Raw genomic sequence first — 72089 nt, 5'->3', positions numbered from 1 at the left:
TCAACGGGTTTATAACAATTGAATATCAAATAACAAGAAGTGGGGTAAGGATCCGTACCTTAATAACTCCAAAGTGAAGCTACCTTGTGCTAATATTTTAGATTTATACGGGCAGAGTTTAGACTACTGATTAATCTTTTAACCTAATTTAAATAACATGCACACAAACTAGGTTAGTAACTTAATACAGCATTTACGTCAATTCACGAGATTAAACCCTCACAATGATTAACAAGTGCAATACTTAACAATTCAATCGGATTCACAACGAATAACAGAGCATAGTCCGAATTAACAGCACTCAAATATTCAAGTTGAAATCACGACGAATAATCAAAGTACAAGCTCAATTTGAGCAGCACTCGGACAATCATTGGATAGTTATAATCGATCGGACGTTGAATCGTAATAGCGATCGAGTTATTACCCTGATTGCAGCAGCAATTCGAGATCGGTGTGTGTTGTTGGACTGTTTAGACGATATCTCAGCCTACAGAGAGAGTTTTCTCGTCGTTCAAATGCCAAAATCTAAGTCCCAAGGCCCTCTATTTATAGCTGGAAAATCGTCCCCTTCGCGTGTCGCGACAGGGAAACCTAGTTCTGTCGCGTGGCACGACGGGTTGCTTTTTATCATAGGGTTGCCATGTGTCCCGATAGCCTAGCTGAGTTGACAGCTTCTTAAAATTCTATGTTGACAACGAATAATTAGGATAATCGTCAGGTAGGAAATACCCCTCTGAGTTTTAGGGGCCCTGATCCTAATTCTGATTGTTCTGAAACTTTCAGGGTTTGTGCAGAATCACCTGGGGATCTTAATTTGGGTTTTCTAGTGGTTTATAATTACTATTATTCTTTTTATTTCTAGAATAATGATTTTAAATTTATGGGCATTACAACTATTACCCCCTTAAAAGAAATTTCGTCCTCGAAATTTTTCAAATAAGAATATAACTTATTGCATAAGTAACAGAAACGAAACTTTCATAGCAGAGTTACTAACTTATATAACCAGAATCTCCTAACCACACATGTGTATCTGAAATTCATAACTAAGGTCATGACTATACTTGTCAATTACCTTATATATGTGCCCTAATGGTCCTTTTATAACGTATCTTAATAAAATATCTTACCGTACGAAAAGTTAATAGAAACTTACAGATACTTAGAGTGACTATTAGTACTGATATTTCCTACATAGATATGCTTAGTCATAGCTAAAATATCTTCACGGAAGGTAAAGCATAAATGACCGTAAACAGAAACAAATGAACATATATCAAAGAGCAAGATTTACCGTTACTCGACTAAAATTCTATTGCGAGAATAGATTAGGGTATAGAGAACGAATTGATTCTTCAGATTCCCATGTTGCTTCGTGTTCAGAGTGATTTTTCCAAAGGACTTTAACAAACGGAATTACTTTCCTACGCAAAACCCTTTCTTGTTGATCTAAGATGGCTTCTGGTTCCTCTTCGTAGGACAAATCTTCGTGAATTGTAAGTAACGGATAGCTAATGACATGGAGTGGATGATAATTATATCCTCTTAAAGAGGATACATGAAAAACATTATGAACGTGAGAGAGTTGAGGCGGTAAAGCCAGTCGATATGACACTTCTCCAATTCTTTCAAGGATTTCAAACGGACCGATGAAACGGGGACTAAGTTTCCCTTTAATTCCAAATCTACGAACACCACGCCAAGGTGATACCTTTAAGAATACGTGGTCACCAATTTTAAATTCGAGGGGTCGTCTATCTTGATCTGCATAGCTCTTTTGTCTACTCTGAGCTTCTTTCAGTTTTTCTCGGGCCATAGTGACTTTTTCATTTGTAATCTGAACTAATTATGGCCCTTCAATAATCTTTTCTCCGACTTCATCCCAGCATAATGGTGCGTGACATTTCCGACCGTACAAAAGCTCAAAAGGTGCCATGCCAATACTTGCTTGCCAACTATTGTTGTATGCGAACTCAACAAGACATAAATATTCATCCCAGTTTCCAGACCATTCAAGTGCGCATGCTCGGAGCATGTCTTCCAAGGTCTGAATCGTACGTTCTGACTGCCCATCTGTTTGTGGATGGTAAGCCGTACTAAACTTTAGTCGTGTCCCCCAAGCTGCCTGAAAACCTTTCCAAAATCGTGAGGTGAAACGTGGGTCTCTATCGGAAACAATGGAAGATGGTGTAATTTCTTGAAGAAATATTTCGGATAACTTATTAACCAAAAATCCTTGCTGAATTGGTAGAAAATGTGCTGACTTTGATAATCTATCGACAACAACCCATACAACATCATTTTTCTTGAATGTTTTAGGTAAACCAGTAACAAAATCCATTGTGATCTCATCCCACTTCCATATGGGAATATCCAATGGCTGCAACAGACCGCTTGCTCGTTTGTGTTCAATTTTCACTTGTTGGCAAGTGAGGCATTTACTTACGTATCGAGCAACGTCTTCCTTCATGCCATTCCACCAGAAGTTCTGTCTTAAATCTCTATACATCTTGGTAGATCCTGGGTGAATCGAAAATGGTGAGCTGTGAGCTTCGGCTAACAATGACTCACGAAGGGTGGAGTCATCGGGTACACAAAGTCTTTTGCCGCACCAAATCACCCCCTGATGGTCTATACTAAATTCAGATTGCTTACCCACCTCGAGATTTTGCACAATTGCCCAAAGTTCTCCATCTTGCTTTTGTGCTTCTTTGATCCGGGATATGAGGTTGGGTTCAATCTGCATTCTAGCTAGATATCCATCAGATTTACTAACCTGAAGCCAAATGTCCATCCTTTCGAGATCCCTCCTAATATGAGGTTGAATTTGTAGGCAAGATATAGTCCCGGAGTTCTTTCGGCTTAATGCGTCAGCTACAACATTGGCTTTGCCTGGATGGTATTGAATATTTGCGTCATAATCTTTTAAAAGTTCTAACCACCTTCTTTGCCTCATATTTAGCTCCTTCTGCGTAAATATATACTTGAGGCTCTTGTGGTCGGAAAAGATGTCACAACTTTCACCATACAGATAATGTCGCCAAATCTTAAGTGCAAAGACGACTGCGGCTAGTTCTAAATCATGTGTAGGATAGTTAACTTCATAAGGCTTCAACTGACGGGAGGCGTAAGCGATAACCTTCCCATGTTGCATTAGCACACAACCTAATCCTTTCTTTGAGGCATCACTGTAGACTTGGTAACCTCCTGATCCAGAAGGGAGAGCGAGTATCGGAGAGGATACGAGTCGTTTCTTTAATTCTTCAAAGCTTTTCTCTTGTTCCTCATTCCATGAGTACTTCACCCCTTTCCTTAGGAGTTTTGTGAGTGGTAAAGCAATTACCGAGAATCTTTCAACTAATCTTCGGTAATAGCCAGCAAGACCCAAGAAACTTCGTATTTCGGTAACAGAAGTGGGTCTTGGCCATTTTGTAATAGCTTCAACCTTTGTTGGGTCTACCATAATTCCCTCTGCTGATATGACATGACCTAGAAATGATACTTGGCTAAGCCAAAAGTCACATTTGGAAAACTTCGCGTACAACTTCTCATGTCGCAAGGTTCCAAGTACTACATGTAGATGTGCTTCATGCTCTTCGCGACTCTTAGAATATACCAGAATGTCATCGATAAAGACAATAACGAATTTGTCTAGGAATTGATGAAATACGCGATTCATCAAATCCATGAAGACTGCGGGTGCATTAGTTAGCCCAAAGGGCATAACCAAAAATTCGTAATGACCATATCGAGTACGAAAGGCGGTCTTGGTAACATCATCATTCTTGACCTTTAGCTGATGGTACCCAGACCTCAGGTCGATTTTTGAGAAAAACTGAGCCCCCTGAAGTTGATCAAAGAGATCATCAATGCGAGGCAGAGGATACTGATTTCGAATAGTAATCTTGTTCAGCTCTCGGTAGTCAATACATAAACGCATACTACCGTCTTTCTTCTTCACAAATAAGACCGGAGCACCCCAAGGTGAAACACTGGGTCTTATTAATCCTAGATCTAACAATTCTTGCAATTGTTCCTTCAACTCCTTCAGTTCCATCGGGGCCATACGGTATGGAGCTTTAGAAATAGGTTCGGCACCAGGGATCAAGTCGATGGTGAATTCCAACTGACGGTCGGGTGGTAATCCCGGGAGTTCATCCGGAAATACATCAGGATATTCACGAACAACGGAGTGGCTATCGATACTCTTAATACTAGCAGAAGTATCCTTAATTGATGCTAGGAATCCAGCACAGCCGTTTGATATGGATTTTCGAGCCTTGAGCGCAGAGATGATTTTAAGAGATTTATGAGCTTGAGTTCCCTGATATATAATATCAGGATGATGAAGATCACCGAAAATAACACGACGAGAATGACAATCTATAGTTACGTGATGTCGGGATAACCAATCTATTCCTAGAATAACGTCAAAGTCACACATATGTATTGGAAACAGGTCTGCCTTACACACAATAGATTCAAGACAGATCGGACAATCTTTATATACGTAAGTGATTACGGATGAAGTTTCCATGGGAGTGGAAATGGTTAAAGTATGATCTAAGAGAGTTGGTCTTATCGGAAGATACTTAGTAAACGAGTGGGATACTAAAGAATGGGTCGCTCCTGTATCAAATAACACATAGATACTACGTTTACCAATCTGAAGGGTTCCAGATACAGTACCTGGAACATTAGCAGCATCAGTAGCAGAAAGTGCGAAAACTCTTCCTCCAACATTGGGTTGATTATTCTTCTTAGTATCTTTCTTAGGACATTCCTTGATCATGTGTCCAGTTTGGCCACATCTAAATCATGCTCCTGTAATTCGGTGACATACGCCCTGATGTCTCTTACCACAAGTATTACATAGAGGATATGTAATCTGATTCGGGTTTACTTGTTGATTCAGTGGTTGAGCTCTAATAGGTTCTGCATACAACTGAATCTGGTTTTGAGCAGGCTTCGGGTTTTGATGTCTAGGTTGCCATGGACGCGCTTGATTTCCAGAGTTTTGATTTCCTTGCACTTTACGATCTTGATGCTGTGGCGTAGTGGATGATTGGCCGATTTCTTGCTTAAATTGGCCTTCCCTATTTCTCTTCTTATTATCCCCAGTTCGAGATAGGAATTCTTTCCTTTCGAATTCAAAAGTTTTGATTGCATCAGCAACTTCGGTGATATCCTTAAATTTCATGTACATGATCGATTTCCGAATTCGATCATTAACTGCCCACTTGCATTTTTCTGCCTGGACTTCTGCTGATCCTGCAACATCTCCTACAATACTAGCCAACCTTGAAAATCGAGTAATGAACTCAGAGGCTGGTTCATCACTCCCCTGTCGAATTACTGCATACTCCCTGATATAAGCTTCTTTATCAGCGGTCGAAAAATACTTGTCGTAAAAGATATTACGAAAGTCGACCCATGAAAGATTAGCGTCAAAATCATCCCCTCCTTTGACTTGCTTATATCCTTCCCACCAAGTTTGTGCGTCATCTTCCAATTTGTAGGTAGCCAGTCTAACTTTGTATTGCTCCGGAACTCCAAGAACTCCGAAGATCTTTTCAACATGAGCTATCCAGTTTCTTGCTCCGACTGGATTAGTAGCGTGACTAAAGGATTTCGGCTTTTGTTTTTGGAATTTACTAATCCATATGTCTATACTATAAGTAATATTGTTAGTGGTATTCTCACGAGTTTCACCACCAGAGGTTGGATTAGTGTTAGTGCGTTCTGGATGACGAGTTTGTTGAATAACGGCCTCAGCTGTTTGAGCAACAAGGTTTGGAAGCAACCCAGTAACAGCCTGGTTGATAGCATTAATTATGTTTGGATCAACTGGAGTCTCATTCGAAGAAGTGTTGTTACGTTCATGGTTAGTACGAGTATTCCTACGTGGCGGACGACGAGGAGGCATCTATAAGAATAGACATAGGAGTTAAACCAAATAAAAGATCAAGTTGAATCCTATCATAGATATCTACCCATTCCTAACAGGTCTTAATTACTATCTTCAAGTTTTCTACAGGAAAGAGCCTTTGCTCTGATACCATAGCTGTAACACCCCAACCCGGAAGGGCTGACGTGTCACAATAACGGTAACATAACCAAAAGTCATAATTCCATTTATTTATTTGATAAGGATACAACCACATGACCATTAAAATTAAGATTAATATACAAGCGGAGACATTCATCTTAATTAACTAACATCTTCAGATTTATTCCTAGGCTTTATTCTTCTCTCTTTTCCCCTCCCAAAATAACCTGTGGACCTGTATATACAAAAAATTTACGGAATGAGCCGAATGCTCAGTACGGAATTTTAGGCTCAAATAACAAATAACGCTTTATATGAAATCTTATCCGGATGGAGCTTTATGCGAAAATGATACGATGCAAGAACATAATTTCATAATTATATCTTACGGATGTACCCAGGAGCAAACTTAAAACGTGACAATACACAGGTAGCTACTCCTGCATAATTATCACATGAGATGGCGAATTGGCATACCCGTTATCCACCTCCTTATACTTAAATTCTAGGATCGATCCATACGCCTCCTAATAGCCTTATGTACCACACTTGTACTTAAGAGACGCCGTGAACTGATCTCTCCGTCACGGATGGAGCACATGATGTTGATGCCCCAACAACATGCTCGTGGGACACTCCACGAGAAGCGATACTCAGGGTATCAGAGTACAAATGGTCTTATTCACATAACTTATAAAACTTATTTTCATAACAAAATGAGACATATATTGGAACATGCGATAATGAGTACAACTAACATAATACTATCGCATGACATGAAAACTAAATCAAAAGTTATGATTAGAATAGGAATCAAACAGACTGTCAAATGAATCGATAATCAAAGACGTGATGAGGTTGAAAAGATATATGAATTCAACGGGTTTATAACAATTGAATATCAAATAACAAGAAGTGGGGTAAGGATCCGTACCTTAATAACTCCAAAGTGAAGCTACCTTGTGCTAATATTTTAGATTTATACGGGCAGAGTTTAGACTACTGATTAATCTTTTAACCTAATTTAAATAACATGCACACAAACTAGGTTAGTAACTTAATACAGCATTTACGTCAATTCACGAGATTAAACCCTCACAATGATTAACAAGTGCAATACTTAACAATTCAATCGGATTCACAACGAATAACAGAGCATAGTCCAAATTCGAACAGCACTCAAATATTCAAGTTGAAATCACGACGAATAATCAAAGTACAATTTGAGCAGCACTCGGACAATCATTGGATAGTTATAATCGATCGGACGTTGAATCGTAATAGCGATCGAGTTATTACCCTGATTGCGACAGCAATTCGAGATCGGTGTGTGTTGTTGGACTGTTTAGACGATATCTCAGCCTACAGAGAGAGTTTTCTCGTCGTTCAAATGCCAAAATCTAAGTCCCAAAGCCCTCTATTTATAGCTGGAAAATCGTCCCCTTCGCGTGTCGCGACAGGGAAACCTAGTTCTGTCGCGTGGCGCGACGGGTTGCTTTTTATCATAGAGTTGCCATGTGTCCCGGTAGCCTAGCTGAGTTGACAGCTTCTTAAAATTCTATGTTGACAATGAATAATTAGGATAATCGTCAGGTAGGAAATACCCCTCTGAGTTTTAGGGGCCCTGGTCCTAATTCTGATTGTTCTGAAACTTTCAGGGTTTGTGCAGAATCACCTGGGGATCTTAATTGGGTTTTCTAGTGGTTTATAATTACTATTATTCTTTTTATTTCTAGAATAATGATTTTAAATTTATGGGCATTACAAAAACCCTCCTTGGGAAGACCATGGGGCCGGCCATAGGGCCACCCTTTTCACCCAATGAAAAATTTTCCATTTTATTTTTAAGTCTCTTTTATATTTTACAACCTTTATAAAATATAACATTACATATATGTAAGACTTTTATGCAACAAATCATTACTTTTATAATGTTATTTAACCCATTAAATAACAAAATAAAATACTCTCTCATAATAAATTATCCATATAATTTATTAGTTTTCTGAAGTGCAATTATTTAGAAAACCAATTTCTAAATACTATAAGTGTTAATATTTATTTGTTTGATCATATAATAAATAAATATTGTAGGTGTTTGTCTAGCTTGTTATTGGGTATGACCCGACTTGGATCATAACGTACTAGCCACATCAATTTAATATGTGTCTTGGGCATACAGAGTCCAACAATCTCCCACTTGCACAAGATACATAGAAGATTGATGCAAGCAGTAAATGACGCCTAACAACGGTTTACTACCCCTAATACGCATGACGAAGTGCCATTCAATAACATCATCCCCTTCAAGTCCCTTACTTGAAACGATTTAGGTGAATCTATCATTTATCCTTTCGTTACAGATGTCATGTCAAATCCAGAGACACAGTGTGATCATTCTTTGTTGATTTAACTTTAGCAGGCCTTAGACATCTTACTCTCAACGAATAAGAGGAACAAATCCCTTCTTGACTACATACGTCTCTCACAATCACCTCGTACCACACCTGAGCTTAGCCTTATGTACTGTCTTATTACAGACAGCGAAGAACTAAGTCAAGGTATAATATTTAGTGAATATCAAGACCCAATATGTATCTCAGGTCAGAGGATACTATGATATTCGCCTTTGCTCAAATTTACTTATGATCAATCACAGATGATTCCATGCAGTAATATTTGAGAGCGGGTCAGTCCAATATTTGTATCCCACAAATATCTATGAACTTTGGCAGCAACACTTTGCTCTATATTCATACCTAATGAATATCCACCAATCCAAGTTCATAATAGTCTTACATTCATATTTGTTCCCACAAGTATGATCGACTACGGACATTTAGAATAATTAATTTATTCACGGATTTAAACATGCTAAAATGGAACATAACTCAAAATACCATAAAAGAGTTAAAATAACAATTGGAACTTCATAACGTGAGCGTGATCACGATGGTTATAGTCCATGGCGACTATACCTACTGATTACCACGTTATCTAGGCTCAGTGACGAATCGTAGTTTCGGCCAAAATGCGCATTCTTGTGTATTTTGTAACCAAACTACTCGAGAGCATCAAAGACGTTTGTTTTGATGCCAAACCTGTTTTCTAAACTTAGTTAAGCATGTCCTAACATGCTTAGCTCGTCACTTTTAGTATAGTGCTTATATAGGGTCGTAAGGTAAGCGATCTAAACCATCGCTTATACTTTCGAACCCGACCCATTTGGTCGATCATTAGGATCCGACCAAACACATTAGGTGACCATAGCTGTAACCTTCCGAGGTTATACCTTGTGGTCGCGATGTTAGGCGTTCCAAACGCGTTCTACGCGGACGACGCGTTAAGGTAGCATAAGCTACCTAAACAGGTTGTAATGGGTCGCAAGCACTTAGGTTAGGTTTCATTTTAGTATGTAGGCTTTGTTAAACCATATTACACGAGTCTCCATACTCGTTTGGTTTACGAACCTGCATACTATCCGATCCTTCCGATTTTGGTCCGGTATATTAATATAGCTACCTATTAGGTGCCGTTTGATATTCCGTGATCTCTAGCATTGTTTGGTTATTATACAAGAACTTCAAAGCAATCTCAGGTGAGTACATTGAATCCCTCTTTTACTGTTTTCCAAACTGTTTTGGGGTGAAACGCATGTGCCTACTTGTTACTTTCATGCTTTCCGGTTTTCACATCATATACCTGCTATGTTCGTTAGTACATTATAGTACATGATTTCATTTCATTTCCATGCTATGTACGCCCATTGTGTGCGTACTTAGTACATTGTTCCACATTACATTTCATGCTATTTATGCCCATTGTGTGCGTACTTAGTACATTGTTCCACATTACCTTTCTTGCTATTTATGCCCATTGTGTGCGTACTTAGTACATTGTTCCACATTACGTTTCATGCTATTTATGCCCATTGTGTGCGTACTTAGTACATTGTTCCACATTACATTTCATGCTATTTATGCCATTGTGTGTGTACTTAGTACATTGTTCCACATTACATTTCATGCTATCTATGCCCATTGTGTGCATACTTAGTACATCACTTTACAATACATTCCATGCTACGTACGCCCATTGGGTGCATACGTAGTACATTATCCTACATTGCATTTCTGTTGCATATGCTCATCCAGCATATGAACACATTATACTACATTTTGAACCATTGTAACCATTTGACTATGTGAACCGTCTTAACCCTTCGATTATATGAACCGTTTGTAACCATTGAACCATTGAACCGTGTAAACCGACCCATGCACACCCCTAGTGTCCACTTATAGGCGAGCATGTCTTCGCGATACACTATGAGGATCTATTTGCCTTGATTCAGCCTTGGTGTTGTTTGTTTGCTTCGTGGTTCAAACAAATGACCATCAACCATGATTATGGTCGGTAATTGTAACATCCTATTCTTACCCAATGCCATTTCATTTGTTTTCTTTCTTGTTTCTCTTTTAGAATGCCTCCTCGACGCGAAAACCAGATAGCGACTGCCGAACTGGCAGAGATTATTGCGCAGCAAATGGCTGCTCAATTCCCAAACCTCTTTGCTCAATGGAACCAAGACAACAACAACAATAATGCCCCCTGCAACTTCAAGACGTTCAACTCGGATAAGCCATCAAAGTTTTCTGGGTCTCAAGGAGCGACTGCACTTCTGCAATGGTTCGAGAGTTTAGAGAGCACCTTCAGACATGTTCAATGTCCAAACGAGCGAAAGGTAGAATTCGCATCTAGCATCTTTGAGAAGCGATCTTTGACATGGTGGAATGGTGTGATGAGAGATAGGGGTGCCGATGTGGCACTGGCTCAAACATGGCAAGAGCTTCGAGCTCTGATGATGAAGGAATTTTGTCCTCGTCACGAGATCAGGGCCTTGGAAACGGAGTTCGACGATCTTAAGCAAGTTAGCGGCGAGCATCGAGCCTACACGGATCGTTATGAGGAGTTAAGTTTGTTATGCCCGAATATGGTTACACCTTTGGATAAGGCAATCGAAAAGTACATTGATGGCCTCCCTGACTCAATACAAGACATTGTGACTGGTAGCAACCCTACTATAGTTAGACAGGCCATTGAGCTATCTGCAACCTTGACTGAATCAAAGATCAGGAAAGGTAAACTTTTCCGAAAAGGTGACAAGAAACCGGTTGGGGAATCGAACCCAATCGAGGAATCAAAGACCATGGATGAACAGACTGAATCCCCTAAGAAGTCAAAGAAGCGAAAGGCTTCTCAGAACTTCGCCGTGGTCGCTCACAATGGTCAAGCCGTCCCCAACCAACCAGCTCAACCCCCTGCTAGAAAACCATACAATGGAACTGCACCCTTGTGCAACCAATGTAGCCTCCATCATCACGCCAATGTACAGTGCCGCAAATGCCAAACTTGTGGACTTATAGGCCACACAGCAAGAGTCTGCCCAGCTGCAGCTGCGCCAAACCAAGCTGGCAACAATCCTGCTCAAGGTCGTTTTCTACCAGGCTCTTGTTTCAACTGTGGCGAGATGGGTCATTTCCGAAGAAATTGCCCAAAGCTTGCTAATGCAAATCCAGCATAGGGATGAGCATCTGACTGACTAGAAGACAACATCGTTTAGAAATAAGCACGTCTTATGTATTATTTTCTTTTTGTTGTCAAGGTCCAAGAAACAGTTGTTATCGTTGTTTATAAATAAATCTTTTATTTACATTGCAATGTATTTCTGTGGTTGCATGTATAAACGACATATCCCTTACAATACCGACAATCAAGGAACCGTATTCCTTGAAGAACAAATTACCCCCAAAATTCTCCCATTCTATGATCTCTTGCGTCTTCCATGAAATTCCTAAGTACCCGTTTCTTCTAAGAAAAACGAAGTACAAGGCGCAAGTTACAACACGTGACGAATACCCAAAGTACCACTATAAATCCTTAATAGGGTACCTAAGGATTTCCCGTAAGTCCTTAGTTGTTGTATACCTTAATTCGAATATGGTGATTCCTTGTAATCAAAAAATCGAATTTTGGGAGATCTTTTTTTTTGGGTAAAGGGTTACCCCGGTAAAATTTTATATCATCAACCAAATAAAACAAGTGAGGAAAATAAGAATCCCCAATTCTCTAGCATGACATGCCATCCTAGAGTTTACAAGCAACAACGCAAAACATCAAAACAACTAGGTCAAACAAGACACTCGGTCAATCTACATAATTATGAACTATTAGCCACAATCATCTTCTTCAAAAAGTAGCCCTCTCGGCAAGCTCCACTCTTGTAAGATTCGCTCCACTTGACCTGTTCTTTTAAACCGCATAGTGTGAAGTTTCATCCTTACTGTTGCCAAAATAATCTCTACAAGCCGCGAAGCACTCCTCTTCTTTGTTGAAAAGAGACGCATATTCCGTTCTTGCCATACAAAATAAGCTGTTGCTCCCACCACTAGCTTTCCAATAACAATCCTCGCGCTTTTAGAGCTGCCAAAGCGCACCAAATACTCGTATATACTATCCCACTTATTACACACCTCTTCCATACCCGCTAAGACTTTCACTCCATTCCATATTTGCAACCCAAAAGAGCACTCGAAAAAGAGATGCTCATGAGAATCCGGGCCTGATGTGCATAAAGAACAACATAGCAGATTATAGTTAGCATTTCCCGAAGAGTTCCACCTGCTCATAACATCTTGCGTCTTGAGCTTTTTGTTGACAATGAGCCACATTATGAAGGCATGTCTCGGAATAGCTTGAGGAAACCATATTGCATTATTCCATGGAACCAAGTCTTGGCCATTCCGAATATCATCCCAAACCGCTGAAGTGCTGAAATCAACTTGCATTCCCGATCTATTTTTCCATACAAGGTTATCTCTCTTTGTAGCAACTAGCGAAATCTGACTAAGATTAGCCAATACTGGAAATCGGTCAATCCAATCACTCGGCCACCTCCATCCCTCTTGACACCATACATCCGCCACCTTTGTCTTCATATTAAAGCCCGCATTGGCTATGAGTCTTGGCGTAACTATCAAGTGAATAGGGCAAACATCATCCCATTTATCAAACCAAGCCGATGTATCCGCTCCATTTCCCACAACGGTCCAAATGTGATTCCGAATGGTGAGCCGCAGATTGAGCATCTTCCTCCAACTCCATGTCATATTACCACGACTCGGTATTTCCCAAAAAGATCTACCCCGAAGGCGATACGTATGAATCCATTTAACCCATAACGATTCTCTATGAGTCAATACACTCCAAGCGTGAATAGTCATCAAAGCATTATTCATGTCCCCCGCTCTCCGAATACCTAGGCCACCTTCACATTTAGGACGACAAACAGATCTCCATTTAACTTTTGCTTTTCCTTTAATACTGTCTCCATGTGCCCACAAAAAACGCTTCATCTTGTTTTCTAATTCAACTATGAGCCGTTTCGGTAAAATAAAAACCGATGCCCAGTAGATGTGAAGAGATGAAAGAACTGATCGAATCAGCTGGAGTCTTCCTGCAAAAGACAAACATTTGGTTTTCCAATCAGTAATCCTCGTTTCCATTCTTTCCACAAGTTGTTTGCAATCTTTATAGTGCAGCCGAGAAGATATAAGCGGCACACCCAAATATCGAACTGGCAAACTCCCCTCTTCAAACGGCATTATAGCAAGAATACGTTGCTTCACCTCATTCGAAACATTACAAAAGAACACAGTGCTTTTAGCCATACTCGGTACCAGGCCCGACATATTCTTAAACATATTCAACGCTTCCATAATAATTTTTGCTGATCTATTATCTCCTCTAGCAAAAAGAAATAGATCATCCGCAAAACATAGATTTACAATTCGTTGCTTCTCACACTTACTATGGAATCTGAAATCATTAGATATACACACCTGTTTTTGTAAAATCAAAGTGAGAACCTCCATAACCAGCGTAAACAAATACGGTGACATAGGGTCTCCCTGTCTAAGTCCTCGTTTCCCTTTAAAGAATCCATAGAGATTACCGTTAATGGCCAAAGAGAAAGAAGTAGAAGCCACGCAAGCCATCACCCATTTGATCATCTTCTCATGAAACCCGAACCCCATCAAAGCCTTTTGTAAAAAATTCCAATCAACTGTATCATATGCCTTCTGAATGTCCACTTTAAAAGCACATCTAGGCTGACCAACATTCCGATGATAGTTATGCATCAGCTCTTGCGTCAGAAGAATATTATCAGAAATTCTTCTCCCCGGAACAAACGCAGACTGATTAATGCTCACAATATCACATAACCCCTCCTTAATGCGATTAGAAATAATTTTGCTAATACATTTGTATAAAGTATTGCAACACGAGATAGGGCGATAATCCGTTATAGACAGAGGAGTAGTTACTTTCGGAATCAATGAAATAATTGTGTGATTAAGTTGCGTAAGTAATCGACCATTCAAGAAAAAGTCTTTTAGCGCTTTGCAAACATCATTCCCAACAATATCCCATAACTTTTTAAAGAACACCGAAGTGTACCCGTCCGGACCCGGAGCTTTGTTCCCATCAATAGAAAACATAACCCCTTTAATTTCTTCATCCGTAACATCTCGAACCATAGCATCCGCTTTCTGATTAGACAACCTGCTCACGAATAAATCCGGGGCCGGGACTAGATCTAATGTACTCTTGTTTCCAAAGAAATGCGTATAATGATCAACCATAACACTAGGCACCTTGTCTCCCTCAAACAGATTACCATTTACATCCCGAATAGCATAAATTCTGCTTCTATGATTTTTCGCTTTCACCACATTATGAAAAAACTTTGTGTTAGAATCACCAAGCGAGAGCTAATCCACCTTCGATTTCTGTTGCATAAATAAAGCTTCATCCTTAACCGCTTCCATGTACATGCTGACAAACGTAGCGTGTTGATTTTTCAGCTCCAGCCTAGTAGGATCAGCATCTAATGCACGTTGACAATCATCCAGATTTTTCCGGGCAACTTTAACCTTCTCATGTAGATTACCTTGTTGTTTAAAGAGCTTCCTCATCGGCCTTTTAAGAGCTTTAAGTTTCTGAACAACTTGGTACATCATAAACCCTTGAACTTGAGTGTCCGACACACGTTTAACTTCATCCGAAAACCCTTTCTTGTTCACCAGAAGGTTTACAAATTTAAATGGTTTTGGCTTCTCCTTAGTGACATTCGGCAAACCCAGAATACACGGTGAGTGATCCGAGATACGGTACGGATGAAACGAAGCCGCAGCCGTAGGGAAATGGTCAATAAAAGAGTTATTACCAAGTATTCTATCGATCTTCTTGAAGACAGCCCCTTGCTTCTGTTTATTCGTCCACGTATAATGCAGCCCTGAACTATTTATATCGAACACCTCTATCTTGTTAACACACTCCTTAAAATCTCTCATCCCTATACTACTTGAAGATGTACTCGCTAGCGAATCTTCAAGAAATAAGGAAGAGTTAAAGTCGCCCATAACAACCCACGGATTATCCTTCATAAACGAGTGGTGAATGCACAAATTGCTCCATAATAAACGTCTATTCTTGTAATGATTATCAGCAAACACAAAAGAACAAAACAGCGTTTTTTGGTCAAGTTTAAAAACAACCTGGGTATGCATCACTTGATCAGACTGAGATAACATCATAACATCCACTAAGTTAGCATCCCATCCCACCATTATACGCGTTCCCTTAGAGCAACACACCGCGTTAGAGGGCCAACTCCAAGAGTTACACACCTTTCTACACACATCCGACACCTTAGAAGCGTCAACATGAGTCTCCATTATCGCACACACATTAATATTATTGTCCTTCACAATCTGCCGAACCTCTTTTTGCTTTAGGGGTCGGTTCAAACCCCTGATGTTCCAAGAAGCTATACTACCCATTTAAACCAATTATTCCGGGTGTGCTTGCACCCTCAGCCCCAGTTTGTTCCTTCATGGTACCAAAAGACTTCGGAATTTCAGCTAACAACTCATCCACATCCACACCATCATCGATAATTTCTTCACTCCTATCAGATCCACCTTTTTTATATTGTTTCGAATGTTTTCTAGCATCATCAGCATGTTCTCCCTTTTTACTATGCACATCCATTTGCGGCCCTTCCTCGTCTCTAAGAGCATCAAACGGGTTTGACAGTGGTATACTAGATGACGAGGCTTTCTCACCATCAGATTTACTCTTGATAATAGGTTTATAAATAAACTTTTGTTTCTGCTGCTTAACCGGAATCCCCTGCTGCCCTCCTTTTCTACCCTTACCTTTAGCTTCCTGAAAGTTATCATCCTTCTTCTTATCAACCTCAACAGGAACTTGTTTCGGTTTCTTCAGGCAAGCACTATCCTCATGTCTAAAAACACAACATGTGGCACACCGTAATGGCTCCCAGTCATACTCAACCTTAACTTCAACTTTTGAGAACCCATTGCCTTCGAGTGACGGAACTGCAACCATGACTTTTCTTTTTAACTCAGTATCAGCATTCACTTCAATTAGGGCCCTTGCAAAACTACTCCTTCCCCATGATTCAGTACACATAGAAGCAGTGTAAGAATCTAACATCTTTGGGACTCCAACCTTAGACGCCAATAAGCTGAGACCATCCTCTGTAAAAGCTGGTAATGGCACATCGTGCATTTTCACCCACACCGGAATTGCCGTGATATCTTCTTTAACAAGGTTAGCCGAGGAGGACCATTCATTCACAATTATCGGTACGTTCCGAATCATCCATGGGCCGTCTTCTAGTAATTGCTCCATCCCTTTCTTTGTCTTAAACTTGAAGAAAAAGAAGCCTCTTGCATTCATCATTAATTTAGTTAATCCGTATTTTGCCCATTGGTTCTTTGCAAAGTATTCCACGACTGGAAAAGCAAGACGTTTACCTAGAAAGTAGCCATACAGAGTGTTTGCAAACCTCTCATTAACCTGTTTCACCGATGCTACAGGAATCACAACGTCAACCCCCTCCAATTGATCCGCCGTCACCATATGTCTAAAGTTTACTTTTACCGATTCCTTTTGATTCTGAACTACTCTAGCAAACGATTGCGGCTGCACATTGTTTTCATTCCCTGTTAAAAACGGGTCCACACTACTACCAACATGACCGATATTACTATTAGGGTTTGCATGGGCTTGTTTCCCATTCGTCTTTCCATCCCCAGTCTGTCGTCCGGTGTATTCGATATCCACAGGTTTGGATATCTCAGCCAACCCATCAAGAATTGAAACATTATTAGTTTGGAACATACCTCTCCTTGGCATAAAAGGATTCCCTTCAATGTTCGTTACTCTAAGTCCGATTCCTTTTACCGGCGCCGTTCCAGGAGTGGACTCAGTATCCTCATACGAATTGTAATTCCCATCCCCATCAAACACATCAACTCTCTCCATAAACACGTAAGAAATCAGAACATGCACAGCAACCCACGAAAGTCAACACAACACCAACAGAAACTCGCAAACCCTTATCCTTAAACCCTAGGAACAATATTCCACCCTTAACTGATTATAGAAGCGTATCAATCTAGCTAAAGTAACCTCAGTTACCCGCAATCAATAACAACTAAGATAATCAATCAGGGTTTCGTATTGAATCACTAGAGCGGCGATTGAAACAGAAACGAAAAAAAACCCTAACTTCTACTCGGTCACTAATGCTAACTAGTTCGTTATAGAGTTATGATAGATCAAAACCCTAATCACAGACTGTTATACATCAGATTACAAGGAAAAACCTAGGGTTTCAAGAAGAACAAAAATCGCCATAAGGAGAGAGAGAAGGGTTCCGCAATCCGGATTTGTCTCTTTGGGAGATCTTCCTATCTTCTCAGAAAGATCCCAGTGGACATTGAGGCCCGTCGACTAGTTTCCATATCCGTATTTAATCAATAACAAGTTAATAACAAATTATAATCAAGTTAAACAATTATGTGACTTTGTGCTTATGTGTTCCCTTATGTGTTGTTGTGTGATCCAAATTATGTTATCCAAATCCTTATAGAATCTTCCATATCATTCGTATAAAGGATTCATAGTAGGATACCCAAAGGTACTACGTAAAAATCCTTAATGGACTTCTACGTTACAGTTAAGTCCCTTGGATTATAAAGTACTACTTCATAATTAGACCCCTTGAGTGGTCTAGTTAAACAGATTGATCCAAAAATATGGTTAGGGATATCATGTGATGATATAGCTGAAAGGACTCCTTGGTGGCCTAACTAAGAAGATCCCCTGTCGATCTAATTAAAGGGACCCGATGGAAGTCTAGTCACCCTCATCACAAGTTTAATATCCTTCCCCAAAACATTACAAAACAAACTGTGCGGACTGTGCAAGGGATTACGTAATTATGGATGCATACATAATTATGGAATTTAGTGCACAGAAATCACAGCAAGTTCTGTCATGTGTCTAGAGTTAACCCTATTCATTTCCAACTCTGATGAAGCAACCGTCGAAAATGACTCCGTTAGTTCATTTTTGTTTCTGAAGATTTATCGGTTGAGGAAATGAATATCCGTTGTGTAATCCTTCATTTCCAACTCTGATGAAGCAACCGTCGAAAATGACTCCGTTAGTTCATTTTCGTTTCTGAAGATTTATCCGTTGAGGAAATGAATATCCGTTATGTAATCCTTCATTTCCAACTCTGAGGAAGCAACCGTTGAAAATGACTCCGTTAGTTCATTTTCGTTTCTGAAGATTTATCTGTTGAGGAAATGAACATTCGTTTGCTTATTCCGTCATTTCCATTTCTGAAGAATACTCGTTGAGGAAAATGCCTCCGTCTGTTCATTTTCGTTTCTGAAGAATGACCGTTAAGGAAATGACAGGATATTGCATTGCATATCGCTGGTGGTTATTTGGCAAAGTCACAAATAGACTCCTACGAATAAATTTCGGGATAAAATTTCCTAAAGTAGGGGAGACTGTGACACCTGTGTCACCGCGACCATCAAACAAATACCAAGCCGATGAAATATTGTATTTCATACTTGGGGTCTTGTATAAATATGTGTATCTTTTGCACATATCAGTTCTTGTTCAATTTCAAACTTTATATCGCTTTCTGGAGAATTATACGCAAATTGGTGCGTAAACGTACTCAGTTTGAATGCGACAAATACTCCGGAACACCAACATATACTTAACATACCTTAAATAACCTTTACATAACTTAGAAATAAGTTTTGAAGGCTCTGGTATGGCAAAAACAAGTTAATTCGCTTACAGGGACTAAATTTGACAAACTGCGAAAGTATGCCGATTCGTACTAAAACAGACATTTCAGAACATGCCCATAAGTTAAACATACCATAAATATCCTCTCCATAGCTTAGAAATAGGCTTTGAGGTGTTTTGTTTTTTTGGGGTAAAGGGTTACCCCGGTGAATCTATTAAAATGCAACCGCAAATAAGTACAAGTAGTGAGGATGTGTTCCACACTAGTTCATATACAGGACATGCCCCATATATGTAAAACAAACAAAAACCAAATACCTATCACACCCCATAACCTAGTCTACTATACATCATGACAAGACATCTAGTAGACAAAACAATGCAACACACAAAACATAAACCTCAACCACCATCATCAAAGATAAAGTAGCCACAAAATAGCAGCCCCTTCAGACGAAAAGCAGACAGCCTATCCATTAGAGACCTTGGTAGAAGAGGTGCTTGCCCCTGCTTTCGAAGAGAAAGGATGAGTACCCGATGTCATAAATTTACTAGTTTCAGTGTAGACTTCTTCAACCACCTCCTCATCCGATTCCTGCCTGTCACCCGACGGTTTCTTCTCCACTCGACCCACAGTGGTACCTCCCTGATTACCATTATCATCCTTCAGAATATCAAACGGGTTAGATGTTGAAACCTGATTCTGCATCGGACTCTTTGAGGACGATTTAGGTTTAGGGTTGACAACTGGCCTGTAAACTACCTTTGGCTTCTGGTTTTTCATATGAAGCCCTTGATTATTAGGTTTTTTCTTTTTGGCTCCGACGACCTGAAAGTCATCATTTTTCTGCTTCTCTGTATCCCCACCCATGTTTACCTGAGGGTTCTTAGGACACGAATTATCATCATGACCAAAAACACAGCAAGAAGAACACCTTAAACGCTCCCAATCATATTCAATTTTGACTTCCACCTTAGAATAGCCATTACCATCTAAAGATGGAACTGCAACAGTAACACTTCTTTTTAGGTCAGCCCCCGCCTGCACTTCAATTAGAGATCTAGCATAACTACTTCTTCCCCAGGATTCAACACACATCGTGGCAGTATACGAATCCAACATCTTAGGCACCCCTATCTTAGAAACAACCAAACTAAGACCATCCTCAGTATATGCCGCTAACGACACATCATGCATCTTAACCCACACTGGAATAGCTTTAATATCCTCTTTCTCCAGTTTGATAGAGGCCGACCACTCCTTCAAAATAATCGGAACATTCCTAATCAACCATGGCCCATCCTCTAACATCTTGTCCATCCCTTCCTTAGTGTTGAACTTAAAGAAAAAGAATCCATTCGCATTCATCATCAATCTCGCCAGACCATACTTAACCCAGTTGTTCTTAGCAAAATAATCAACCACCGGAAACGCTAACCGTTTACCCAAAAAATACCCATAGAGTGTATTTGCATACCTATCCGTGACTTGTTTAACCGAAGACAATGGAATTACAACATCAGCTCCATCCACAGTCTCGGTAGACTCCATTTCCCTAAAATTCACCTTCACCTTCTCCTGAGTGTTGTTAACTACATTAGCAAATGATACCGGAACCGTTGAGCTTTTTACGTTCCCTTGACCAGCCGATGCAGCAACTGAGCTTGTCACTTCCCTATCAGGAACCCTACTGGTTGGCCGCAAGTTTTCAGCATCGATTGGAATTGAAACCCTTTCCAATTCATCAATTAAGTTAACCTTACAGGGTTCAGATTGAGCCGACTGAAGTATTCCCCGACGGGGTAACCAAGTATTACCGTCTACATCAATAACCCGGCTGGCCAAAGTTTCAAACGAGTATGTGGGTCTGCCGCCATGAACAGGAGGTTTACCACGATCAACCGGAGGAAACAACCCATCCGATTTTAAATGACTCATTCGAAACCCTAATTGAATTCGCACAAGAACAGGACACCAAACCAGTCAATACGAATAACCCTAGCAGCCGCAATCACCAAAATAATCCGACAACAATCAGAAACAATGATTACTCAGCCGCAAAACCGTAATCAGCCAACCCCCGTTTGAAAACCTGATGACTTGTTGCCGACAGAAACCCTAATTCAGATTATCGGCCTTCAAACAGATAACAGATCTGACGAAACCCTAATATGATTTTGATTGATTAGCGCCTGTGAACAAGTAGAAATCTGATTCGTAGACACTAACCGAAGATCAATTGAGACCAGGATTGAAATAATTCTCCTAGGGTTTCTTGGTCGCCGTTTTCGCCCAGAGCCCTATGTGTGGTCTGAACCATTAAGTGTTGAATTAGGCTTTGAGGTGTTCGGTGTGCTAAAATAAACTTTTGGGTCATTCAGGGACTAAAAGTGTCAAAAAGTGCATAAGTTTGCACTTTCGCGCATAACTTACGTTCTGAATACATCCGGACATCCAAAAATTTATGTAAGCACTAAAATATTTTATTTTAGTGTTTGGCATAAGAAAAATCCTTTCGTCTCGCATTTTGGATCGTTTTTCGCGCTTATGCGCATTCCGTCGTAATTAACCGAACATCGCATTCGTACGGCCAAACGAACCAACATCCGACATATTTTTGAGCATGTTTCATGTCCACAATGTTTAGGCATCATTTTAGGGCCTTACAGTTGGCTTTATGGGCCTTAGAAGTGTCGGAAATGGCTTAAACATGCAACAGGGACCAAAACTGCCATTTCTGAAAGTATGTGCAGATCAGGCATGCCCAGGCGGCCCGCCTAAGTTTGTGCATATCCTAATGCGGGCCGCATGGCCCCTTCAGTAACAGAAAAGTTGTTTTCTTGCTAAGATTGGCCTTTCAAACACTCCAAAGGGCAATGCCCTTTCACAATCTCAAGAGCTAAGGGTCAAGATAAGGCACCAAAACTTTGTGACAAGTGTACGGCTTGGATCGTGGCACGATATTCAAGAAACGATCCTAACGGCTTTACTTTTCCTATAAATACACCCCCCCTTTTGGGTAAAACCTCACAAAAACTGATCAAGAGCTCTAAGTTGTTGCTATTGCTTCATACCTGAGCTCCTGGATCAAGTTTAGCTTTCGGGGACCCTTCGTAAGTGTTCTTTTGTTCTTTTATTCGCTTTTCGAGTCCGAAAGTCAACGTTTTGTTGACTTTCTGCGTTGACCAGCCTATGGTCATTGGAACTTCATAACGTGAGCGTGATCACGATGGTTATAGTCCATGGCGACTATACCTACTGATTACCACGTTATCTAGGCTCAGTGACGAGTCGTAGTTTCGGACAAAATGCGCATTCTTGCGTATTTTGTAACCAAACTACTCGTGAGCATCAAAGACGTTTATTTTGATGCTAAACCTGTTTTCTAAACTTAGTTAAGCATGTCCTAACATGCTTAGCTCGTCACTTTTAGTATAGTGCTTATATAGGGTCGTAAGGTAAGCGATCTAAACCATCGCTTATACTTTCGAACCCGACCCATTTGTTCGATCATTAAGATCCGACCAAACACATTAGGTGACCATAGCTGTAACCTTTCGAGGTTATACCTTGTGGTCGCGATGTTAGGCGTTCCAAACGCGTTCTACGCGGATGACGCGTTAAGGTAGCATAAGCTACCTAAACGGGTCGTAATGGGTCGCAAGCACTTAGGTTAGGTTTCATTTTAGTATGTAGGCTTTGTTAAACCATATTACACGAGTCTCCATACTCGTTTGGTTTACGAACCCGCATACTATCCGATCCTTTCGATTTTGGTCCGGTATATTAATATAGCTTACCTATTAGGTGCCGTTTGATATTCCGTGATCTCTAGCATTGTTTGGTTATTATACAAGAACTTCAAAGCAATCTCAGGTGAGTACATTGAACCCCTCTTTTACTGTTTTCCAAACTGTTTTGGGGTGAAACGCATGTGCCTACTTGTTACTTTCATGCTTTCCGGTTTTCACATCATACTGCTATGTTCGTTAGTACATTATAGTACATGATTTCATTTCATTTCCATGCTATGTACGCCCATTGTGTGCGTACTTAGTACATTGTTCCACATTACATTTCATGCTATTTATGCCCATTGTGCGCGTACTTAGTACATTGTTCTACATTACGTTTCATGCTATTTATGCCCATTGTGTGCGTACTTAGTACATTGTTCCACATTACGTTTCATGCTATTTATGCCCATTGTGTGCGTACTTAGTACATTGTTCCACATTACATTTCATGCTATTTATGCCCATTGTGTGTGTACTTAGTACATTGTTCCACATTACATTTCATGCTATCTATGCCCATTGTGTGCATACTTAGTACATCACTTTACAATACATTCCATGCTACGTACGCCCATTGGGTGCATACGTAGTACATTATCCTACATTGCATTTCTGTTGCATATGCTCATCCAGCATATGAACACATTATACTACATTTTGAACCATTGTAACCATTTGACTATGTGAACCGTCTTAACCCTTCGATTATATGAACCGTTTGTAACCATTGAACCGTGTAAACCAGTTGTATCCGTTGACATGATTTACATTTGACAATAGACATTTGACTATACATAAACATTTCCACAATTGTTAAACATTTCATCTTGATGGTTTGGTTTGAGTAAGTGATTAAGTAACGAGGCGTGTGTAATACGATACAAGCATGGTGGATACGCCGCTGGTACTTCCTATATATAAGTGTTTGTATGGTATTACATATCGTAGCGTTATTTGAATCATTTCAATTTGAGACATATGACATTTTATACAAATAACACACTTTTCACGAGATATTGTTTTACAAACGACTTATCTTATACAAACTCATTTTACATGGTTATCCGTTTAACCATACAGTGTTCTCTTATTTATACATATCATTTGATCTTACCGTTTTTCAAATGATTTACAAGACAAAGCAAAATACGAGGTTCATGACTAAACATTTTCTCAAACATAAGTCATGAATTCCGTTTTCACAAAACCAATGTATCTCACAGGCATTTTTATGCTGACGTACCTATTTTCACATGTGTTTTCAGGAGATGATGCATAGGACTTATCAAGACATACTTAGGCGGACCTGTGCCTTAGTGACTTAAAACAAGACAAGAACTAGTTAAATTATGTTATGTACTCTTTGGTTCTTGTTTAAAACAATGTAAACTTTCATGTTTGATTAATAAAACGAAACCTCAATTGCCATGGATTTGAAACAATTGATTCTGTTACAACACTCCCCGACGTTTCCGCCACGTTCTGTATGTTCTACGTGGTCGGGGTGTGACAGAAAAGTTGGTATCAGAGCCAATGGTTATAGGGAATTAGGTTATTAGTAATGCTTTGACCTAGTCTATAACCTTCCTAGGACCCTAACGCGAGTTTACTTGCGTTTAGTCATAAAACAATACCGTCACCTATCCTTAGGCGACGACCACAACAAGAACATAAATTTCAAAACCGCTTTGAAAACTAATCATCTGTTCTAGGATGATTGATTACTAGGTTTTGAACCCTCTGTTATAAGGTTTTGAACCCCTTTGAATTTTCAAAACTCTCGTCAAAGTTTTGGGTCCTAAATAGTGTGAACACGTGCAAACTGGAAGAGTGAATGCCTGTACTCTGAGTTTTCTGTCTAAGGCTAGAGTGTTCGTACAAATCCACATAATCGGACCAGTCACTCTTACCTGGGAACTCTTGGGGTGAGTGTCCACTAGGGGTGTGCAAAAAACCGAATTAACCGAATCATAACCGAATTAACCGACAAAACTGAACCAAAAAAACCGAACCAAATAAAAAACCGGTGGGTCGGTTAATGGTTTTTTTTGAAAACCGAATGTAGCGAGTCGGTTATGGTTATCATTTTTTCTATACCCACCGAACCGACATGTAATAAATCTTTGTAGGATTTAGGACTTTTCACTATATTTTTAATATTTGATGTTTTTTACTGAAAATTTTTAATACTTATTGGTTTTTCATATCATTTGTGGTTTTGACTGAATGTTTATTTTAATTTATGGAATGTATCATATCACTTTATTTGAATATTCGATAATAATTGGTATTAATATTATAGATTATATGTATTTTTTAGTACTATGTAATATACTAATATATACAAATATACAATAACAATTTATTCCATGTTAAAAAAATTAATCTATTTTTAGCTAAGCTAAATACACGGTTAACCACCCATAACCGACCCGCTATAACCATCAAAACCGAATAACCATAACCACCATAACCGATCGGTTATGGTTATGGTTATCCAATAACCGACATCGCGGTGATGGTTATGGTTTTTGGTCAAAACTGACCCATGCACACCCCTAGTGTCCACTTATAGGTGAGCATGTCTTCGCGATACACTATGAGGATCTATTTACCTTGATTCAGCCTTGGTGTTGTTTGTTTGCTTCGTGGTTCAAACAAATGACCATCAACCATGATTATGGCCGGTAATTGTAACATCTTATTCTTACCCAATGCCATTTCATTTGTTTTCTTTCTTGTTTCTCTTTTAGAATGCCTCCTCGACGCAAAAACCAGATAGCGACTGCCGAACTGGCAGAGATTAGTCGCAAACCCTATGCTCTCTCTCCTAAGGCGATTTCTTTGTTCATCATGAATCCTATGTTTTTCTTCGTAATCTTGTGTATAACAGTCTGTGATTAGGGATTTGTTTTCTTGCGAATCTCTATAACGAACTCGTTAGCACTAGGGATCGATTTAGAACTAGGATTTTTTCATTTTTCCTTCTTTAATCGCCGCTCTGGATTTGATTCAAGAACCCTGATTTATTAAACTGGTAGTCGTTGATTGCGGTTAACTGAGATTAATTTAGCTAGATTGATGCTCAGGTTTAATCGATTAAGGGTTCAGGTTTCAATCTAGGGTTTTTAGGATTAGGGTTTTGTTTTTTCTTGGTCTTCGTTGCTGGTTGCGGCTCTAGGGTTTTTCGGTATACGGGTGCATGTGTGTTTTTCTTCTGGTTTCACGAGAGAGTTGTTGCTTTTGTCATGGATGATCGTTCTAAGCCGTTGCAGGAGGGTGTCACTCCGGGGACGGATGAGAAATCACCACCAGTTCGTGGTATTGCGTTGCGAGTGACAAACATTGAGGGTAATAATCGGATTCCGAGGCGGGGTATGTACTCAACTAATAATAGTTCGGTTATTGATGGATTGATCGAAATATCTAAGCCGGTAGAATTGAATGCTGATCCTGCATGTGGAGTAAATTATGTGTCGGCTATGGGGGCGCCCCATGCAAACCCTAATTCGGCTGGTAAAGGGGTGACAATCAATCCGGTTGATTCTAGGGCTGCTCATGTTTTTCAGGGATCTCTTACTGGTCAGAGTAGTAGTTCTACCCCTAAGTCTTATGCGGATTCGGTTGCAGCCAGTAGTGTTCAGAAAGTTAATTTTCATTCGTTGGCTAGTCCGGCTGTGCATGAAGGATGTGACATCGTGCTCCCCAAAGAATCTGTCCGAACTGTGCAGGAGAAGTTGTCTAATACGATTTACGGGTATTTTTTGGGGGACCGGGTTGCTTTCCCGGTTGTTGATTATTTTGTTAAAGTTAATTGGAAGAAATATGGTCTGCAGAAGTCGATGATGAATGCTAATGGTTTTTTCTTCTTTAAGTTTAACGATGAAGGTGGGATGTTGAATGTCCTCAAGGATGGTCCGTGGATTATTAGGTCGCAACCGTTGTTTCTTAACACATGGACCCCCACGACCAAACTAGAAAAGAAAGAAGTTAAGAAGGTGCAGGTTTGGGTTAAAATTCATGAGGTTCCTATTGCGGCATACACGGAAGATGGTCTTAGTCTGATAGCTACAACAATCGGGGAGCCTAAGATGCTGGATTCTTTTACAACTTCTATGTGTACCGATTTGTGGGGTCGTAGCAGTTATGCTAGAGCGTTGGTGGAAATTTCAGCTGATAAGGAATTTCGTGAAGAGATTACTATGGCGATTCCTGAACCGGAAGGGGAGGGTTTTATTAAAGAAACTATGTATGTGGAGTATGAATGGAGTCCGCACCGTTGCCCAACATGTTGTGTTTTTGGTCATACAGCTGATTTGTGTCCAAAAAGACCGGTGAAAATTGTTAGGAATGATGTGCCGAATCGTAATATTCAAAAGAATACGCATATGAAAAAGGTTCCGATTGTTGATCAGGATGGGTATACTGAAGTTCATGGTAAGAAAGTCGCTAGAAAAATGGGTATTCCGGTGAACAAACAGAAAAGCAAATTCGAATATCGGCCGGTGGCTCCAAAACCTCAGCCGAAAGGTAATAATGGGTCTACTTCGTTGCCAATTAAATTGAATAACCCTTTTGATGTGTTAAACCAAGTTGATTCGGGAGAAGGCACAAGCAAGAAATCCTCGGGTTCGGCCCTGGAGGATTCGGATAATGAAGTTGAAGAAGTATATAACGAAATGGATGATTTTATTCTGCAAGGGACGTGTAAAATTCAGAGCAAACAAGGGGCAAGCACTCCTTCTCAGGTAGTTGCTGATGATTAGTCTCGCGGTTTGGAACATAAGGGGGTTGAACCGCCCGCTTAAACAAATGGAGGTTCGGCAGGCTGTAAAAGATTATAAGTTGAGTCTGTGTGCTATTTTAGAATCCCATGTTAATGTTGCTAATTTGGCGAGTGTGTGTAAGTCCGTGTTCCGCTCGTGGGATTGGACTTCGAATGGTGGGTGTTGTGATAAAGGCACTAGAATCATTGTTGGTTGGAATCCGGCCATTTTTGATGTGATGATTTTGGCTCAGTCGGATCAGGTTATGCACCTTCAACTCGTGTTTAAGTTGGATAAAAGGAGGGTCTTCTGTTCTATTGTTTATGCTGCCAATTATTATGTGACCCGTAGGGATTTGTGGCATCAACTTTCGATGCACAAAACTCTTGTTGCGGATAGTCCGTGGTTTATTTTGGGTGATTTTAACTCGGCGCTGAATATAGAGGATAGTTCCATGGGCACGTCTTCTTGTTCTACTGGTATGAGGGAGTTCCAGGCGTGTGTAGATGACATTGAAGTGGTCGATATTAATCGGTCAGGTATTCATTTTACTTGGAACCAAAAGCCAAAGAAAGGGGTTGGGTTACTTAAGAAAATTGATCGGGTGATGGGGAACACCTCTTTTCTAGCTGAATATCCGAACTCGGTGGCTATTTTCAAGCCATATCGTCTGTCGGATCACTGCCCATGTACTTTATCGTTCCCGGAAGCTATGAAAATGAAACCGAGGTCTTTTAAGTTCGCTAACTTTCTGGTTTTCAAACCAGAATTTTTAGAGATTGTCACTAAATGTTGGGATACTCATGTTGATGGTGTGTACCAGTTTCGAGTCGTAAAAAAACTTCGTTTGCTGAAAAACCGGCTAAGGTCGTTGCTTTTTAAACAAGGAAATCTCCATAAGAAAGTCGATAGCCTTAGATTGAAGTTGGATGTGATTCAACAAAACTTGGATCAGAACCCGTCTAATGTTGATATCCGTGATGATGAGGCTTCAACTAGCCGTGAGTTACAGGCGGCTTTATTAGATGAGGAGCGTTTCTGAAACAAAAATCGAAAGTAGATTGGTTAGCTGCTGGCGATATGAACACGGCATTCTTTCATTCTTCTTTGAAAGCCAGAAACCATTTTTCCAGAATAGAAGTTGTTACGGATTCGGGTGGGATTCCTTATGAAGGTGACATGGTTTATAAAGCGTTTGTTCAGCACTATGAAAGGTTCTTCGGATCTCAAGGAGATATTTCACTTGAACCGGCTCCGGATTTATTCCCGAGAACGTTATCTCATGATGTGGCGTCCAATATGGTTCGGCAGGTAACGACGGAGGAGGTCAAAAAGGCAATGTTTTCTATTGGTAATGACAAAGCCCCTGGGCCGGATGGTTATACAGCAGCCTTCTTTAAAAGTGCTTGGTCTTTAGTTGGTAATGATGTTTCTAATGCGATTAAGGATTTCTTTGATACGGGTAACCTGCTACGGGAATTGAATCATACGCTAATTGTTCTCATTCCAAAGGTTTCGACCCCTATGCCTGTTACTGATTTTCGTCCGATTGCTTGCTGTAATGTTTTTTACAAATGTATCAGTAAGATTGTTGCGGACAGAATTAAAGGTGCCCTTAATGATATTGTTAGCATCAACCAATCGGCCTTTGTTCCTGGTCGGAAAATCTCGGATAACATTCTGTTAACCCAAGAGTTAATGCATAATTATCATAGAGATGTGGGTCCCCCTAGGTGTGCTTTTAAAGTCGATATTCAGAAAGCTTACGATACTGTGGATTGGGGGTTTTTGAGAAAAGTGCTGATTGGGTTTGGATTTAACATCAAAATGGTGGAGTGGATTATGGTATGCGTCTCTACTACCTCATTCTCGGTTTGTGTTAATGGCTCAGTGCATGGTTTCTTCAAAGGAAAACGTGGGTTAAGGCAGGGTGATCCAATGTCCCCATATTTATTTACTTTAGTTATGGAGGTCTTAACGAGTATTTTGCAGCATTCGGTTCGAATTGATTCTTCTTTCAGGTTCCATAATAGGTGTGAAAGACAGCGAATTATTAATCTTTGCTTTGCAGATAACTTGTTTTTGTTCGCTAGAGGGGAAGTTAATTCGGCTAATTGCATTATGTCTTCTCTCTCGAGGTTCACTAAGATGTTGGGGTTGGTCCCTAGCAACCAGAAAAGCACAGTCTTCTTTTGCAATGTGAAAAATCATACTAAACAAGCTATTCTGGATATCATGCCTTTTAAGGAAGGAAAGTTGCCTGTCAAGTGCTTGGGGGTCCCTTTGATTTCGGCTAGGCTTGGGTACAATAACTGTCGAGTTCTAGTGGAGAGGTTAGAAAAGCGTATCATGCATTGGAGAAATAAGTTGTTATCGTTCGCGGGAAGACTTCAGCTTATTAATTCTGTTCTATCTTCTATGCATATCTATTGGTCCTCAGTTTTTATTTTGCCGGTTCGGATTATCAAGGATCTTGAAGCTAAAATGAGAAATTTTCTATGGTCTCAAGAGTCTGCTTTCAGTAAAGGTAAATCTAAAGTCTCTTGGAAATTGGTTTGTACGCCTAAATATGAAGGGGGCTTGGGAATTAGACGTGTGGGGGATATGAATAAAGCGTTGATGACGTCTCATATTTGGAGCATTGTTTCTAAACGGGATTCTTTGTGGGTTGATTGGGTGCACTCATATCGTTTAAAGGGTAAGAGTTTTTGGGTATGTAAAACGCCCGCAAATAGCTGTTGGTCGTGGCGAAAGCTTTCTCAGTTAGGGCCGTTGGTTAGAAAACATATTTGGTCGGATGTAGGTAATGGTGCTTCTACTTCAGCTTGGTATGATACATGGACCGATTTGGGGCCTCTGGCCGATTTTCTTTCGTCTAGAGTTATCACCGACGCTGATTTTAGGTTGGAGGATTCGGTGGCCGATGTGTATTCGAATGGTGGTTGGAGATGGCCTATGGCATGGAGGGATTTATTCCCTGTTCTTATTCAGATTGATCAAGTCCTATTGGATCCGTTGAAGAATGATAGGCTTCTATGGAAGGATGGTAATGATCTTAATGGGTTTTCGTCGTCTGGGGTTTGGCACTCGTTGCGTCATAGGGAGCCGGAAGTTGATTGGTGCAATATTGTGTGGTTCGGCCAGTGTATTCCGAGGCACGCTTTCATGATGTGGTTTGTCACACCCCCAAAATCCACCTGCGGAGTATCACCGCTTGGGAGCGTGACTGACCAGGATCAAGCCACCAATCATATCGAACAAGTAATTAATGTCAAGTATAATAAATGTAAACCAATCATTCAATACGATTGATGTTCCAACAAAACATAGTTTAAGTAGCGGAAGCGTAACAATGAGAATCCAATGTATGTAAATACTTCAAGTGTTGTAAGTGTAACATAACATCCACGATCCAAGCTCCACAACGACCTGCTCCTCCCTGTGCAAGCTCCATATGTACCTAATGTCCTGCAAGGCATGCAGCAGAGAGTCAACAACTAGTTGAGCGAGTTCACAGTTAACTGTTCAGTAATAGTATAGTGTGAGTAGTAGTATGTTCGTTCGTTATGTCATGTATCGTATTAGTTTCCATCGCGGCCTCCCAGGCAGGTATGCGAAGATATTAGGGGGATGTTCATCCCGAGTATTCTAGACTAGGTTTATCTGTATCGCGGCCTACCAGGCAGGTGTGCGAAGATTAGCAAATTACAGTTCGCGGCCTTCCAAAGGCAGGTGTGCGAAGTCAGTCATAATATCGCGGCCAACCCTTGGCAGGTGTGCGAAGATCAGTTCAATAAGTGTTACTAGTCTAGTAGTAGTTCTAACAGTGGAGTATGTACCATAGTTCATCAAATCACATCACTACGTTCCAGTATAGACAAGTACCAGTAAATAATCAAATCCCATTCCCACCCTGGGAACCCCATGCCTTGGCTGTGTGAACTCACCTTTGCTTTGCTCGGTAGATAAAGCGTTTGTCCTAAGTTGGTCAACCACACCCTATTATGGTTACCACTTGTTAGGATGGTATACAAGAAATCACGTAATAGCTACACGTATCTAACACGCATTCATCAGGTAGTGTACAAGTATCAACTATTGTAAGGATTGTACGTCTTTAAAAGTGTGCGACGAGAATCAACAACTAGTGCACAGATTATTATCTGTGCTTTTAAATCACACAAACATTTCCTGTTTACTATCTTTCATATTATTCATCCTAAATCACAATCAATCATTATGGCACATATTAAGGCATTTAAAAACTCTATTCTACTTAACATCATCTACTCATTAAATAATCATAAATCATTAAAATACCCACATGCAAGATTAAGCATATAATCATTCGTCCATTTTAAACAAAAAAATCTACCTATCATAATTTCAGGACCATTCCAGTGAGTATCTATTCTTTGTCAAAACTCATACAAGAATCCTTATTTACAAAATCATTTAGCACAATTTACATCAAGGAAGTAACCCGGTTGGCACCCTATTGGGCCGTTAAAATCAGCCAATGGCCCTCATTGGGCCACCCATCCCACCAATCGGAATTTATGGCCGCCCAACTCACATGCCTTCCTGCCACTTACTAACTTTTGTCCTTGAACTCTACACCCCCATGTTGCTAGCCGCCAAGTATGTATATTCATTTATCACATGAAATTCAATCTAACCCCCCCCCCCCACATGGTCGGCCATATAGTAACCAACACTTGTGATTGGACCAACCCCCTAACCAATATAATTATTCCACATACCAAGATAATAAGATAATAGATCTGAATTGAGCATGTCAAAGTATAATCACATGGATGCCAATACACACACATATTACAATCGGTTAGTGGGCTAATCATTTCATTCACTCAATGAACATCATCATCATTAATCTAATCAACAATGGCCGACAAGCGCATAGTGATTTCATGTTGCTATTCGACCAAACCCCAGCCTATTATAATTCTGTTGATCCGAAATAAAAAGACCACAAGCAAATTCAAAGAAAACATGTTGGCTGACATTTCTAAACCACCTCAAAAGTTTATTGGACCAACCTATGGTCATGTAATATATATTTTTTTTTAAACAATTTCGATTATCATCACTGTAAAGTGGCGGCACATGTATAACATCACATATATTCTCATAATCACACTTTTGCATATATCAAGGCAACACAAATAAACGAGAGTACAAATAGTCCACTAACCGGAATAGTGGGTGCTCAATACAAGGGACTACGATGAAGAGAGGGGGAAATGTGCCTGCCGTCGCCAATCGGGGAAGGGGTAGGGTTTGTTATAACATGATTGTGTGCGTTGTAGGGAGGTTACGTACAAGTCACATAACATATAGTGCTAATACCTTAAACAAGTGGGCGGAACCCCAAACATTACCAGCCCATTCCTTGGGTTATCTATAAAAGAAGCTGGGCCAGACTTGTGTTATGAGGGGGCACATTCGGGTTTCAAAGGTATGATCCGGCCCAGTTGTAATTAATGAAGCCCACTTCATAATCTTATTTTACTATGCACATACAAATACATGACCTAAGTAGTCGGGTACATAAGACACATTTGACGGTTTCACGTATAATAACTTACACACATAGCACCTAAGGAAACACACGTGTAACCTACTAAGTCTTGCATGATCGTGAAATAAATAAAAGTAATTAAATATAAGGACACACGTCAAAGGTTGTGGAATTTAAGCAACGCTAACCTTGGGAATACGGGTTGTCACATGGTTGATTATGAAACGTAAGCTCCTTACGCAGGATAAAATTCTACAATGGGATATGTCTCGTAGGAAAAACATGAATATGATGTGTTGCTTAATGTCCTTTGAGAATTTTGATTCCCACCCACACCTGTTCTTTGAATGCAAGTACTCTTCGCAGGTGTGGACGCAAATTTGGGATCGGGGGGGGGGGGGATGAGTTCGGTCAGCCCGAAATGGTCGGAGATTGTTCACTGGCTTAGTGCTCGTGTCCATCATAAGAGGGCTGATACTTATGTTGCTAAGCTTCTCGTTGCGGCTACTGCATATAACATTTGGCAAGAGAGGAATGCTAGGTTGTTTAAAAATCAATTGAGACCTCCTGAGACGGTTAGTGATGTTATTATCAAAACAGTGCGATACAAATTGATGGGAGCAAAGTTGAAGGATACCGTGAGGGTGCGAAGGATTCTTGAAGAATGGGAGATCCATGCGGATGACAAAGGCGACGATGGGGGCTGATTAGTTGTGTTTGGTTGGTCTTTTTCTAGATTTTAGTCTAGTTGTCGTTTCCTTTTTTTGGTTGTTGTGTTTTGGTTTGGTTTTTGGTTTCACTTTCATGAGGTGTGTCTCATGATTGAACTAGTGTAGACTCTCTACACTACTTGAGTTTTTTGGTTGTGAATATATAGAATCACCGGGGTAACCCTTTACCCAAAAAAAAACTGGCAGAGATTATTGCGCAGCAAATGGCTGCTCAATTCCCAAACCTCTTTGCTCAATGGAACCAAGCCAACAACAATAATAATGCCCCCTACAACTTCAAGACGTTCAACTCGGATAAGCCATCAAAGTTTTTTGGGTCTCAAGGAGCGACTGCACTTCTGCAATGGTTCGAGAGTTTAGAGAGCACCTTCAGACATGTTCAATGTCCAAACGAGCGAAAGGTAGAATTCGCATCTAGCATCTTTGAGAAGCGAGCTTTGACATGGTGGAATGGTGTGATGAGAGATAGGGGTGCCGATGTGGCACTGGCTCAAACATGGCAAGAGCTTCGAGCTCTGATGATGAAGGAATTTTGTCCTTGTCACGAGATCAGGGCCTTGGAAACGGAGTTCGACGATCTTAAGCAAGTTAGCGGTGAGCATCGAGCCTACACGGATCGTTATGAGGAGTTAAGTTTGTTATGCCCGAATATGGTTACACCTTTGGATAAGGCAATCGAAAAGTACATTGATGGCCTCCCTGATTCAATACAAGACATTGTGACTGGTAGCAACCCTACTATAGTTAGACAGGCCATTGAGCTATCTGCAACCTTGACTGAATCAAAGATCAGGAAAGGTAAACTTTTCCGAAAAGGTGACAAGAAACCGGTTGGGGAATCGAACCCAATCGAGGAATCAAAGACCATGGATGAACAGACTGAATCCCCTAAGAAGTCAAAGAAGCGAAAGGCTTCTCAGAACTTCGCCGTGGTCGCTCACAATGGTCAAGCCGTCCCCAACCAACCAGCTCAACCCCCTGCTAGAAAACCATACAATGGAACTGCACCCTTGTGCAGCCAATGTAGCCTCCATCATCACGCCAATGTACAGTGCCGCAAATGCCAAACTTGTGGACTTATAGGCCACACAGCAAGAGTCTGCCCAGCTGCAGCTGCGCCAAACCAAGCTGGCAACAATCCTGCTCAAGGTTGTTTTCTACCAGGCTCTTGTTTCAACTGTGGCGAGATGGGTCATTTCCGAAGAAATTGCCCAAAGCTTGCTAATGCAAATCCAGCACAGGGATGAGCATCTGACTGACTAGAAGACAACATCGTTTAGAAATAATCACGTCTTATGTATTATTTTCTTTTTGTTGTCAAGGTCCAAGAAACAGTTGTTATCGTTGTTTATAAATAAATCTTTTATTTACATTGCAATATATTTCTGTGGTTGCATGTATAAACAACATATCCCTTACAATACCTATCGTATTGAATGATTGGTTTGCACTTATTATTACTTCTTATTATTTAAATGTTCGATATGATTGGTGGCTTGATCCTGGTCATGTCACGCCTCCAAGCGGTGGTACTCCGCGTGTGGATTTTGGGGGTGTGACATTTATAACTTCGGGGGTGAAATACATGTTACAAATATTTCAATGTTTACAAAATGGTATGATGTGTACAAAAACAAGAAGCAATCTTGGTGAAAACTAGTACCAAGAAATGATGCGAGAAATGATACATGATACGAGAAATCGTGTCACGAATAGGGTACCATAAGCACCATTAATCAACAATATACCTAGACCGCATAACAAAAGGTTAGATCTAACGGGTGTCGGGCAGCCTCACTCTTGGTGAGAACGAGTACCAAGCAGTGCTTTTGTGTCTTAGAATATGCCAACTAGAAAATGCCTAAGGTTTGGTTGCTTCCTATGTCGTGTCACATGTTAATGGCCTTGCAACCCATTTTTTGGGTAAAGGGTTACCCCGGTGAATCTATTAAAATGCAACCGCAAATAAGTACAAGTAGTGAAGATGTGTTCCACACTAGTTCATATACAGGACATGCCCCATATATGTAAAACAAACAAAAACCAAATACCTATCACACCCCATAACCTAGTCTACTATACATCATGACATCTAGTAGACAAAACAATGCAACACACAAAACATAAACCTCAACCACCATCATCAAAGATAAAGTAGCCACAAAATAGCAGCCCCTTCAGACGAAAAGCAGACAGCCTATCCATTAGAGACCTTGGTAGAAGAGGTGCTTGCCCCTGCTTTCGAAGAGAAAGGATGAGTACCCGATGTCATAAATTTACTAGTTTCAGTGTAGACTTCTTCAACCACCTCCTCATCCGATTCCTGCCTGTCACCCGACGGTTTCTTCTCCACTCGACCCACAGTGGTACCTCCCTGATTACCATTATCATCCTTCAGAATATCAAACGGGTTAGATGTTGAAACCTGATTCTGCATCGGACTCTTTGAGGACGATTTAGGTTTAGGGTTGACAACTGGCCTGTAAACTACCTTTGGCTTCTGGTTTTTCATATGAAGCCCTTGATTATTAGGTTTTTTCTTTTTGGCTCCTACGACCTGAAAGTCATCATTTTTCTGCTTCTCAGTATCCCCACCCATGTTTACCTGAGGGTTCTTAGGACACGAATTATCATCATGACCAAAAACACAGCAAGAAGAACACCTTAAAGGCTCCCATTCATATTCAATTTTGACTTCCACCTTAGAATAGCCATTACCATCTAAAGATGGAACTGCAACAGTAACACTTCTTTTTAGGTCAGCCCCCGCCTGCACTTCAATTAGAGCTCTAGCATAACTACTTCTTCCCCAGGATTCAGCACACATCGTGGCAGTATACGAATCCAACATCTTAGGCACCCCTATCTTAGAAGCAACCAAACTAAGACCATCCTCAGTATATGCCGCTAACGACACATCATGCATCTTAACCCACACTGGAATAGCTTTAATATCCTCTTTCTCCAGTTTGATAGAGGCCGACCACTCCTTCAAAATAATCGGAACATTCCTAATCAACCATGGCCCATCCTCTAACATCTTGTCCATCCCTTCCTTAGTGTTGAACTTAAAGAAAAAGAATCCATTCGCATTCATCATCAATCTCGCCAGACCATACTTAACCCAGTTGTTCTTAGCAAAATAATCAACCACCGGAAACGCTAACCGTTTACCCAAAAAATACCCATAGAGTGTATTTGCATACCTATCCGTGACTTGTTTAACCGAAGACAATGGAATTACAACATCAGCTCCATCCACAGTCTCGGTAGACTCCATCTCCCTAAAATTCACCTTCACCTTCTCCTGAGTGTTGTTAACTACATTAGCAAATGATACCGGAACCGTTGAGCTTTTTACGTTCCCTTGACCAGCCGATGCAGCAACTGAGCTTGTCACTTCCCTATCAGGAACCCTACTGGTTGGCCGCAAGTTTTCAGCATCGATTGGAACTGAAACCCTTTCCAATTCATCAATTAAGTTAACCTTACAGGGTTCAGATTGAGCCGACTGAAGTATTCCCCGACGGGGTAACCAAGTATTACCGTCTACATCAATAACCCGGCTGGCCAAAGTTTCAAACGAGTATGTGGGTCTGCTGCCATGAACAGGAGGTTTACCACGATCAACCGGAGGAAACAACCCATCCGATTTTAAATGACTCATTCGAAATCCTAATTGAATTCGCACAAGAACATGACACCAAACCAGTCAATACGAATAACCATAGCAGCCACAATCACCAAAATAATCCGACAACAATCAGAAACAATGATTACTCAGCCGCAAAACCGTAATCAGCCACCCCCCGTTTGAAAACCTGATGACTTGTTGCCGACAGAAACCCTAATTCAGATTATCGGCCTTCAAACAGATAACAGATCTGACGAAACCCTAATATGATTTTGATTGATTAGCGCCTGTGAACAAGTAGAAATCTGATTCGTAGACACTAACCGAAGATCAATTGAGACCAGGATTGAAATAATTCTCCTAGGGTTTCTTGGTCGCCGTTTTCGCCCAGAGCCCTATGTGTGGTCTAAACCATTAAGTGTTGAATTAGGCTTTGAGGTGTTCGGTGTGCTAAAATAAACTTTTGGGTCATTCATGGACTAAAAGTGTCAAAAAGTGCATAAGTTTGCACTTTCGCACATAACTTACGTTCTGAATACATCCGGACATCCAAAAATTTATGTAAGCACTAAAATATTTTATTTTAGTGTTTGGCATAAGAAAAATCCTTTCGTCGCGCATTTTGGATCGTTTTTTCGCGCTTATGCGCATTCCGTCGTAATTAACCGAACATCGCATTCGTACGGCCAAACGAACCAACATCCGACATATTTTTGAGCATGTTTCATGTCCACAATGTTTAGGCATCATTTTAGGGCCTTAAAGTTGGCTTTATGGGCCTTAGAAGTGTCAGAAATGGCTTAAACATGCAACAGGGACCAAAACTGCCATTTCTGAAAATATGTGCAGATCAGGCATGCCCAGGCGGCCCGCCTGAGTTTGTGCATATCCTGATGCGGGCCGCATGGCCCCTTCAGTAACAGAAAAGTTGTTTTCTTGCTAAGATTGGCCTTTCAAACACTCCAAAGGGCAATGCCCTTTCACAATCTCAGGAGCTAAGGGTCAAGATAAGGCACCAAAACTTTGTGACAAGTGTACGGCTTGGATCGTGGCACGATATTCAAGAAACGATCCTAACGGCTTTACTTTTCTTATAAATACACCCCCCCTTTTGGGTAAAACCTCACAAAAACTGATCAAGAGCTCTAAGTTGTTGCTATTGCTTCATACCTGAGCTCCTGGATCAAGTTTAGCTTTCGGGGACCCTTCGTAAGTGTTCTTTCGTTCTTTTATTCGCTTTTCGAGTCTGAAAGTCAACGTTTTGTTGACTTTCTGCGTTGACCAGCCTATGGTCAACACGAAGTTCATTGGAACTTCATAACGTGAGCGTGATCACGATGGTTATAGTCCATGGCGACTATACCTACTGATTACCACGTTATCTAGGCTCAGTGACGAGTCGTAGTTTCGGCCAAAATGCGCATTCTTGCGTATTTTGTAACCAAACTACTCGTGAGCATCAAAGACGTTTGTTTTGATGCTAAACCTGTTTTCTAAACTTAGTTAAGCATGTCCTAACATGCTTAGATCGTCACTTTTAGTATAGTGCTTATATAGGGTCGTAAGGTAAGCGATCTAAACCATCGCTTATACTTTCGAACCCGACCCATTTGGTCGATCATTAGGATCCGACCAAACACATTAGGTGACCATAGCTGTAACCTTCCAAGGTTATACCTTGTGGTCGCGATGTTAGGCGTTCCAAACGCGTTCTACGCGGACGACGCGTTAAGGTAACATAAGCTACCTAAACGGGTCGTAATGGGTCGCAAGCACTTAGGTTAGGTTTCATTTTAGTATGTAGGCTTTGTTAAACCATATTACACGAGTCTCCATACTCGTTTGGTTTACGAACCCGCATACTATCCGATCCTTCCGATTTTGGTCCGGTATATTAATATAGCTTACCTATTAGGTGCCGTTTGATATTCCGTGATCTCTAGCATTGTTTGGTTATTATACAAGAACTTCAAAGCAACAGGTGAGTACATTGAACCCCTCTTTTACTGTTTTCCAAACTGTTTTGGGTTGAAACGCATGTGCCTACTTGTTACTTTCATGCTTTCCGGTTTTCACATCATATACCTGCTATGTTCGTTAGTACATTATAGTACATGATTTCATTTCATTTCCATGCTATGTACGCCCATTGTGTGCGTACTTAGTACATTGTTCCACATTACATTTCATGCTATTTATGCCCATTGTGTGCGTACTTAGTACATTGTTCCACATTACGTTTCATGCTATTTATCCCCATTGTGTGCGTACTTAGTACATTGTTCCACATTACATTTCATGCTATTTATGCCCATTGTGTGCGTACTTAGTACGTTGTTCCACATTACATTTCATGCTATCTATGCCCATTGTGTGCATACTTAGTACATCACTTTACAATACATTCCATGCTACGTACACCCATTGGGTGCATACGTAGTACATTATCCTACATTGCATTTCTGTTGCATATGCTCATCCAGCATATGAACACATTATACTACATTTTGAACCATTGTAACCATTTGACTATGTGAACCGTCTTAACCCTTCGATTATATGAACCGTTTGTAACCATTGAACCGTGTAAACCAGTTGTATCCGTTGACATGATTTACATTTGACAATAGACATTTGACTATACATAAACATTTCCACAATTGTTAAACATTTCATCTTGATGGTTTGGTTTGAGTAAGTGATTAAGTAACGAGGCGTGTGTAATACGATACAAGCATGGTGGATACGCCGCTGGTACTTCCTATATATAAGTGTTTGTATGGTATTACATATCATAGCGTTATTTGAATCATTTCAATTTGAGACATATGACATTTTTACAAATAACACACTTTTCACGAGACATTGTTTTACAAACGACTTATCTTATACAAACTCATTTTACATGGTTATCCGTTTAACCATACAGTGTTCTCTTATTTATACATATCATTTGATCTTACCATTTTTCAAATGATTTACAAGACAAAGCAAAATACGAGGTTCATGACTAAACATTTTCTCAAACATAAGTCATGAATTCCGTTTTCACAAAACCAATGTATCTCACAGGCATTTTTATGCTGACGTACCTATTTTCACATGTGTTTTCAGGAGATGATGCATAGGACTTATGAAGACATACTTAGGCGGACCTGTGCCTTAGTGACTTAAAACAAGACAAGAACTAGTTAAATTATGTTATGTACTCTTTGGTTCTTGTTTAAAACAATGTAAACTTTCATGTTTGATTAATAAAACGAAACCTCAATTGCCATGGATTTGAAACAATTGATTCTGCTACAACACTCCCCGACGTTTCCGCCACGTTCTGTTTGTTCTACGTGGTCGGGGTGTGACAGAAAAGTTGGTATCAGAGCCAATGGTTATAGGGAATTAGGTTATTAGTAATGCTTTAACCTAGTCTATAACCTTCCTAGGACCCTAACGCGAGTTTACTTGCGTTTAGTCATAAAACAATACCGTCACCTATCCTTAGGCGACGACCACAACAAGAACATAAATTTCAAAACCGCTTTGAAAACTAATCATCTGTTCTAGGATGATTGATTACTAGGTTTTGAACCCTCTGTTATAAGGTTTTGAACCCCTTTGAATTTTCAAAACTCTCGTCAAAGTTTTGGGTCCTAAATAGTGTGAACACGTGCAAACTGGAAGAGTGAATGCCTGTACTCTGGGTTTTCTGTCTAAGGCTAGAGTGTTCGTACAAATCCACATAATCGGACCAGTCACTCTTACCTGGGAACTCTTGGGGTGAGTGTCCACTAGGGGTGTGCAAAAAACCGAATTAACCGAATCATAACCGAATTAACCGACAAAACCGAACCGAAAAAACCGAACCAAATAAAAAACCGGTGGGTTGGTTAATGGTTTTTTTTGAAAACCGAATGTAGCGGGTCGGTTATGGTTATCATTTTTTCTATTCCCACCATAACCGAACCGACATGTAATAAATCTTTGTAGGATTTAGGACATTTCACTATATTTTTAATATTTGATGTTTTTTACTGAAAATTTTTAATACTTATTGGTTTTTCATATCATTTGTGGTTTTGACTGAATGTTTATTTTAATTTATGGAATGTATCATATCACTTTATTTGAATATTCGATAATAATTGGTATTAATATTATAGATTATATGTATTTTTTAGTACTACGTAATATACTAATATATACAAATATACAATAACAATTTATTCCATGTTAAAAAAATTAATCTATTTTTAGCTAAGCTAAATACACGGTTAACCACCCATAACCGACCCGCTATAACCATCAAAACCGAATAACCATAACCACCATAATCGATCGGTTATGGTTATGGTTATCCAATAACCGACATCGCGGTTATGGTTATGGTTTTTGGTCAAAACCGACCCATGCACACCCCTAGTGTCCACTTATAGGTGAGCATGTCTTCGCGATACACTATGAGGATCTATTTGCCTTGATTCAGCCTTGGTGTTGTTTGTTTGCTTCGTGGTTCAAACAAATGACCATCAACCATGATTATGGTCGGTAATTGTAACATCTTATTCTTACCCAATGCCATTTCATTTGTTTTCTTTCTTGTTTCTCTTTTAGAATGCCTCCTCGACGCGAAAACCAGATAGCGACTGCCGAACTGGCAGAGATTATTGCGCAGCAAATGGCTGCTCAATTCCCAAACCTCTTTGCTCAATGGAACCAAGCCAACAACAATAATAATGCCCCCTACAACTTCAAGACGTTCAACTCGGATAAGCCATCAAAGTTTTCTGGGTCTCAAGGAGCGACTGCACTTCTGCAATGGTTCGAGAGTTTAGAGAGCACCTTCAGACATGTTCAATGTCCAAACGAGCGAAAGGTAGAATTCGCATCTAGCATCTTTGAGAAGCGAGCTTTGACATGGTGGAATGGTGTGATGAGAGATAGGGGTGCCGATGTGGCACTGGCTCAAACATGGCAAGAGCTTCGAGCTCTGATGATGAAGGAATTTTGTCCTCGTCACGAGATCAGGGCCTTGGAAACGGAGTTCGACGATCTTAAGCAAGTTAGCGGTGAGCATCGAGCCTACACGGATCGTTATGAGGTTTTAAGTTTGTTATGCCCGAATATGGTTACACCTTTGGATAAGGCAATCGAAAAGTACATTGATGGCCTCCCTGACTCAATACAAGACATTGTGACTGGTAGCAACCCTACTATAGTTAGACAGGCCATTGAGCTATCTGCAACCTTGACTGAATCAAAGATCAGGAAAGGTAAACTTTTCCGAAAAGGTGACAAGAAACCGGTTGGGGAATCGAACCCAATCGAGGAATCAAAGACCATGGATGAACAGACTGAATCCCCTAAGAAGTCAAAGAAGCGAAAGGCTTCTCAGAACTTCGCCGTGGTCGCTCACAATGGTCAAGCCGTCCCCAACCAACCAGCTCAACCCCCTGCTAGAAAACCATACAATGGAACTGCACCCTTGTGCAGCCAATGTAGCCTCCATCATCACGCCAATGTACAGTGCCGCAAATGCCAAACTTGTGGACTTATAGGCCACACAGCAAGAGTCTGCCCAGCTGCAGCTGCGCCAAACCAAGGTGGCAACAATCCTGCTCAAGGTTGTTTTCTACCAGGCTCTTGTTTCAACTGTGGCGAGATGGGTCATTTCCGAAGAAATTGCCCAAAGCTTGCTAATGCAAATCCAGCACAGGGATGAGCATCTGACTGACTAGAAGACAACATCGTTTAGAAATAATCACGTCTTATGTATTATTTTCTTTTTGTTGTCAAGGTCCAAGAAACAGTTGTTATCGTTGTTTATAAATAAATCTTTTATTTACATTGCAATGTATTTCTGTGGTTGCATGTATAAACAACATATCCCTTACAATACCGACAATCAAGGAACCGTATTCCTTGAAGAACAAATTACCCCCAAAATTCTCCCATTCTATGATCTCTTGCGTCTTCCACGAAATTCCTAAGTACCCGTTTCTTCTAAGAAAAACGAAGTACAAGGCGCAAGTTACAACATGTGACGAATACCCAAAGTACCACTATAAATCCTTAATAGGGTACCTAAGGATTTCCCGTAAGTCCTTAATTGTTTTTTTTTTGGGTAAAGGGTTACCCCGGTGATTCTATATATTCACAACCAAAAAAACACAAGTAGTGTAGAGAGCCTACACTAGTTCAAACATAGGACATGCCCTATGAAAGAGAAAACCAGAAACAAACAAAACAAACGACAACCAGCAAACGGACGACCACTAGGCTACCTACCTAGACTCAACCTTGGAACAAAATTACAAAAGAAAATCAGCCACCATCATCGTGCAAAACTGAGCCTTCAATATCCCAAGCCCTTAAAAGCCTACGAACATTTTCACACTTTTTCAACTTCGCTCCAATCAGCTTGTACCGCACTTGTTGAATAATAATATCACTTAGAGATTCCGGAGGCCTCACCTGGTTCCTGAATAATCTAGCATTTCGCTCCTGCCAAATGTAGTAAGCCGTAGCCGCCACAATCAGCTTAGCGACGTAAACAGACGCCAATTTTGAATTGGACCGATCAAGTAACCAGTTAACAATATCATCCCATTTAGCATGCACCGAATCCATACCCGCTTTTTGTCTAACCAGCAGCCACACTTGCGTCGAGAATTTGCATTCAAAAAACAAGTGACTATGAGAGTCATGATTAGCATAGCATAACAAACAGCACACCATATTCATATTTTTCCTGCGCGAGAAATCCCAGCTCAAAATCTTATCTTGAGTAAGCAGTTTCCTTCTCATGATAAGCCATAAAAGAAAAGCATGTCGCGGAATACACTGACCAAACCACACAATACGGCACCAATCCACCTCCTCAGCATGATACCGAACCGACTCCCAAGCTCTAGACGACGAAAACACATGTTTGTGATCTCCTTGACGCCACAAGACTTTATCAGACTTATTCGGTTGCAAAGACACACTATCAAGCTGAATAAGAACCGGGTACAAATCCCGCCACGCAACCGGCCAGCTCCAAGAATTATCGGAATTGACATCAGACACCTTTAACTCCATATTAAATCCCGCGTTAGCAATCATTCGGGGAGAAAGATACTGATCCAGCGGCCCTATCTCACTCCAATTATCGTGCCAAGCTGAAGTAGCCGAACCATTCCCAATATCAGACCAAAAAAACTTCCTAACAATCGGCCGGAGCTGAAGAAGCTTTCTCCAAGACCAGCAGCAGCTAGACGGAATTTTACAAACCCAAAAACTCTTACCTCTCAACCTGTAAGAGTGAACCCACTCAACCCACACGGACTGACGCCTCGAAAGAATACTCCAAATATGAGTTGTCATCAGGGCTAAATTAACATCACTGATCCGACGAATACCTAAACCACCCTCAAACTTAGGAACATACACCGTTTTCCACGAAACTTTGGACCGGCCTTTTTGAAACGCACTATCACGAGACCATAAAAAATTCCGCATCAAAGCCTCCAGCTTTTGAATCTCCCGGTTCGGAAAAATAAACACAGAAGACCAGCAAATATGCATGGAAGATAAGACAGAAATTATAAGTTGCAATCTGCCTGCAGAAGACAGAAGCTTATTGCGCCAATGCAAAATACGTTTTTCTAGCTTCTCTACTAACAGAAAACAATCTTTATGAAGCAACCGGGAGGAAATAAGGGGCACTCCCAAGTATTTCACAGGCAACGAACCCTCCTTAAAAGGCATAATATTCAGAATAGCAGATTTCACATAAGATGGCACATTCGAGAAAAAGACAGTACTTTTCTGAACACTAGCCAACAAACCCGACATTTTAGTAAACGAATCCAGAGCCTTCATAATACATCTAGCTGAAGCAATCTCACCCTTCGCGAAGATAAACAAATCATCAGCGAAACATAGGTTGATAATCTGTTGACGTTCGCATTTATTATGAAATTTAAACGAATTGTCAATCCTAACCGTATGCTGTAAAATGGCCGTAAGAACTTCCATGACGAGAGTAAATAAATAAGGAGAGACCGGATCACCTTGCCTTAATCCCCTGCTACCCTTAAAGAAACCATGAACCTCGCCATTAACACACACCGAATACGTTGTAGTGGAAACACACAACATAATCCAATGAACCATTGTAGGATGAAAACCGAAACCAAACAAAATACCCTTCAGAAAGTTCCAATCGACAGTGTCATACGCCTTCTGAATATCCACTTTGAAAGCACATTTCGGAGGGCCAACATTACAATGATAGTTATGCATCAACTCTTGTGTAAGTAAAACATTGTCCGATATCCTCCTGCCTGGCACAAAAGCTGATTGGTTGACACTAACAATATCATTCAAACCCACTTTTATTCTATCAGCTACAATCTTGCTAATGCATTTGTACAATACATTGCAACAAGCAACCGGACGATAGTCCGTAACCACTGACGGGGAAGACGTCTTGGGAAGAAGAACAAGAATCGTGTGGTTCAATTCCCTAAGAAGCTTACCTGTCATAAAGAAATCAATCACAGCATTCGAAACTTCACTACCAATAGTAGGCCATGCACCTTTAAAAAAACCAGTAGTAAAACCATCAGGGCCCGGAGCTTTGTCTGACCCAATCGAGAACATCGCCCTTTAACCTCATCAGGCGTAACCGGACGCACCATATGACCCGAAACATCAATATTCAGCTTGTTTGTAAATAAATCTGGAGCCGGACTGAGCGAAATGTCACCTTTGTGACCCAAAAAGTTCTCGTAATGATTAACAAACGCAAACTGGACAAGCTCATCCTCATACACCTTCCCATTAGCGTCCTGAATAACATTGATACGACTATAATGAACTTTATTTTTAAGGGACGAGTGGAAGAAAGCTGAATTCATATCTCCAACCGCCAACCAATCCACCTTGGATTTCTGTTTCAAGAACCGCTCTTCATCCAATAAAGCTTCCTGATAAGAACGACGAGTAGAAGTTTCTTCCTCTCGAATAATCAAACTAGCCGGATTACTATCGAGCTCTCGCTGAATCTGATCAAGTTTCTCACGTAATTCTTGAACTTTTTTGTGCAAATTACCTTGCTGAAAGAGTAATACTCGAAGAGGAGACTTTAGCATCCGAAGTTTTTTCACGACCGAGAATTGATACACCCCTCTAATATCCGTATCCCAAATACGCTTCACAATGACTAAAAAATCTGGTTTGTGAACAAGAAAATTAGCAAACTTGAACGACTTGTGTTTAACTTTCCCAACAACCGGAATTTTGAGAATACTCGGACTATGATCCGATAACCGAGCTGGGCAGAAGACAGCCACAGCATTCGGGAATTGGGTTACAAACTGAGAATTCCCCATGACTCTATCTATCTTTTTCATTAAACCAATTCCCTTCTTTGGCTTTTGACTCCACGTAAAATGTAAACCCGACTGATTCAGATCCAGCATCTCAATATCATTAACACACGTTTGAAAGTCTCTCATGCTAGCCGAAATCGAAGAACACCCCATAGATTTATCTTCAAGGTACAAAGCTGAATTAAAGTCACCTAGCATAACCCACGGATCATTACGGACAAGCGCCTTATGCAAAACGAGATGGTTCCATAACTCCCTACGAGAGATATAATAGTTTGCAGCATATATAATCGAACAAAACAACATTTTTTTCTCATGTTTAAAAAACAGCTGCAAATGCATAACCTGATCCGACTGAAAAAGCACCATAACATCAAACACTAACGGATTCCAACCAACGATAATTCTGGTACCTTTATTACAAAGAGCCCCATTAGACGTCCAACTCCACGACCGAAAGACCGCCTTACAAATTTTAGAAAGATTACTCGGATCAATGTGAGACTCAAGAACAGCACATAAGCTTAAATTAACATCCTTAATAACTTGACGAACCTCAGCTTGCTTAATGGGGCGGTTCAAACCCCTTACGTTCCACGAAGCAATACTAACCATTATTAACCGAAGACGAAGGAGTGCTTGCCCCTTTACTATTAGTACTTTTAAAAGTTCCTTGCCGCAGGAAATCATCGAGCTCATACCCGTCCCCATCAACAAAACCATCCTCCACCTCATTCTCCTCCTCATCTACAGGAACCTCACCCGAATTATTACCCGCCTCTTCCTCATTAACACTAGGATCATTTAGAACATCAAACGGATTAGCCGATTGAAACTTAGGCTCAGACGACCCATTACCCGACACATGATTCTTCTTAGAAGCAACAGGCCGATATTCAAACTTTGGTTTCGGCTTATTGACCGGGAAACCAGTCTTCTTAGCAACCTTCTTACCATGAACACCCATATAACCCTCATCATCGATCACTGGTTTCTTACCAGCCCTAGTAGCATTACGGATATTACCCTGCTGTTTAGGTTGGTTAGGACACGTTTCATTAGAATGCCCAAAAACACAACAATGGCCGCATCTCAACGGGGACCATTCATACTTAACCGACATCGACTCCTTAACAAAACCCTCCCCCTCCGGTTCAGGAATCGCTAACGTAATGTTCTCCCTTAAGCTCTTCTCAGCCGAGACTTCTATTAACGCTCTTGCATAACTACTCCATCCCCACATATCCGTACACATCGACGACGTATAAGAATCCAAGACTTTCGGCTCCCCAATTGTAGTTGCAATCATACTTAGACCATCCTCCGTATAAGCCGCAATCAGAACATCATGAATTTTAACCCAAATCTGCACTTTCTTTACTTCCTTTTTTTCCAATTTTGAAGTCGGGCTCCAAATGTCTAGAAAAAGAGGTTGCGACCGAATAATCCATGGGCCATCTTTCAAAGCATTTAGCATACCTGCCTCATCCGAGAACTTGAAGAAAAAAAACCCGTTAGCATTCATCATAGATTTCTGGACACCATACTTCTTCCAGTTATTACGTACAAAATAATCGACAACCGGATAAGCTACCCGATCACCCAGAAAATAACCATATAGGGTATTAGCCATTTTGTTTTGAACTACCCGCACAGATTCCCTTGGAAGAACGACATCACACCCCTCATGGATACTATCACTAGCAAGAGCACGAAAATTCAGCTTAACATTCTTGTTAGTAAGTAACGAATCAGCATATGATTTAGCTTTCGAAGAGCTGCCATTATCCGCATTAACCTCTTTGACCCCATCTTGCCCATCCTTTATTGTATTCGAAAAACCACAATCCGGACCTTGGTTCACCGGCTTTTCCAACAGAACCGGAAACGTAACCTTGGTTAATTCATCAATAACATTAATCGGCTTAGGTTCATTGATGACAATACCCCTTCTCGGCAGAACCATATTACCATCACTACCAACTCCACGGGTAGAAATACCCTTGAACTGCATCGACGACTTACCACGATCATCTTGGTTACTCACCCCATCTTTTTTACGTTCATCCATGCTACAGAAGACAACTCTCTAACTTCAAGAAAACTCAGAAAACCATGCACGAAGACAGACCAGAAAACCAGAAGACAACAAACAAGATCAGGACAATAAAACCCTAAACTAGCAAAACCCTACTCCAAGAATCTTTCGAAACCATATAGTAGAATCGGTTCAAGCAAAGCAAACCCAAACCACTATACGATCAGATCAATCACCAGGAACTAGGGCGGCGAGAAAACACAAAACAAAACCCTAAAAATTAACTCAATCCCTTTGCTAACTAGTTCGAATTGAAGACTAGATGAACCAATCCTCAATAGTCAGACTGTTATACAAAGATCAAGAAGAAAATTTGAAGGTTACAGGGAAGAACGTGTTCCCCATGCTAGAGAGAGAATTAGGGTTTTTTTTTTTTTTCATATAACCTATAAGTCCTTAATTGTTGTATACCTTAATTCGAATATGGTGATTCCTTGTAATCAAAAAATCGAATTTTGGGAGATCTTCCTATCTTCTCAGATAGATCCCAGTGGACATTGAGGCCCGTCGACTGGTTTCCATATCCGTATTTAATCAATAACAAGTTAATAACAAATTATAATCAAGTTAAACAATTATGTGACTTTGTGCTTATGTGTTCCCTTATGTGTTGTTGTGTGATCCAAATTATGTTATCCAAATCCTTGTAGAATCTTCCATATCATTCGTATAAAGGATTCATAGTAGGATACCCAAAGGTACTACGTAAAAATCCTCAATGGACTTCTACGTTACAGTTAAGTTCCTTGGATTATAAAGTACTACTTCATAATTAGACCCCTTGAGTGGTCTAGTTAAACAGATTGATCCAAAAATATGGTTAGGGATATCATGTGATGATATAGCTGAAAGGACTCCTTGGTGGCCTAACTAAGAAGATCCCCTGTCGATCTAATTAAAGGGACCCGATGGAAGTCTAGTCACCCTCATCACAAGTTTGATATCCTTCCCCAAAACATTACAAAACAAACTGTGCGGACTGTGCAAGGGATTACGTAATTATGGATGCATACATAATTATGGAATTTAGTGCACAGAAATCACAGCAAGTTCTGTCATGTGTCTAGAGTTAACCCTATTCATTTCCAACTCTGATGAAGCAACCGTCGAAAATGACTCCGTTAGTTCATTTTTGTTTCTGAAGATTTATCCGTTGAGGAAATGAATATCCGTTGTGTAATCCTTCATTTCCAACTCTGATGAAGCAACCGTCGAAAATGACTCCGTTAGTTCATTTTCATTTCTGAAGATTTATCCGTTGAGGAAATGAATATCTGTAGTGTAATCCTTCATTTCCAACTCTGAGGAAGCAACCGTTGAAAATGACTACGTTAGTTCATTTTCGTTTCTGAAGATTTATTTGTTGAGGAAATGAACATTCGTTTGCTTATTCCGTCATTTCCATTTCTGAAGAATACTCGTTGAGGAAAATGACTCCGTCTATTCATTTTCGTTTCTGAAGAATGACCGTTAAGGAAATGACAGGATATTGCCTTGCATATCGCTGGTGGTTATTTGGCAAAGTCACAAATAGACTCCTACGAATAAATTTCGGGATGAAATTTCCTAAAGTAGGGGAGACTATGACACCTGTGTCACTGCGACCATCAAACAAATACCAAGCCGATGAAATATTGTATTTCATACTTGGGGTCTTGTATAAATATGTGTATCTTTTGCACATATCAATTCTTGTTCAATTTGAAACTTTATATCGCTTTCTGGAGAATTATACGCAAACTGGTGCGTAAACGTACTCAGTTTGAATGCGACAAATACTCCGGAACACCAACATATACTTAACATACCTTAAATAACCTTTACATAACTTAGAAATAAGTTTTGAAGGCTCTGGTATGGCAAAAACAAGTTAATTCGCTTACAGGGACTAAATTTGACAAACTGCGAAAGTATGCCGATTCGTACTAAAACAGACATTTCAGAACATGCCCATAAGTTAAACATGCCATAAGTATCCTCTCCATACTTTAGAAATAGGCTTTGAGGTGTTCGGTGTGCTAAAATAAACTTTTGGGTCATTCAGGGACTAAAAGTGTCAAAAAGTGCATAAGTTTGCACTTTCGTGCATAACTTACGTTCTGAATACATCCGGACATCCAAAAATTTATGTAAGCACTAAAATATTTTATTTTAGTGTTTGGCATAAGAAAAATCCTTTCGTCGCGCATTTTGGGTCGTTTTTCGCGCTTATGCGCATTCCATCGTAATTAACCGAACATCGCATTCGTACGGCCAAACGAACCAACATCCGACATATTTTTGAGCATGTTTCATGTCCACAATGTTTAGGCATCATTTTAGGGCCTTAAAGTTGGCTTTATGGGCCTTAGAAGTGTCGGAAATGGCTTAAACATGCAACAAGGACCAAAACTGCCATTTCTGAAAGTATGTGCAGATCAGGCATGCCCAGGCGGCCCGCCTGAGTTTGTGCATATCCTGATGTGGGCCGCATGGCCCCTTCAGTAACAGAAAAGTTGTTTTCTTGCTAAGATTGGCCTTTCAAACACTCCAAAGGGCAATGTCCTTTCACAATCTCAGGAGCTAAGGGTCAAGATAAGGCACCACAACTTTGTGACAAGTGTACGGCTTGGATCGTGGCACGATATTCAAGAAACGATCCTAACGGCTTTACTTTTCCTATAAATACACCCCCCCTTTGGGTAAAACCTCACAAAAACTGATCAAGAGCTCTAAGTTGTAGCTATTGCTTCATACCTGAGCTCCTGGATCAAGTTTAGCTTTCGGGGACCCTTCGTAAGTGTTCTTTCGTTCTTTTATTCGCTTTTCGAGTCCGAAAGTCAACGTTTTGTTGACTTTCTGCATTGACCAGCCTATGGTCAACACGAAGTTCATTGGAACTTCATAACGTGAGCGTGATCACGATGGTTATAGTCCATGGCGACTATACCTACTGATTACCACGTTATCTAGGCTCAGTGACGAGTCGTAGTTTCGGCCAAAATGCGCATTCTTGCGTATTTTATAACCAAACTACTCGTGAGCATCAAAGACGTTTGTTTTGATGCCAAACCTGTTTTCTAAACTTAGTTAAGCATGTCCTAACATGCTTAGCTCGTCACTTTTAGTATAGTGCTTATATAGGGTCGTAAGGTAAGCGATCTAAACCATCGCTTATACTTTCGAACCTGACCCATTTGGTCGATCATTAGGATCCGACCAAACACATTAGGTGACCATAGCTGTAACCTTCCGAGGTTATACCTTGTGGTCGCGATGTTAGGCGTTCCAAACGCGTTCTACGCGGACGACGCGTTAAGGTAGCATAAGCTACCTAAACGGGTTGTAATGGGTCGCAAGCACTTAGGTTAGCTTTCATTTTAGTATGTAGGCTTTGTTAAACCATATAACACGAGTCTCCATACTCGTTTGGTTTACGAACCCGCATACTATCCGATCCTTCCGATTTTGGTCCGGTATATTATTATAGCTACCTATTAGGTGCCTTTTGATATTCCGTGATCTCTAGCATTGTTTGGTTATTATACAAGAACTTCAAAGCAATCTCAGGTGAGTACATTGAACCCCTATTTTACTGTTTTCCAAACTGTTTTGGGGTGAAACGCATGTGCCTACTTGTTACTTTCATGCTTTCCGGTTTTCACATCATATACCTGCTATGTTCGTTAGTACATTATAGTACATGATTTCATTTCATTTCCATGCTATGTACGCCCATTGTGTGCGTACTTAGTACATTGTTCCACATTACATTTCATGCTATTTATGCCCATTGTGTGCGTACTTAGTACATTGTTCCACATTACATTTCTTGCTATTTATGCCCAATGTGTGCGTACTTAGTACATTGTTCCACATTACGTTTCATGCTATTTATGCCCATTGTGTGCATACTTAGTACATTGTTCCACATTACATTTCATGCTATTTATGCCCATTGTGTGCGTACTTAGTACATTGTTCCACATTACATTTCATGCTATCTATGCCCATTGTGTGCATACTTAGTACATCACTTTACAATACATTCCATGCTACGTACGCCCTTGGGTGCATACATAGTACATTATCCTACATTGCATTTCTGTTGCATATGCTCATCCAGCATATGAACACATTATACTACATTTTGAACCATTGTAACCATTTGACTATGTGAACCGTCTTAACCCTTCGATTATATGAACCGTTTGTAACCATTGAACCGTGTAAACCAGTTGTATCCGTTGACATGATTTACATTTGACAATAGACATTTGACTATACATAAACATTTCCACAATTGTTAAGCATTTCATCTTGATGGTTTGGTTTGAGTAAGTGATTAAGTAACGAGGCGTGTGTAATATGATACAAGCATGGTGGATACGCCGCTGGTACTTCCTATATATAAGTGTTTGTATGGTATTACATATTGTAGCGTTATTTGAATCATTTCAATTTGAGACATATGACATTTTATACAAATAACACACTTTTCACGAGACATTGTTTTACAAACGACTTATCTTATACAAACTCATTTTACATGGTTATCCGTTTAACCATACAGTGTTCTCTTATTTATACATATCATTTGATCTTACCATTTTTCAAATGATTTACAAGACAAAGCAAAATACGAGGTTCATGACTAAACATTTTCTCAAACATAAGTCATGAATTTCGTTTTCACAAAACCAATGTATCTCACAGGCATTTTTATGCTGACGTACCTATTTTCACATGTGTTTTCAGGAGATGATGCATAGGACTTATCAAGACATACTTAGGCGGACCTGTGCCTTAGTGACTTAAAACAAGACAAGAACTAGTTAAATTATGTTATGTACTCTTTGGTTCTTGTTTAAAACAATGTAAACTTTCATGTTTGATTAATAAAACGAAACTTCAATTACCATGGATTTGAAACAATTGATTCTGTTACAACACTCCCCGACGTTTCCGCCACGTTCTGTATGTTCTACGTGGTCGGGGTGTGACAGCAGGCCAGTTCCTGATCGAGTCTACCTTGGATGGATCCACATGAATCCCGTCCTTGTTTACCACGTGGCCTAGAAAGTGGACTTCACGAAGCCAGAAGTCGCATTTCGAAAACTTAGCGTATAACTGTTCTATTCGAAGGAGCTTCAAAATAAGTCGTAAATGCTGCTCGTGTTCCTCCTGACTCTTAGAGTAGATCAGGATGTCGTCGATGAAGAGTATGACAAACTTGTCTAGGTAGGGTTTGCACACTCTGTTCATAAGATCCATAAAGACTGCAGGCGCGTTTGTTAACCCGAATGGCATGACAAGAAACTCGTAGTGGCCGTAGCGAGTTCTGAATGCAGTTTTGGAGACGTCCTCATCCCGGACTCTCAGCTGATGGTAACCTGACCTCAGATCAATCTTTGAGTAGTAGCTCGACCCTTGCAATTGGTCGAACAAGTCATCAATACCTGGAAGAGGATAGCGGTTCTTCACAGTCACCTTGTTTAGTTCGCGGTAATCTATACACATCCTGAAGGTACCGTCTTTCTTTTTCACAAATAACACTGGAGCTCCCTGTCACACCCCCAAAATCCACCTGCGGAGTATCACCGCTTGGGAGCGTGTCTGACCAGGATCAAGGCACCAATCATATTGAACATGTAATTAATAAGTAAAAGTAAATGCCATTCAACCACCAATATGAAAGGTGTTCAAAATATAAGTATGTTATCACTGTTTAGCGGAAGCGTATAAGTAAAACCCAACATAATAAAGTATGAAATGTCATAAAGTGTTTAACGAAACATTCACGATCCGTGTCCACAACGACCAGCTCCTCCCTGTGCAAGCTCCATGTACCTAACGACCTGCAAGGCATGTAACAAAGGATCAACGACTAGTTGAGCGAGTTCACAGAAAGTAAAAGCGTAACAGTAAGTTCGTTTGCAACATGTGGCTCTACTGGGCCGATAGTATGTTCTATTGGTGGGGGCTTCCCATGTTGTATATACACTAGACTATTTGTAACCATTAGTGTTCTTCTTAACCTGAGAACAATAGTACATACAAGGTTTACGTAGGATTTACGTAAGTGTCCTTCACAAACCGAGGACAGGGGTACGCGGGGGTTTACGTAGGTTTTACGTAAGTGCCTGACACAACCGAGGCAGTAGTGAGTATATGTTCACGTAGGTTTTACATGAGTATCCTTCGCAACCTGAGGACAGTGAGTAGTACAAGTATACGTAGGTTTTACGTATTTGTCCTGCACAACCGAGGACGATGGTAGATAGTCTAGTAACAGTGTCAGTACGAATCTATTCAACCTTATTCCTTCAATCCCATTCCCAAGCCCTGGGAATCCCATGCCTTAGTAAGAGTGTGAACTCACCTTGGTTTGCTCGGTATGTTATTGCTTCTAGAGTTAATTAATGTTTAAGTCCGTTACTCACGACCTAGGGTACATTGCACATACTCGACGTAAGTATTTATACTCAATTAGGGTTTACAAGTCTTTGATATCCAAGCAATTGTGTTATGTGCGTTCATTGTGTACAGAATGATATGATAAAGATTGTTCATGCATACGGTATCATTCAGTAATGTACAGTATCATATAATCACATACAGGTAGGGTATAGTAGCATGTTGTTCCTCATACAGGTTTCTGAACTTGGCATCATAATATACTCAGTCTTTTCAAGTATAAACAGAACTGAGGGCATGTAACATCACTATAATTCAGATCATATATTCAATCAACCACTCAGACAATTCATCACAAAAGTCGGATCTTGCGTGCGTACATTAAACTTAGACAATCAGGTACAAGGCATAAAAATTCGGACCAAGGGCCTCCCCTTTTAAAACTCGGACAGGGGTACACCCCCTTACAAATTCGGACATCATACTTCCCCCATTAAAATTCGGACCCCTTGCATCAAATAAAAGTAGGACTCCACCTTGTGTATAAAGAAGTCAGACATAAGCTTCCCTTAACAAAACTCGGACATGAGTATCATTAAAAGGTCGGACCATTACAAACATCAAAAGTTCGGACCTTAAACCTTTATAAACTTCGGACTTCATACAATAACAAAAACTCAGATCATGTTACATTAACAAAGCTCGGACTTTGTGACTTCACAAAGCCCTGACACAATTCTACGGACTAGCAAACATGCAGTAATCAAAACCAAGACTCAGTTTATCAACGCAACAGTTACATTCACGCAGACTTCGATCAAAACCCTAATTTCATATATGCAGAAATCAAATTGACCATCAGTACTTCTAACATATCATGCATCCTAATCATCAGGCAAATGATTACACAACAATCATATTCATTTCTCAATAATCAGAATAAATCAATAAGCACAGAATATCATATGAAGAACTAGGGTTTTAACATGAATCAATCAATCAACGATTAACAACAAACAATGATTAAACAATTACCTCGGATTGATTCTAGACAAAGAGAGGAAATCAAGAGTGATGAAGAGCTTGTGCCAATGGTGAAGATGATGATTGCCAGAGAGGATTAGAGAATGTGAAAGTACGTGTTTTGATTCTTGGGTGATGATTAGTGAAAGGGATTAGGGTTAAGAATGATTAGAATTTCACTATTAGCACTAAGCACCCTAAAGAATTATCTATCGCATATTACATGCACAAGATATACAATTTACAGTTTCATCACCACATTTAAGTATTTGTCAAATCATTCATAAACCTTATCAAATCCAAACGTATACAGTTACAAAGCAAACCAATTGTGCAAGTAAATACTAAACAAGCAGTGAACGTGCAATAAATGCGAAAGTGGAATCTCGGAAACTCGAGTTGTCACATTATCCCCAACTTGAAAGAAATTTCGTCCCGAAATTTAGCATGCAGTTACTGAGGAAGCTAGGTAAGTTGTATCGTTTACTGGTTTTCCTGGGGTGTCACATCATCCCCCCGTTGATTTGGAATTTCGTCCCGAAATTCTGTAGTAGTAGCTTCAGCCTCAGTAGTGGTTGCACAGTTTTCGAATAACTGGGGATACTTGAGTTCCATTTGATCTTCTCGTTCCCAGGTATACTCTGGGCCACGACGGGAGTTCCAACGAACCCGAACAAGAGGTATTCTAGTGTTCTTGAGGACCTTGACATCCCGGTCCGTGATTTCAACTGGTTCCTCGACGAACTGCAACCGCTCGTCGATAGTGAGTTCCTTAAAAGGAACTATGAGGGTCTCATCTGACAGACACTTCTTCAGATTCGACACGTGGAATACGTTGTGAACTGCACCGAGTTCAGCTGGTAGGTTTAGTCTGTAGGCTACCTTGCCTATTCTTTCAGTGATTTCGAACGGTCCAACATACCGCGGATTGAGCTTGCCTCGTTTACCAAAATGAACCACACCCTTCCAGGGTGAGACTTTGAGTAGCACTCGATCCCCAACTTGGAACTCGAGCGGTTTTCTGCGTTTATCAGCGTAGCTTTTCTGGCGATCACGAGCTGCCGCCATGCGTTGTCGTATTTGTGCAATTCTTTTAGTAGCATCAACTACCATTTCTGGACCTGTGATCTGACAATGCCTCGAATGGAGCGGCTTGTATGCTGGTGTGGTAATTGTTGTTGTACGAAAATTCCACTAAAGGGAGATGCTTTTCCCAGCTGTTGCCGAAATCGATAACACACGCCTGAAGCATGTCTTCTAAAGTCTGGATAGTGCGCTCAGACTGCCCATCCGTCTGAGGGTGATAAGCTGTGCTCATGTCTAATCGAGAGCCAAAAGCTTTGTGCATTGCTTGCCATAGTTCTGAAGTGAATCGTGCATCCCAATCCGAAATAATGGAGGTTGGCACTCCGTGCCTCGAAACAACTTCCTTCAAGTAGACGTCTGCTAAAGTAGAGAACTTATCCGTTTCTTTGATAGCCAAGAAATGAGCAGACTTTGTGAGTCGATCTACGATCACCCAAATAGTATCATTCCCACGCTGGGATCTAGGCAGGCCAGTAACAAAATCCATGGAAATTTCTTCCCATTTCCACTGTGGTATCTTGGGTTGCTGAAGTAGGCCTGAGGGTTTCTGGTACTCTGTCTTGACCCTCGCACAGGTCAAACACTTGCCGACGTAAGTTGCTATGTGGGCCTTCATGCTAGGCCACCAATATGTAGTTCTGAGATCGTGATACGTTTTATCCGAACCTGGATGTATCGAGTAGCGAGACTTATGAGCTTCATCCATCACAAGTTCTCGTAAACCGCCATATAGCGGGACCCAGATACGTCCTGTTACATAGTAGGCGTCGTCTTCCTTCTGTTCTAATCGTTGCCTTGAGCCGCATAAGGCTTCAGCCCTGACGTTTTCTGGTTTCAATGCTTCCACTTGAGCATCTCGTATTTGTGCAGGAAGATCAGATTGAATAGTGAGTTGCAAAGCTCGTACACGCCTAGGTAGAGTGTCTTTTCGACTGAGAGCGTCAGCCACAACATTGGCTTTGCCTGGATGGTACTTGATGGCACATTCGTAATCATTAAGCAGCTCGACCCATCGTCGTTGACGCATGTTCAATTCCTTCTGCTTGAAGATATGCTCGAGACTCCTGTGATCGGTGTAAATAGTGCACTTGGTACCATACAGGTAGTGTCGCCATATCTTGAGCACGAAAACAACAGCTCCCAGCTCTAAATCGTGCGTCGTGTAGTTCCGTTCATGAACTTTGCGTGAAGCGTAGGCAATAACTTAATCACGCTGCATCAATACACAACCAAGCCTCTGTATCGATGCGTCACAATAGACCACAAAATCATCCGTGCCCTCTGGCAATGAGAGAATAGGTGCGCTGCATAGTCTATCCTTCAGGTACTGAAAAGCCGTTTCTTGTGTATTACCCCAATGATAGGTAACACCTTTCTATGTCAGCATTGTAAGCGGTTGTGCGATCTTTGAGAAGTCTTTAATGAATCGTCTGTAGTACCCCGCCAAACCCAAGAATTGGCGTATTTCCGTTGGTGTACGCGGTGCAGGCCAGTTCCTGATCGAATCTACCTTGGATGGATCGACATGAACCCCATCCTTGTTCACCACATGGCCTAGAAAGTGGACTTCACGAAGCCAGAAGTCGCATTTCGAAAACTTGGCGTACAGTTGTTCCTTTCGAAGAAGTTCCAAGATAAGACGTAAGTGCTGCTCGTGTTCCTCCTGACTCTTGGAGTAGATCAGAATGTCGTCGATGAATACTATGACGAACTTGTCTAGATAAGGTTTGCACACCCTGTTCATAAGATCCATGAAAACTGCAGGCGCGTTCGTTAGCCCGAATGGCATGACTAGAAACTCGTAATGGCCGTAGCGAGTTCTGAATGCTGTCTTGGAGACGTCCTCATCCCGGACTCTCAGCTGATGATAACCAGACCTTAGATCAATCTTGGAGTAGAAGCTCGACCGTTGCAACTGGTCGAATAAGTCGTCAATACGTGGAAGAGGATAACGGTTCTTCACTGTGACCTTGTTCAGTTCGCGGTAATCAATGCACATCCTGAAAGTGTCGTCTTTCTTCTTCACAAATAGTACTGGAGCTCCCCAAGTCGAAGAGCTAGGACGAATAAAGCCCTTATCCAAGAGCTCTTATAGTTGCTTAGACAGTTCTTCCAGTTCAGTTGGAGCTAAAGGATACGGTGCGCGAGCTATAGGCGCTGCTCCTGGAGCTAGCTCGACTTGAAACTCGACTTGGCGATGAGGCGGCAGACCAGGTAAATCTTCAGGAAACACTTGAGGAAATTCGCGTACAACTGGAATATCCTCTATTCTTTTCTCCTTCGTGACTGCATCAGTAACCAGTGCCAAAATGGCAGTGTGCCCCTTTCGTAAACATTTCTGAGCCTTCAGGAAGGAGATGATGCCAACCACAGCACCACTCTTGTCGCCTTGAACTTCGAGAGGTTCCTTATCAGTACGAGGAATACGAATGATCTTCTCCTTACATAAGATCTCTGCTTGCTGCTTGGATAACCAATCCATGCCAACGACGATGTCAAAACTACCCAGAACTATAGGAATGAGGTCGATGGAGAAAGCTTGACCAGCGAGGATAAGATTACAACCCTGAACTATGTGTGTGGCCTCTATTTTGGGTAAAGGGTTACCCCGGTGATTTTATATATTCACAAAAATAAAACAAGTAGTGAGGTAGCGTCCACACTAGTTCAAACATGAGACATGCCCCATGTAAGTAAACCAAACACCCAACAAAACAAATCAAAAACAACTAGACACTCATCTAGACAAGACACAATCAACTAGCAAATGTGATAATTAGCCTCCATCATCGGGCATTTTGTCTTACGCAATCTCCCATTCTTCCAACAGCTTCCTCACATTAGCACACTGTCTAAACTTCACGCCCATTAGTTTATATCTAATAGTCTTGAGAATTGTATCTCGTATAATATCCGGGGGTCTCGTTTGATTTCTGAATAATCTCGCATTACGCTCTTGCCAAATAACATAAGCCGTCGCCCCAACCAAAAGCCTGCTCACATAATCAGCCGCCCTCTTCGACTTACCTCGATCCTTAAGCCAACTCACAATCGAGGACCATTTTTGATCAACATTAGCCATACCTGCCTTATCTCGGACCATACACCAAATTTTAGTAGAAAAACTACATTCAAAGAAAAGGTGGTCATGGGAATCCACATTCTCAAAGCATAGGAGACAGCACATCATGTTCATATTTTTACGTCTTGAGATATCCCACTTTAAGATAACATCTTGCGTGAGGAGCTTTCGACGCATAATGAGCCACATTAAGAACGCGTGTCTAGGAATGCATTGACTAAACCACACAATATTACCCCAGCCAATCTCTTGCTCCCTAGAACGAAGAGAGTGCCAAACTGTAGAAGAAGAAAAATCATGAAGACCGTCACCTTCTTTCCAGCATAACCTGTCAACCTTATTCAGTTGCAAGTGGATATCATCCAGCTGATACAAAGCACTGAACCGATCCCTCCAAACCTGCGGCCAAGCCCATGTATTATCAGAATAAACATCCGCAACCTTGGCTTGTAACAAAAACCCTGCATTGGTTATCATTCTAGGCGATAAAAAACTTATAAGAGGCCCTAGATTACTCCACGTGTCAAACCAAGCTGAAGTTGTTTTACCATCCCCCAACTTCGACCAAATATAACTTCTCAAAAGCGGCCTAATTTGCAGGATCTTCCTCCAGGACCAGCTACTATTCGCAACTTCATTACACCTCCAAAAATTACCTTGCTTTAACTGATAAGAATAAATCCATGCGACCCATAACGAATTTCTCTTGATTAAAACACTCCAAGCATGAGACGCCAAAAGAGCCTTGTTAACATCTCCAAGCCTCCTAATTCCCAGCCCTCCTTCATACTTTGGGACGCATATAGCATTCCAAGATACTTTTGCTTTTCCTCTATGAAAAGAAGCTTCTTGAGACCAAAGAAAATTCCGCATTTTCGCCTCCAGATCTTTAATAATACTAGCAATTAAAATGAAAACTGAAGACCAATAAACATGCATCGATGCCAAGACCGAGTTAATAAGTTGCAGCCTACCAGCGAAAGAAAGAAGCTTATTCCTCCAATTAGCGATTCTCTTCTCCATTCTCTCCACCAAAACACTACAATCTTTAGCAAGAAGTCTCGACGAAACAAGCGGGACCCCCAAGTACCTAACCGGCAAAACACCCTCCTCAAACGGTAAAACATCCAAAATAGCATCTTTGACAATATTCGAAACATTACAGAAAAACGCTGTGCTTTTTTGAACACTTGGGACCAAGCCCGACATGCTTGTGAAACGATTAAGAGCTTGCATAATAAACCGAGCTGAACAAACATCTCCCCGAGCAAACAGAAACAAATCATCTGCAAAGCATAGGTTAATAATACGCTGCTTCTCACATTTATTATGAAACTTGAACGATCTATCCAGCCTAGAAGCATGCTGCAGAATGCACGTTAGAATCTCCATGACAAGCGTGAATAGATAAGGAGATAGCGGATCTCCTTGACGTAACCCCCGACGACCTTTGAAATAACCATGCACTTCCCCATTAACACAAAGAGAATAGGTTGGAGAAGACACACAAATCATAATCCAATCCACCATCCTCGAATTGAAGCCAAACCCGATGAGCACATCCTTGAGAAAGTTCCAATGAACCGTATCATAAGCTTTTTGAATATCCACTTTAAACGCACACCGTGGAGGCCCAAAGCTCCTATGATAATTGTGCATCAGCTCCTGAGTAAGCAATATATTATCTGATATCTTCCTTCCCGGAACAAAAGCCGATTGGTTAATACCAACAATTTGACCCAGAGACCCCTTAATACGATCCGCCACAATCTTGCTAATACATTTATAAATAACATTACAGCACGCTATTGGACGATAATTCGTGACCAAAGACGGAGTGGACTTCTTGGGGATAAGAACAATAAGTGTGTTATTCAGCTCTCGAAGAAGTTTATCTGTATTAAAAAAATCTATAATAGCATTCGAAACATCTTGCCCAATCACATTCCACGCACCTTTAAAAAATGCCGCCGTATACCCATCAGGGCCAGGAGCTTTTTCATTACCAATAGAAAACATAGCCTATCTAACCTCTTCACACGTCACCGGACGGATCATATAAATAGAATCATTAGCATTCAACTTATTCGAAAAAAGATCATAAGAGGGACGAAGCACTAGGTCATCTTCACTACCATGAAACTTCTCATAATGAGTAACAAACGCCTTAGAGACATTATCCCCTTCAAACATCTCCCCTTCCGAATTCATAATAACCTCAATACGAGTCGCATGATTTCTGCTTTTCAGCGAAGCATGAAAGAAGGCCGTGTTCGAATCACCAGCTCGAAGCCAGTCGACTTTAGATTTTTGTTTTAAAAAACGCTCTTCATCTAGGCAAGCCTCTTGAAATTCAGCCGTAATTCTTGATTCTTGATCATGAAGAATAAGATTGAAAGGGCTTCTATCTATCTCCCTTTGTATCGCATCCAACTCCCCACGCAGAGTCTCTACTTTCTTATGTAAATTACCTTGTTGGAATAATAAGGCACGAAGAGGTCTTTTCAAAATACGAAGTTTCTTTACTAACTGGAATTGCTGAACTCCTTCAACATTGTTATCCCATACCTTCTTGACCGCCTCAATAAATCCCGGCTTATAAACTAAAAAATTAGCAAACTTGAACGATTGATGCTTCCTCTTCTCTGTAGCTGGAATCTTTAACAGACAAGGACAATGATCGGATAGCCGATTTGGATGGAAAAATGCTACCGAGTTGGGGAAAATGTCTACAAAAGGGGTATTGCCCATTATTCTATCAATTTTCTTTAATAAGCCAACACCCTCCTTAGGCTTTTGGTTCCACGTGAAATGCATTCCCGAACTATTTATATCAAACACTTCTATATCCAAGACACACTCTTGGAATTCTCTCATACCAGGCGAGATATTCGAAGCACCCATAGACTTATCATCCAAATTCAAAGCTGAATTAAAATCGCCTAAGATAACCCATGGATTGTTACCAACAAGCACTTTATGTTTAGATAAATGTTGCCATAACTCCCTTCGAGTGATATAATAGTTCGCGGCATAAACAACTGAACAAAATAACAGTTTTTTATCTTGCTTAAAGATGATTTGGAAGTGCATAACCTGAGAAGACTGAGCAAGCAAGATGACATAAAAAATACCCGGATCCCACCCAGCAATGATTCTCGTACCCTTCTGACAACTACTCCCATTCGAAGTCCACTCCCAGCGACGAAACACAGAAGAACAAACCTTATTCAGATTGTGAATATCCACATGGGATTCTAGAATAGCACAAAAAGACAAACTATTCTCCTTTACAATTTGTCGAACCTCCTGTTGTTTCAGGGGGCGGTTCAACCCCCTAATATTCCACGCAGCAAGACTAACCATTAGAACCAACTGGAGAAGGAGTGCTTGCCCCTTGTTTATCATTTGGTTTCTTAGAGTTTTGTAACATAAAATCATTCGTTTCGTTATATACCTCCACAACCTCCTCACTATCTGAATCGCCGACCCCATCGTCTTCAATATCATTCAAAGCAGCAAACGGGTTTTTAGACTCAACACCACTTGACGATGAATCTTTTTTCACCTCCCCTTTCGGTTTGGCACTCACCGGTCTATATTCAAATTTAGCTTTTTGTTTATTAACTTGGAATCCCTGCTTTCGAGCCACTTTCCTACTCGGAACACCTTGATATCCATCTTCATCAATAACCGGATACTTTTTAGCATAACGATTCTCATGCACTTGTACCTTATCATTCTGAGCCACTCTCTTTACATTAGCAGGCTTCTTAGGAGTTTGAGGACATGTTTCAACTGAGTGGCCAAAGACACAGCATTTAAAACATCTATTCGGGTACCATTCATATTCAACATACATGGTTTGTTTAACAAATCCCTCCCCCTCCAGTTCAGGAATGGCCAAAGTGATTTCCTCGCGTAAATCATTACTCTACGACATGTTTGGTGTGTGTGGCCTCGAGACTTTTACCATTAGCTAACTCTACGACATGTTTGGTGTTTAGGGGAGTTGGTGCACGTCTTAACATTTGGCTAACTTTCAAAGACACATAACTTGTATCCGCACCCGAATCAAACAATACAGTAACATAAAAGTCGTCAAGAAGATACTTACCCATGACTACGTTGGGATCATTTCTCGCTTCACCCCTCCCCAGCACAAATACACGACCCCTTGCTTCGTTGTCGTTGTTGTTCCCACCGTTGTTGTTGTTGCCATTGCCCGGATTGTTGTTATTGTTGTTGTTGTTGTTCTGGTTTCGGTTTAACTGAGGGCACTGTCTTTTGAAGTGACCTTCAGCACCACAATGAAAACATCCCTTGTTGCCCTGTTGCTGATTCTGCTGTGCTGGTGGCTGCTGCTGATTCTGATTTGCAGGCCAAGGGCTCCTACAATCCTTGGCCTCATGACCCATCTTGAGGCATCTTTGACAGCGACCCTTGTTACACTGGCCACTGTGGTGTCTGTTACAGTTGTTACACCTTGGAAGGTTCCCTCGATATCCGCCCTGCCTGTGACTGCCTGAAGAGTGCTGACTGGGACTCTGATAACTGTCAGTCTTTCGCTGCTGAACCTGTGACTGAACTGAAGCTGATCCCTTGCTAGAATCCCCATCCCATTTTCTCTTGTTGTCACTGGGAGTAGCAAGTGTAGTAGAAGTGGTAGCGGTGGCAGTAGCGCTGATACGTTTAGGCAGCTTGTTCTGTTCCACTGCCTGATCCGTGAGACGATGAGCAAGGCGTTGAATAGCCTGGATATTGTCAAGATTAGCCGATGTCACATGGCTCTGAATTTCTGGCGCAAGACCCTTGGGATACAACTCAATGCGCTTGATTAGAGGGTCCACCATGGTTGGACACAAGATAGCCAGCTCATTCGACCGTTTCGTATAAGCTTCGATTTCCGACCCTGTCATTTTCAGATGGTAAAACTCATCTTCCAACTTGTTGATGTCATCCCGTGTGCAGTATTCACGTTTAATCAGTTCCTTGAAATCATTCCAAGGGGTGGCGTTAGCAGCTGCCAACCCTAAAATCTGAACTTGCGCGTTCCACCAAGTTAGCGCAATCCCTTCTAAAGTACCAGTGGTGTATTTCACCCTGCGAGCCTCAGGGCATTCACACATTTCGAACACAGACTCGAGCTTTTCGAACTAATGGAGGAGTCCAACCGCCCCCTCCGTGCCACTGAACGTGCTAGGACAAAAATCCATGAAGTTCTTGAAAGTACATACAAGCTGCTGAGCGGGTTGACCTAACATGTAAGAACAGAATAAGGTTAAACACAAGAGTTGGTTTAGGATCGTAGGATCTACAGATCCTAGGATGAGTTACGACTGCAGGGTATACCTCCCGCGTTTGCAACTGCAAGTGCCGCAGCAACTTGTTCATTGATGAGAGCCGTTAACTGGGCTTGTGTCAAGTTAATACGTCCGGCCATTGATCTTCACATCAAAGGCAACATAAGTGAGAAAGGTTCGCGAATAGTGCGATGGCAGAAGAGTGTAAGCACACAAGTGTTCTCAAGCAATAACAATTAGTGAGCAATGTAATCTAAGCATACCACGAGCAAAGTTCTATGTAATTCTAGCATGTAGGCAATAAACATAAACCTTATTACCTAGATTGTTGAGTCTTGCACGTGGAGCGAAGCGTCGTTGTGGATCGTTGAGCACTGTACTAGTTATAGTCTGGTTTTAATAAAAACGTTTTTCCCCTTATTAAAACCAAGTTCTCTATAACCAATGGCTCTGATACCAATCTGTCACACCCCCAAAATCCACCTGCGGAGTATCACCGCTTGGGAGCGTGACTGACCAGGATCAAGCCACTAATCATATTGAACATGTAATTAATAAGTAAAAGTAAATGCCATTCAACCACCAATATGAAAGGTGTTCAAAATATAAGTATGTTATCACTGTTTAGCGGAAGCGTATAAGTAAAACCCAACATAATAAAGTATGAAATGTCATAAAGTGTTTAACGAAACATTCACGATCCGTGTCCACAACGACCAGCTCCTCCCTGTGCAAGCTCCATGTACCTAACGACCTGCAAGGCATGTAACAGAGGATCAACGACTAGTTGAGCGAGTTCATAGAAAGTAAAAGCGTAACAGTAAGTTCGTTTGCAACATGTGGCTCTACTGGGCCGATAGTATGTTCTATTGGTGGGGGCTTCCCATGTTGTATATACACTAGACTATTTGTAACCATTAGTGTTCTTCTTAACCTGAGAACAGTAGTACGTACAAGGTTTATGTAGGATTTACGTAACTGTCCTTCACAAACCGAGGATAGGGGTACGCGGGGGTTTACGTAGGTTTTACGTAAGTGCCTGACACAACCGAGGCAGTAGTGAGTATAAGTTCACGTAGGTTTTACGTGAGTGTCCTTCGCAACCTGAGGACAGTGAGTAGTACAAGTATACGTAGGTTTTACGTATGTGTCCTGCACAACCGAGGACGATGGTAGATAGTCTAGTAACAGTGTCAGTACGAATCTATTCAACCTTATTCCTTCAATCCCATTCCCAAGCCCTGGGAATCCCATGCCTTAGTAAGAGTGTGAACTCACCTTGGTTTGCTCGGTATGTTATTGCTTCTAGAGTTAATTAATGTTTAAGTCCGTTACTCACGACCTAGGGTACATTGCACATACTCGACGTAAGTATTTATACTCAATTAGGGTTTACAAGTCTTTGATATCCAAGCAATTGTGTTATGTGCGTTCATTGTGTACAAAATGATATGATAAAGATTGTTCATGCATACGGTATCATTCAGTAATGTACAGTATCATATAATCACATACAGGTAGGGTATAGTAGCATGTTGTTCCTCATACAGGTTTCTGAACTTGGCATCATAATATACTCAGTCTTTTCAAGTATAAATAGAACTGAGGGCATGTAACATCACTATAATTCAGATCATATATTCAATCAACCACTCAGACAATTCATCACAAAAGTCGGATCTTGCGTGCGTACATTAAACTCAGACAATCAGGTACAAGGCATAAAAATTCGGACCAAGGGCCTCCCCCTTTAAAACTCGGACAGGGGTACACCCCCTTACAAATTCGGACATCATACTTCCCCCATTAAAATTCGGACCCCTTGCATCAAATAAAAGTCGGACTCCACCTTGTGTATAAAGAAGTCGGACATAAGCTTCCCTTAACAAAACTCGGACATGAGTATCATTAAAAGGTCGGACCATTACAAACATCAAAAGTTCGGACCTTAAACCTTTATAAACTTTGGACTTCATACAATAACAAAACCTCAGATCATGTTACATTAACAAAGCTCGGACTTTGTGACTTCACAAAGCCCTGACACAATTCTACGGACTAGTAAACATGCAGTAATCAAAACCAAGACTCAGTTTATCAACGCAACAGTTACATTCACCCAGACTTCGATCAAAACCCTAATTTCATATATGCAGAAATCAAATTGACCATCAGTACTACTAACATATCATGCATCCTAATCATCAGGCAAATGATTACACAACAATCATATTCATTTCTCAATAATCAGAATAAATCAATAAGCACAGAATATCATATGAAGAACTAGGGTTTTAACATGAATCAATCAATCAACGATTAACAACAAACAATGATTAAACAATTACCTCGGATTGATTCTAGACAAAGAGAGGAAATCAACAGTGATGAAGAGCTTGTGCCAATGGTGAAGATGATGATTGCCAGAGAGGATTAGAGAATGAGAAAGTACGTGTTTTCATTCTTGGGTGATGATTAGTGAAAGGGATTAGGGTTAAGAATGATTATAATTTCACAATTAGCACTAAGCACCCTAAAGAATTATCTATCGCATATTACATGCACAAGATATACAATTTACAGTTTCATCACCACATTTAAGTATTTGTCAAATCATTCATAAACCTTATCAAATCCAAACGTATACAGTTACAAAGCAAACCAATTGTGCAAGTAAATACTAAACAAGCAGTGAACGTGCAATAAATGCGAAAGTGGAATCTTGGAAACTCAAGTTGTCACACTCCCCAAGGCGAAGAGCTAGGACGGATGAAACCCTTATCCAAGAGTTCTTGCAATTGCTTAGACAGTTCTTCCAGTTCAGTTGGAGCTAAGCGATACGGTGCACGGGCTATGGGTGCTGCTCCAGGAGCTAGTTCAATCTGGAATTCGACTTGGCGATGAGGCGGTAGCCCAGGTAAATCTTCAGGAAACACTTGAGGAAAATCACGTACAACTGGAATATCCTCTAATCTCTTCTCTTTCGTTGATGGATCAGTAACAAGTGCCAAAATGGCGGTGTGGCCCTTTCGCAAACACTTCTGGGCCTTCAGGAAGGAGATGATGCCAACCACGGCACCACTCTTGTCGCCTTGAACTTTGAGAGGTTCTTTGCCAGAACGAGGAATACGAACAATCTTCTCCTTGCATAAGATCTCTGCTTGCTGTTGGGACAACCAATCCATACCAATGACGATGTCGAAACTACCCAGAGCTATGGGAATGAGATCGATAGAGAAAGTCTGACCAGCGAGGATAAGATTGCAACCCTGAACTATGTGTGTGGCCTCTAGACTTTTACCGTTAGCTAACTCTACGACATGTTTAGTGTTCAGAAGTGTGGGTGTGCGCTTGAGCATTTGACTAACTTTCAAAGACATAGAGCTGGTATCCGCACCCGAATCAAATAATACAGTAACATAAAAGTCATCGAGAAGAAACTGACCCATTACCACGTTAGGATCATTCCTAGCATCCCCCTGACCCAGCACAAATGCACAACCCCTTGCGCCGTTGTTTCCATCATTGTTTCCCCCGTTGTTGTTTCCATTTCCCTGATTATTGTTGTTGTTCTGGTTCTGGTTAAACTGGGGGCAGTCTCGCTTGAAGTGGCCTTCAGCACCACAATGATAGCATCCCCTGTTGCCCCGCTGCTGTTGTTGCTGCTGGTATCGTGGAGCAGGTGGTTGCTGTTGCTGGTTCTGATTCGCAGGTCGTGAGCTCCTGCAATCTTTAGCCTCATGACCCATCTTGAGGCACCGCTGGCAACGACCCTTGTTGCATTGGCCGTTGTGGTGCTTGTTGCAAGTATTGCACGTTGGAAGGTTTCGTCGATATCCACCCTGTCTTTGATTACCCGAAGACTGCTGACCAGGGCTCTGGTAGTTATCAGTCTTGCGCTGCTGAACCTGAGACTGAGCTGTAGCTGAACCCTTGCTGGAATCCCCATCCCATTTCCGCTTGTTATCACTGGGAGTAGCGGAAGTAGTAGCATCGGTAGCACTGATACGTTTAGGCAGCCTGTTCTGTTCCACTGCCTGATCTGTGAGGCGATGAGCAAGACGTTGAATATCCTGGATATTATCAAGGTTGGCCGATGTCACGTGACTTTGAATTTCTGGCGCTAGCCCCTTGAGATACAACTCAATACGCTTGATAGGAGGGTTCACCATAGTTGGACACAGGATAGCCAGCTCGTTAGACCTTTTTGTGTAAGCTTCAATTTCTGACCCCGTCATTTTCAAATGAAAGAACTCCACTTCCAACTTGTGGATGTCATCACGTGTGCAGTATTCCCGTTTGATCAGTTCCTTGAAATCATTCCAAGGGGTGGCGTTAGCAGCTGCCAACCCTAAAATCTGAACTTGCACATTCCACCAAGTCAGCGCAATGCCTTCTAGAGTACCGGTGGCGTACTTCACCCTGCAAGCCTCAGGGCATTCACACATCTCAAATACGGACTCGAGCTTTTCGAACCAATGGAGGAGTCCAACTGCTCCTTCAGTGCCACTGAATGTGCTAGGACGACAGTCCATGAAATTCTTGAAAGTGCAAACAGGTGGCTGAGCGTGTTGAACTGTTGTGTATAAGAACAGGATAAGGTTAAACAGAAGAGTTGGTTTAGTAGTGTAGGATCTAAGGATCCTAGTGTGAGTTACGACTGCAGGGTATACCTCCTACTTGTGCGGCTGCAAGTGCCGCAGCAACTTGTTCGTTAATCAGAGCCGTCAACTGGGCTTGTGTCATGTTAATGCGTCCAGCCATGATCTTCATATCAAAGGCAACATAAGTGAGAGAGGTTCGCGAAAAGTGCAATGACAGAAGAGAGTAAGCACACGAGTGTTCTCAGGCAATAAGTGTTACATTTATCTAAGCATACCATGAGCAAAGTCCTATATAATCTAGCAAGTAGGCAATGTAAACATGAATAGTAGTACCTAGTGTGTTGAGCCTTGCACGTGGAGCGAAGCGTCGTTGTGGATCGTTGAGCACTGTACAGGTTATAGTCTGGTTTTAATAAAAACGTTTTCCCCTTATTAAAACCAAGTTCTCTATAACCAATGGCTCTGATACCAATCTGTCACACCCCACCCCGAAAATCCACACGAGGAGTATCACCGCATGGAGGCGTGACATGACCAGGATCAAGCCACCAATCATATTGAACAATGTAAATAGTAAATGTAATTCAACCAACCAGATATGAAAGGTGTTCAAAACATAAATATAGTTCAATGTTTAGCGGAAGCATAAAAGTAAACCCAACATAAGTATAAGTTTGAAATGTCATAAATGTTTAACATAGCATTCACGATCCATGTCCACAATGACCGCACTTCCCAGTGCAAGCTCCATGTGTATCTAACGACCCGCAAGGCATGTAACAGAGAGTCAACAAGTAGTTGAGCGAGTTCACAGTCGGTTGTTTAGTTATAGTGTTCATTTCGTAAACCATTTGCTTGTTTAGTAAACCATGTATCGTATTTATTTGTATCGCGGCCCTCCAGGCATGTTTGCGAAGATTAGTGGGAGTTTCCCATGTATTGTAGACTAGTTATATCTGTATCGCGGCCCTCCAGGCATGTTCGTGAAGATTAGTTTTAGTATCGCGGCCATTCCAGGCATGTGTGCGAAGATTCGTATTCGTATCGCGGCCATTCCAGGAATGTGTGCGAAGAGTAGTATTTGTATCACTAGTCTAGCAGTATCTATAAGTGACCTTCCCCTAACGAGGTCAGTGATCCGTAATTCCCAATAACAATGTAAGTGCAAGTAATCATTCAATCCCATTCCCTACCTCGGGAATCCCATGCCTTGGTAAGAGTGTGAACTCACCTTGGTTTGCTCGGTAGGCTAAAGTATGTGCTCACAAACAATCAGCCAAGTCCTAAAGTACGCACGTGTACATAATCGGTTTATATTCACAAGTCCATTTATGCATATACTATCACTGTGGTGCTAAATCAGCAATCACGACACTTAATCAAGTTCA

General features: G+C 40.9%; 4 protein-coding genes across 4 annotated transcripts; 1 reads left to right on the top strand and 3 right to left on the bottom strand.

The window, feature by feature from the left end:
- Positions 1 to 14886: 14886 nt before the first annotated feature.
- On the bottom strand, positions 14887 to 15852 carry LOC110875795. Its single transcript, XM_022123996.1, has one exon. The coding sequence runs from the start codon at positions 15850 to 15852 to the stop codon at positions 14887 to 14889; it is 966 nt and encodes a 321-aa protein (XP_021979688.1).
- Positions 15853 to 27874: 12022 nt separating this feature from the next.
- LOC110875794 lies at positions 27875 to 28870 on the top strand. Its single transcript, XM_022123994.1, has one exon. The coding sequence runs from the start codon at positions 27875 to 27877 to the stop codon at positions 28868 to 28870; it is 996 nt and encodes a 331-aa protein (XP_021979686.1).
- Positions 28871 to 44053: 15183 nt separating this feature from the next.
- Positions 44054 to 49180, bottom strand: LOC110875793. Its single transcript, XM_022123993.1, has 3 exons — positions 47811 to 49180; positions 46365 to 47695; positions 44054 to 46254 (listed from the first exon to the last, which is right to left on the bottom strand). The coding sequence occupies exons 1-3, from the start codon at positions 49178 to 49180 to the stop codon at positions 44054 to 44056; spliced, it is 4902 nt and encodes a 1633-aa protein (XP_021979685.1).
- Positions 49181 to 62816: 13636 nt separating this feature from the next.
- LOC110875791 lies at positions 62817 to 64656 on the bottom strand. Its single transcript, XM_022123992.1, has 2 exons — positions 64158 to 64656; positions 62817 to 64051 (listed from the first exon to the last, which is right to left on the bottom strand). Exons 1-2 carry the CDS (start codon positions 64654 to 64656, stop codon positions 62817 to 62819), a joined length of 1734 nt encoding a protein of 577 aa, XP_021979684.1.
- Between the last annotated feature and the right edge of the window lie 7433 nt (positions 64657 to 72089).

The sequence above is a fragment of the Helianthus annuus genome, chromosome 9 (assembly GCF_002127325.2).
Source record: "Helianthus annuus cultivar XRQ/B chromosome 9, HanXRQr2.0-SUNRISE, whole genome shotgun sequence".
Taxonomy (NCBI): domain Eukaryota; kingdom Viridiplantae; phylum Streptophyta; class Magnoliopsida; order Asterales; family Asteraceae; genus Helianthus; species Helianthus annuus.
This window is presented reverse-complemented; position numbering and strand designations above follow the sequence as displayed.

Coding starts and splice junctions, on each gene's coding strand:
- LOC110875795 (XM_022123996.1), bottom strand. CDS start 15,852: ATGGAGACTCATGTTGACGCTTCTAAGGTGTCGGATGTGTGTAGAAAG.
- LOC110875794 (XM_022123994.1), top strand. CDS start 27,875: ATGGAGGTTCGGCAGGCTGTAAAAGATTATAAGTTGAGTCTGTGTGCT.
- LOC110875793 (XM_022123993.1), bottom strand. CDS start 49,180: ATGGATGAACGTAAAAAAGATGGGGTGAGTAACCAAGATGATCGTGGT. Junction 47,696..47,810: donor GGTTTTGTTGATGGGGACGG/GTATGAGCTCGA, acceptor GTGGAACGTAAG/GGGTTTGAACCGCCCCATTA. Junction 46,255..46,364: donor AGGGCGATGTTCTCGATTGG/GTCAGACAAAGC, acceptor TCTTTATGACAG/GTAAGCTTCTTAGGGAATTG.
- LOC110875791 (XM_022123992.1), bottom strand. CDS start 64,656: ATGTATGTTGAATATGAATGGTACCCGAATAGATGTTTTAAATGCTGT. Junction 64,052..64,157: donor TTCTCCAGTTGGTTCTAATG/GTTAGTCTTGCT, acceptor GTGCTATTCTAG/AATCCCATGTGGATATTCAC.